The 60948-nt window shown below is 44.8% G+C and overlaps 2 long non-coding RNA genes across 3 annotated transcripts; both read left to right on the top strand.

Annotated features, from left to right (window-relative positions):
• Nucleotides 1-29491: 29491 nt before the first annotated feature.
• Nucleotides 29492-54133, top strand: LOC120369270. Its single transcript, XR_005583023.1, has 3 exons — nucleotides 29492-29620; nucleotides 32204-32362; nucleotides 53817-54133. It is a non-coding gene; the product is annotated as an uncharacterized LOC120369270 (long non-coding RNA).
• Nucleotides 54134-56718: 2585 nt separating this feature from the next.
• On the top strand, nucleotides 56719-60658 carry LOC120369221. Of its 2 annotated transcripts, XR_005583012.1 has the most exons (4): nucleotides 56719-56772; nucleotides 57550-57647; nucleotides 58230-58995; nucleotides 60566-60658. It is a non-coding gene; the product is annotated as an uncharacterized LOC120369221 (long non-coding RNA). The 2 variants fall into 2 exon arrangements; XR_005583011.1 differs by having other exon boundaries at nucleotides 58230-60655.
• Nucleotides 60659-60948: the final 290 nt, after the last annotated feature.

A 60948-nucleotide genomic window follows, 5' to 3' on the forward strand; every position in this document is an offset into this window, starting at 1 on the left:
ATGCTGTTTTTCCTCCAACCACAGGGGAGTTGGTGAGGGTGTGAGTGCCATCAGTTCCACCTTACACAGTGGTATGAAGCTAAAACCAAATTTGTCTCAGCTCCAGTAAAGATCCCCTTTATCAATCACTGGCTTTCTATTATCTAGCTCAGTTTTTTTGTCACTATAGCATATTAAAACCACTGGGTTTTATTAGTAGACCTTAAACAAAACCAGTACAATTTCACAAATCCTGCAAACATCACTAAGAATTAAATAAAACTGCATCAAAAGGTTTAACAATTTCTACAGCTGTTTGTTTCCTTTCAAGAGCTTAATGCATTTGCCAATATTTTTGAGTATTCCATACTTGTAAGAAAGGTTCTGTCCTCTGAAGCTACTCCTCTGTCAGATTGTCTGGGTAGCTTAATTCTTTTTCCAGCTCACAGAACAAAGATAAAAAAAACAAAAACAAGGAAAACTGTCTGTCTATGAGAAACAGAGACTAATATTTCCAAATATAGGCACTAAGCTATTTGGATGCTACTTTTGCCTCCTAACAGTATCATCCCAAACTGTAAACTAATATATGCATTGGCAAAAGTCTTGAATCATCTTCAGAAATAAGTTTATAAATGTTTGGACTAAAGAAATCCATCAGATATTTTCTTCCCTGTGCTTGTACCACACACACACACACACACACACTCACACACATACACACACACACGTTTCCTTCAGAATGTGCAGTTAGTTCTAACAGAAAATATTAATAAATAAATGAGAAAAAAGCCTCCAAAGAGGCTGCGGTTATAACTGATAACCATCTTCCCTGGTACTAAATAGAATGTAAGAAATTTCGTTCATTTGGGCAGAGAGGGGGGGTCGTGGCAGATTGCTAGTGAAATTAATATTTTAGCACTGAAACCATCATCCATGAAGAACTTGTGGGAAATGCCTAAATGAAAATTTTTTGTTTGCATGAAAAATTATCTTTCCTAAGAGCAGCTGTCCAAAAAGAAAGACTAGTGTCTGCCAAGTTTAAATATTAAGATCCAGACACCTTTCTCTTCCTAAGATGCAATGCCTGTGTGAGGAGGAGGAGGAAGGGTAAAGGGATGGGGGGGAGGGGTGTAGCAGGGTAGTCACTCCGCTCCTGCCCGGAGGGGTTAAAAGCAACCCTGGGGAGGGTTGGGGCTGGGGAAAGGCTGATCGGGGAAGCAGCCTCAGCTATGGCCATGCCCCAATCAGGGACCAAATGGCCCTTGTTAGAGGGCAGTGGGCCAGGAGCAGACTGTCTCTCTGTAGCTTGCTGAGGGACAGAGTACCTAAAGTGGAGCAGGGCTGGGGGAAAGCTAGAGGAGCTGGGGGAGCTCCAGCCTGGAAACCCCCCAGGCTGCAGGCCTTGTTAAAGGCCAAGAAAGGTACTGGGGTTGCAGAGGGGCAGCCCAAGGGTAGGCAGAGGCAGCAGGTCCAAAAGTCCCTTGCCGGTGATGAGTGGCATTTAAACTGCAGTCTGTCCCAGTGAATGGGGGCTAGATTGAGACTGGCTGTAGCCATAGTCTCAGTCTGAGGCAAGGCGGGGATAGAGGGTGGGAGTTCCCTGGGGAGGGATGACCCAGATCTGTGGGAGAATTGCCAGGGAGCAGCACCCCGGACTGAAAGAGGCACTGGCGTCCAGGAGGGACTCGGGCCCAGCGGCAAGTGGGACACTGGCCTGCAGAGGGAACTCCAGGGACTGGAAATGCTAATTCCCTGGACAACCAGCAGGGGTGAGTCCCACCCCGTTACAGGGAGAAATCTCTTTTCAAAACAAAAATAAATTGAAGTACCCTTGGTCAACTTTTAACGAGAGAGAGAACTCTCAAGTCAGAAACCTATGAACCAAGCTTTCCTTTGGAACAATTTACTCACAGCAAAGGAGGGAGCATGTAGGAAGAGGGTTTAATTAAAGTGTTGACAAAAGCTTTTTGCTGTCGGATCATCCTGATGCTATACTAGTCCACTCAGGAGTGTCCTCACTGTCTATGGAACTAAGGGCTAGTCTATACAAGAAAAGGTTTGCTGGTATAGCGATACCAGGATAGCTATACTAGTATACTCTCCTTGTGTCAATGCAGCTTATAAACAGGAAAAAAGAAGGTCACTCGCCTGTAGCTGGTGTTCTTAGAGATGGACTCTGCATAGTCACACTCATGGCATATGCCAGTGGTACGGTTCTAATGGTGCATCATTTCCTAGCAGTGCCCATTTGAGCACTATCATGTGCCCTCCTGCTTCTCCTCCTCACTGTTCTGGAACATCTGAGGATGAGGCTATAAAAAGTGGCATGGTGTTCTGACTGATGTACATCCTTCCACCACAATCTCAGGTCAGAGATTGTAATTAGAACTCCAAGGAAGAGGGGAATGTGACTGGGAGTATGAATTTGCAAGTTCCTTACAGAACTACAGTTACAGAAATATATCCTTCCTTTCTTCTTTGAGTGGCCTCTGCACATTCCAATTCATGGAATACTTTGATAAGCACTACTATTAACTGAGGAAGGTGGGACACAGAGTCTTATTACATAGCAACTGGAGTACTGCTCTTCCAAATTAAGCATCCAACCAGGATGCTAGATCTAGTGAGAGTTGTTTCATGAAGGCTTTCTTCTTAATGATTGGTTGACCCCTAAGGATCTGGCTGTTAACCTGGTGTGTCATTTTTTCCAGGATGTGTCAGTTCTCACTGCCATCCCCCTCAAAAGGCAGGTCCTCGTGGAAGACTCAATGATCTGTGCCAGATGTGATGTCTCAATGTTGTGACTGTCATTACTGCTCTTGAAGCCGTATCAGACGAGACAAAGGATGCTCTAAGCTTGTGTTTGCCACAAACTGTCCTCCTGCTATCAAGGCCTTGGCTAATTTATTTTGCTCATCAGGCATGGTTTTAGCAACTAATGCCATTCTTCTACAAATGGTATTGATACCTGGACGTTGCAGACTGGGTATTAGGATCTCTGATTACCAAAGACGCTGAGGAAAAAACTGTCCTGCCCTCTCTTTCTGATGGAGTGGAAAGTACTTCACCTCCTTTTGACCACTGGACTGCCACTGACACCACTCATGAATTGGGAGCCAGGTGGGCAGGGAAGAATGAAAATTCTTCAGAATGCAGCTCATGCAGTTTGTCAGCTTTGTTTGCCATAGACTGGCTGGAAGTAGGAGAGTTCAACATCTTTATAGCATCCCTTCCAAGAGAGAAAGGGTGTTCCAGTTTTCAGGAGAGCCCAAAATATTAAAAATCTGGTGAGGTCTTTTCCACTGAAACAGAATAAATTTTTAAATTCTATGTCATTCTATCCACCAGCTCATGGAACTGAAGTACATGTTTTGATGGGGGCAATGCAGAGGCAACTCCCAGAGTGTCAACAGGAAAGGACTGCTCATCCAGATCCAGATCTGTTTGCTGGTGTTGCCTTGGCTCCAAGTGTTCCCCCTCCAAAAGCGTATCTGGGAATGGCCTCTAGACCCCAGACAAGAAACTGGATCTGGAAGTCTTGGATCCACCAACTGAGATTTTCTCTGAACTGTAGTAGGGAGGGTTTTCTGTCAGGACGAGATTGATCAGTGTGCCACTAGTGTCTAGATGAAGGCCAGTAAAGGTCATCTAACCTAAGGAGACATCTACCATTCTTGCCAATGCTCTGTGTCAGGTTCCCTGTCATAGTGCCTGCAATGGTATGGTGCACATCCATGAGGTATGCTTGGTAGCATATCCATTCCTATCTTGTGGTGGGAACCGAGGCGTAGTTCATCTGGTCCATCATGGACAGATTCAGAGTAAGACTGCAGACTGAATCTCAGTTTAAGGCTGTTAATAGAAGAGACACTCTCAATCTCAGAACATGAAAAATTGAAAAGGGTGATGCAAATTTGCTAAGTGATCCCATGGGTGTTCAAGGAGGTGGAAAGGAGATGTCAGGGGAGATGTGAACCTTCTCCTCTATTTTTCTTCTTTTCCCCAGTGGGGAAATGGGAGCAGAAGGAGTACATGGGACCTTTCTTTTATCCCCATTATCTCTATTCCTTTGGTCACACACCCTCCCACACACATGGTGCAGTGTGGCAGTGGCTCTGCTTCTGTTTCCCAGCTGTCTCAGTGCTTGGCAGGCTCTTACTCCTCCCACATTCCACAGTATAACAAAAAAATGAATACTTCAACCCAACCTGGGTGTACAAGCCTAAGTTGGTCATGGAAACCAAACAAGGTAATCTTTCCACACCAAGCCTATTTTCCCCTGGGGAGGCTCTGAGAGGCAACAGTCCTCTTCCATTCCTCTCCTGAGTAAAGGGCCATGTGGGTGAAATTTAATGGCTTAGGACATACAGGATGTTTTAAAGTCTACAAAACTATTTTTGATACAAAAAGATTTTGCACAGCTCTGTCCAACTAAGCTACAAAGTAGTTTTCTGAAGTCTCCAACTATCGGATTTGAAATTCATAGTGGTACCTTAAGGACATAAAGCTTCTGTTGTCTAGACCTCCCCCGTTCACTTTAAATATCTTTGTACATACCAAATGGGAAAGGAAGAAAGTAAAAAGGCAGCTAGAAGTCCTTTTGAACTCACACTCAAGTTATGGGTTAAAAGAGCCTACAAATAGAGAGGGGTATAAAAAAAATCTTTTCTTAAGGCATATGATTGACTTTAGGAACATTAAATTCAATCCAAATAGGTTTAAGTAACCATACTAATATTTGCAATGCATAATTTATTTGTTGTGTATCAAGGTAAGAGTTAAATAATTCACAACAAAATATCTTCAGTTAATGTAGTTGTTGTTGCTTTCCATAAGCAGAATACGATTTCTTCACATTTAACAGCTATTTGAAATTATAAACTGGGGCTAGCTGCAAAGAGTGCTGTTGCGCCTTGCCGTTCCCTGCTTACTTACAGCCTGAGCCATAGGAGTCTTTCCATTTGCTTCAGTGGCCTTTCAATCAGGCCCTTAATTACCTACGTGCCCCGGCCTTTTGGCATCCTATCTGCCTACCTCGTGAAGCACTGTCCCATCCCATATAAAAACAGATCACTTCCACTGCAAATGCTTAAGTATGCAAACTGAGGACTAGACTGTGCCTTTAGGCATAGCCTTGAACAGAAGCAGTGCATTAAGACCATTACTTCAAGCACCATGCTCCACAAACGCTGTCTGTGAGAGTCTGAAATCCACTCTTCTGGAGAGGTTAGGGTCTTTTTCCATCTACTCATGGAGTCAGCACACAGTGCCACTTTCATTTTATATGCAAATGTCTTGCACAGCTTTGCACACCAGAAACAATTTATTCAGCTGAGGGTGAATGATGGCTGAGAAGCAGCAGAGCCACGGTCACGCCATTCATTCTCAGCCTAGTGCATGTCTTTGACAGAAAGGAATCAAAAGAGCATCCCTGGCTGCATTCCATTTCCTTTATTAACTTAGCAAGCAAAGTGCCAGAAACAGAAATACCCACCCTATGTCATTTTCTTAGCCTCTCTTGTAAAGCGTAAATAGCATTTTCTCATCTGTCACTGTCTAGACACAGCTTCAGTCCCCACAGCTCCACAATGGGAGAGTGAGAGAGAGTTGGCGTACATTTCTTCAGTTTCCAATATCAAAAGCAATGAGAGGAGAAAGCACAGTCAGGGGAAAAGAGGCTGGTACACTGGTGGGCCAGAGGGCTTCAAACTTCACCTGGAGGCACCTCCTCTAGGAACAAAGGGCCAGTTCAGCCTCCTGCCAATATAATCCTTGGACGACCTGCCTGCCAAGAGCACCAGAAAGGGTGCCAATTGGTTTTTTTTCCTGCACTTGAATCAAACCAGTGTCAGCTCTGAGATTGGACTGTAATCACAAATCCACTCCAAGCAGGCTATCAGGTAGTGAGAACTTTTGTCCCAGGTTGGTAATGGCAATCAGAGGCCCTTGCCTGAAGCAGTCGTGCTCCATCTCTTTCCTCACAGGATGTAGAATTCAGCAGTTTGCTTCTTGATCCAATATCCCAGCATCTGTTGTGCCAGGCCCCATAGCACTTCAGAGGATTAAAGGCAGGGGTAGAGCTCTACTTGCTCTCATTCCCATTCTTGGCTGCCGGTAGTATCCATCTTTTTCCTAGACAGATGATGGGGGCATGCTATCCAGTCCCCTCTCTTGGATGGCTGTTACAAGAGTTGGGGACATTTGGGGCCTTTTTAGCCCCTTATGTACTGGGTCCTTCATTTCCATTCTAGTTGGAACCATTGTATCAGAGTGAGCAAGGTTTTGGGTAGAGGGACGCCAGTGTGCCAGCAGGGAAAAGGGAGCAGCTTTTGCTGGTGACCCAGTATGGGACCTTGAGGTAGAAGAAAAAGTTGCCATAACCTCCTATTACCCCTTTTCTAGCCCTCTGGTCCCCAGCCAATTACAAAGTACTATAGATTGGCAAACTGAAGATTATAGGTTTGCCTAATCAAGTCTAATCTCAACAGATGTCAGAGCATTAAAGAATTTACTATATGAGAGGGCTTAATGTGTCCAAACAGAGCAAAACTTGTACTTTCAGTACAGCTGGTCAAAAATATTGGATGATTTTTTTAAAAAATGAGGAAAAACGGTCCTTGTTTTCTTTCAAATAAGTGTCTTTCAGGCACAGCTAGCAAAAGACGACTTTTTCATGAACATTTTTGCAAAAAAATTAATCCCATTTTTCATACGTTTTCAAATTACATACATGAAAATTCAGCCCATAGATCTTTAGTTTAAAGCATTCATTGCAAAAAACCTCACTGTACTAAAAGGCAGCTTGTTTATCGGCAAATTGTGTGCAAGGCACGAGGTAAAAGCCCACGTGCTGTGATCCATCAAGCACTGTCATGTCTGCATCACTCAGCCTCCTCTCTCATTAACCACTCTGTCTCACAGCTTCCTTGCTTGGAGCCCATCTTTCACATGTGTTGGGAGAGACTAAGCCTTTTAATTGACTTTAGCAAATGGACTTAAAAAAAAAGTACCAAGTGGAAATAAAGAGTTCGATTTCCAGCTGACTGTTTCCTTACAAAAGCTGCTGTGTCAAAGATAAAACCCATCATCCCTTAAGAGAACAGTGAGCTGCTTCAGCCTACACACCTCATTCTTTGACCAAAACAAATCTCATTTTGTTGTGTTCCTTTACAACATGTTCCAATTGCCAGTGATCTAAATCCTGTTACATTACAGTATATGCAGCTTGTTGGACAGTTAAAAGCTGTTTCACTTCACCTCAGCTTAGTTTTAGCTGAAATGTGAAACAAGACATTGTTTCAAGATGAAAAGTTGAAATGTTTCATTTGACAAATGGCCATCAAACTGTTTCAACTTTTTCCTTCATCTGAAATTATTTGCCAAATTTGACCTAAATTCATGAATACTTTTGCCCCAAAACTGCAATTTTTGTTGAATAGACTCTTCCACTGAAATTTCACCCAGTTCTACCTATATCAGCACCATCCAGTGTTGCATCACAGCTGGTTATTAAAGTGGCTACAGATCTCTAATATCCTGTATGCATCTCACTGAGGATTGGTAGCAGAGAGTCCCTATAGGATCTTTGAAATAAAGAAGGAAAGCCATAGAAACCTATCTGAAGATGAATGTTAGTCTAATAACGTATGATTTGGTGCAAACACAATCATCTTTCTCTTTGCGCTATGCAGGTATTAGCTGACTAGTTATAGCACAAAACAGCAAATATTGATTTTCTTTTTGTTCAGAAAATGGGAGGTATGTGATTAAACACTGAGCTTAGTCCTTTGTTCTCCTGCAAGCATTGTAATTTTGATCTTTCAAATAGTATAATTCAGAACTATGCACCAAGATATTCAGATGCAACAAAGACAAAATTAGCTTTTAACGTTGATAAAGCTAATTAAGAACATGAATGATGTTCTATTTTGCATTCCTAAGGACCCAACCTTGCCAAGTATCTTCTATTTGCATCAAAGGCAAGATGAGGCAAAGATGCTCAGTATCTTGCAGGACTGGGCATAAAGTTTAACACATTACTGGGTCATATGAATGTGTTTTTATAATGCAAATGAAAACACACCAGGGTGAATGCTACACAATGTCTTAGCCTTAGTTAAAGGATATTATGCCCATTACACTTGTGTAGCCATGTTGTTCAGGCATCTAACAGAAATGAGTGCTAGAAATCTAATTCATTTCAATATGATGCTTTATTTTAAGATCCATTTGCTGCAATGAATTAAAAGGTTTAGTTACACCTCAATTGAGAGATGGGCTTCTAATAATGAAGCCCAGTGACAGAACTGTTAATGAGAGGACTTGTTATAAGAGACAGAACAGACAGTACTTGATTGATCAAGCCATCAGAGCTTCTTCCATGTGAACCACACTGAATGCACCTGTAAATAAGCCCTTAATTCACTGAGGCTTTCCTGGAGAAGAGGGAACATTTCTCTTGCAAGGTATAACAGGAGAAATTTGGCAGATTATATATACAACCAACACTTTCTTTAAGGCAAAATTCAGATGTATAGCTTAATTTCTAAGTGTGACATCTTTTCAACGAGTGAGTAAATTTATATCAAGGCATAATAAACCAACCCTCTTAAAATCACACAACATGCTTATTATTATTATTAATTTATATTGCAGTAGCACTCACTGAACCATATTAGCTCTTTTAGAGTGACTGTACAATAGCAACAGTGACTTTGCTGTATTATCAATATTTAATCCAAGGGTTGAGTGCATGTTTTATATTGGTTTTTTAAGGTACAGTTTGAGTTGTCCTATTTGAAAGCTCTGGAATATTCAGGTGGCCTTTGGGTGTTCCTTGCTTAACTTTTTAGCAAAGTGATTTTCTAGTAATGGCCATAACGTGCTGATTACTAGATGCTCCTGCTATGTAACCCATTGGATTGTTGAGCATGGGAGTGAAGGGCATTGTTTCATTTAATATTTGGGCTTTTTTACATAAGAATGTGCCATTGCAGATGCACTTTAGATATGGAATACATACTGAAAACAGCAAAGTATGTACAGATCTTGACTTTAGTCATCTCTATATTCCACTGAATATTTAAGGTAATAAACAAAAGAGAATTACTTATATCATTACACTCATCCAAGTAGCTATCTATCCTGTTAAAAGTGGGGAGGGAATGAAGTGGAGAAAGCTAATATGCTTCAGTTAAATGTCCAAAAATATCATAGTAATCATAGTTCTGACACTTCTATTAACAGGCACTTGGGTTGGAAGTTAAACAGTTTTTGTGATTACAATTATAATGTCTTGTTGTCCACCTCTGACAGCTTGGCTATTAAAAATCCTGTTCTACTAGGCTAGGAATACTAAGGTTTTTGTCTGTATACATAGCCCATGCTTCTGTCAATGGTCTTTAAATATGAAGATAGATACCTATCTCATAGAACTAGAAGGGATCTTGAAAGGTCACCAAGCACAGTTCCCTAAATGGCCCCCTCAAGAATTGAGCTCACAACCCTGGGTTTAGGAGGCCAATGCTCAAACCACTGAGCTATCCCTCCCTCAACAGCAGTGAGCAGGGTTTTGGGGTTTTTTTGCCTGAAGAGTGGAGCAGGCAGCTGTCCACCAACTCCAGCTGGTCTGGGACTAGTGGGAAAAACAAAGTTCACAAATCCTTAGAGCATGCGCATCTCCAAGGTGGGGGCCAATTCCACTCCAATTTTTTTTTAAAAAGGCACCAAACTCTTCACTTAGTTCAGCCAGACACAGAGGGAGTTAGCCATACTAGAGAGGAGGTGAAGATCTCTCCCCTGAAGCCTGATGCTCACAGGCCTGCTTTTACTTATTGCATCAAGAAGATAACCACAAGGAGAAGGACACCAGCCTATTCAAAGAACTGGGCGCTTGGTGTTTGTTCTGCTCAGGATCGTGTAGTGACAAATGCGAAATCAGCAGTGCATGCTTTAAATGCATAGAATTTGTGGCCTATGTACCTTTTGGTATTGAAGAAATCTGTATGGCTGATCACCAAATACTATGCAAGCAAAAATAGTAATAAGATCACATTTAGATTTATGAGGAGTCTTAGTTAACCATCAAATTGTTTTCTTATAAACTGAAACTTTTGTTTTGATTTTTAGTCTGAGCAGCTTCACTACATTATGGTGTCTTCCAAACTGGAGCAACTCAAGGTACAGCATCAAGGATTGTCCAAGTCTGTATATTTATCTTGTGTTATCCAGGTAAGAAGTGGGTCCTGTACATGATACAAACAAGTTAATGCTATAGTTCATGTGCAGTAAAATGCATTAATAGTAAATTTTATCATGTCTATTTAAGTCGCAGTTTACTGTATTAGTTATGGACTAGATACCACATCCCTAGTAAGATTTGCATGGGATAGTACTGACTAACTTGATTTTCACTTTTGTCACACTAAAATCTGGTAGGCCAGTCTGAGAAGGTGCAGTGAATCTCTCAAATTTCAACTCTTGCCCAGTTGCCCCACTTTTCAATATAACTAAGTGCAGGGGATGGGCAAGAAAAAAAAAATCACACGGCTGGTAAACATTTGCATTTGCCTTATTTGAGAATATTAAAAATAATTTGTAGTTCTATCTTCAGTTTTGGTTAGAGGAATCTATTGGTTAAAAGCCCAGGACTTGGAGATAACAAAAATGAGGTTGTTTCTCTCTGGCTCGGCCACAGATTTGCTATGCAACCCTAAGGGAGTCACTTAATTTCTCCATGCCTTTATTTTCCCATACATAAAATGATGCTAATTATACCTCCCTATGAAAGCTGAGCAAAAATTTTCAGATGAATAGCTTGTTCACCAAAATTGTAGTTTCTGGTTGACTAAAACTGTTTGCAAATTCACCAAATAGCTTCAGCCAAAATATTTTGGGGGCTAGATTTACTTAGTATAAATAATGAAGAATTTATTGGAGCAGAGACAGGTGTCCCCACTCCCAGGTGAGGGCCCTAGTGACTTTATAACCCATTGATAGTTTATCTCCTCCCCTCCCCCATGCCATGACTATTCAAGTATTTTAACAAAGTTGAACAGCTTTTGCAAGAGAGTGAGACACTGACCCATCCCAGAATCCCATATAGTGTAATGATTAGGGTACTCACCTATCTTTTATTTAAAAGGCTAAAAATGCCCAAAACTGAACAAAAAAAATTGATTCAGCCCAAAACAAAATTATTCTGACTTCTCAATTTGCTGAAAATCCTCCCCCCACCCCCAAAAACTGTCTAGGTTTGACCCAAATCTTTTTTATTATTATTACTATTTTTCAGAAAGGCTAGCAAGCTACAAAATCCATTATTCACACAGCTCTGTTCCTTAACTCCAGGACCTGTGAAGCTTAATTCCTTGTTTGGAAAGTTCCTTGAACTCCTCAGGAGGTTCTTTAGAAATTCAGTATCATAATTTTGCATTTTCCACAAGCAAATAAAAAGCTTGTCAGCCACAAACATGGCTAATTTCAACTCGTGGCACATGTGAAAATGTAGTCTGTTCCAGGGTGGGATTTCACTATATTTCCAATGTGTAAAACTTAGTTCAGTAGAGGGAATAATGAATTTCACTCTCCCTTGATTAAAATTTTCAGAAACTTCATTTTCCATATAAAAATAATGTAGGGGGAAGTTTCATGCAAGATACTTAATAGTATTGACACAATGCCTACAAGCCCCAGCTAATGATCCGGGCCCCGTTGTGCTAGATGCTGCATATATATATGTGATAAAAGTCCCTACTCCAAAGCGTTTATAACAGGGGTCGGCAACCTTTCAGAAGTGGTGTGCCGAGTCTTCATTTATTCACTCTGATTTAAGGTATCATGTGCCAGTAATACATTTTAACCTTTTTAGAAGCTCTCTTTCTAGAAGTCTATAATATAGAACTAAACTATTGCTGTATGTAAAGTAAATAAGGTTTTTAAAATATTTAAGAAACTTCATTTAAAATTAAATTAAAATGCAGAGCCCCCTGGACCGGTGGCCAGGACCCGGGCAGTGAGAGTGCCACTGAAAATCAGCTTGTGTGCCGCCTTCGGCACGCATGCCATAGGTTGCCTACCCCTGAGTTATAACCTTAACAGAAGACAAGCGATAATAGGTAAAAAAACAACCAGGGGAATCCAAGATGATATGGAAACAGTAAAATTATTATGTTTCATCTAATAAGCAGCAGCCATATCACAGCAGCTTAGTAGTCATTTTTCATGTGTTTTAAGGAAGGATCTGAAGAAGGACAAAGTAGTGACTTTAAGGACTTTTAGAGGCAAGGCATGGCAGAATGCACAAAAGGTGACTGCTGAAGAATTAGAGTAAAGGAGGATAAAGTTGGCATCAGCGGCAAAGCAAAGACAGAAACTGATAGGTCAATAGTGTATTAGAACAGGTACGTAAGACGCAGCTAAGTCTTGTTGGTCCTTAAGCAGCGTTTTAGTTAATGCAGCAAAGAGGGCAGAAGCTACTTTACAAATGTTGACTAATTAATCCTCACTGCATCTCTGTGGAGCAAGTATTAGCCGCTTCTTTAACATATGGCAAAACTACAGCCATGGTGACCTGTTCAAGGCCAAAGAGGCAAAGTCAAAGAACAGGACTTAGTAGTTCCTGAATTCCACTCCTGCTTAGACACTTCAAAGCAAAAGCCCTCAGAAAACCCAAAGATGCAACTGTGCATAGAAGCAGAAATAAAAGCTTATTTATATAATGTCTTTCATACCAGAGGATCCCAACATGCTTTACAAACCAACTCCCCACCAGTCTCAATCACTATTGATCCCAGTGGCTATGGACCTGCATTCATTCCACGAGTCGAACTCCCTTGGATGGCAGTTGATGTTTTGCATGCAGAACATGCTATGGAGATCCACACTAAAGCTCAGAGTGGGAAATATTGCTTAGTCTGTGCATAATGAGAGACAAAACACTGGCATAAGTAAGCCTCGTACTGAGATGTAAGGTTTTGATAAATACCCTTTCAAATAAAAGCTCTGGGTTTTGCATCTTTTACTCCTGAGTGGTGCAGATTCATGCAAGCAGGCTGTGATGCGGTGTTCGTCCCCAAACAAGGCCTGAAGGGGTAAGTTATGCCAATTTACCTATAGGCTGCACATGGAGGAAAGCCAAGAAATGTTAAGGTCTAATTGGCCTAATGTTCAGCTCCAGGCCTTGTGTGGGGTGGAAACCCCAACGCACAGGCCCACAAGCGTAAGTACAACTCAGATCTGAGTAAGGGTTGCAGCACTAGGTCCATAAAATATCAAGTCAGCCACCTATCTCTCACCAACATCGAAATGTGTTTGGCCCAGATCCTCAAAGGTATTTAGGTACCTAGGCTAATATATACAAAAGGGATTTAGGCATAGGATGATCAATGTCACAACACCTAACTTTTAGGCCCCTAGGCAAAGCGATAGGCACCTTTGAATGCAATCCACAAAGCCAGCATACTAGGAGCCACCTAAGCCAGCCAGCGGGAGATGCAGACAACTGGGGTGTATCCTAAGTCCCAAGCTTCTCTCAGAGTTCAGCACCTATCTCTGCTAGAGATCCATGAACTGAGGTAAGAAAGGCATTAGGTCACCTAAGTAGTGCATTGGCCTGTTTTGACAGGTGTGCTCAGATGCCACCAACTGGATCAGGCCTTTTAGATGAATTTACACAAAACAGCTGGGGGGGTGGGGAAAGAGAGCTGCTCTCTTATAACCTTTAGCCTAGTGATTAGAGTACTCACCCAAGATGTGGAAGACAACCCTCCACCCATTCAAGTCCCCCCGTCCCCCCAAGAGGAAGCAGGAATTTGAACAGGGATCTGCCACAGCTGAGGAGAGAACCCTAACCACTATGGTATGGAATATCCTGATATGAGGTTCCCTCAGTCTCTTCTATTGAAGTTTTTCAACTTAAATTAAATAATTGAATAATTATATATGAATTGGGCTAGACAAAGTTAAATGACACTATAGCTTAGTGGATAGAGCACTCACCTAAGCGATGTAGATCCCTGTTAAAATTTCTTCTCATCAGGCAGAGGAGGGACTGGAAGTGGGGGTCTCCCACATCCCATAACCACTAAGCTAATAGGTTATAAAGGAAGGTTCCCTCCTCCACCTGCAACTGTTGTGTTAACTCACCTAAGGGGCCCAATCCAGTAAGCAGCCTCTGGGCATGCCTACCTGATCAGGCCCAGCATGCAATTCTGGCAGACAAATGCCTGTCTTCCCTGCTTTGTGACTCAGTCTGGAGCACAGACAGGAGATAGCGTCTGGGCACCTACGGTGAGGCAGCAGAGCACATGCACACAGGCAGAAATGTAGGCATCTAGGGTACTCCTTCTGCACATGATTCGGCACTGAATTAGTTTAGGAACATTCAGGGGTAAGCAACAGTCAAAGGGGAGTTTTGTGGATCTCAGTGGGGCCTAAAAATGGGACTTAGGCACCGAAGTACCTTTGTGGATCCCACCTCTAACTCCCATGGGTTGCAGTGGGAATTAGGTGACAACATTCATTTGAGGATCCGGGTCTTGGTCACTAATTTTATGCTCATTCATGTAGGGAAGAGAGAGTTTTATTCTTTGATTTAGTCAGAAGAGTTATAAAATGCTAAAACAAATCGGAAACATGGTCTCAGATGGGCAATGAAAAGTCATTAGGACAGGATATTGGATATTAAATACCATTTAGCTGCAGACTTGACCATACAATTAAAGCCTTAATTAACCAAAGTCACACACTTATCACAGCACATAACTGAAGTTCTCTTCTCTCAGTTGCTTCATAATCATCAAGTGGCTCCTTCAGCCATTTGCCTTTTTTATGCAAGCAAACGACAGCTCTGGAAGAAAAGATCTCTTGACTCAGGTTAAGATTAGTAATGAAATTGAGGGGTTTTCCTTTTGTGAATCCTGAGTATCTCTCGTTCAAGAAGAAGCATTTCTTTTGCTACCATTTACTAGATCCCTATAATCCTCTTTATATAGGACCCCTTCAACATCACTATTGCCAATTCCTCCCTTCCACCTCTATTCTGCAAAAGAATCTTGAGCTCTCAGAATCTAAATGCTTGGTTAGTAACCATTGGAATTAATCCTTTTTCTTCTGTAATCTCTATTTCAGGAGAGGGGAGCAGAGATGGATTGGGGGTTAAGACCAGGCCCAGAAGCCCAGGGATGAGAGTTATAATTCAGGCTTTGCAGTGTAACTGTGAGCAAGTTTAGCACTGTGTATTTTACCTCATTTTTTTCATCTTCAAAAGGAGGAGATCACAGAAATCACCATAACAAATCAAACCCATGAGCCACACAGTCCAGTGTCCTGTTCCATAGAGGCCAGTGTTAGATGCTTCAGAGAAAGGTGTAACAAACCCAAAGATGGACAGTTATGGAATAACCTGCCCATAGGAAAGAGTTCTTCCTAACCCAGACAGCTAGTGGCTGGTTTATGCCCTCCGGCATGAGTTTACACCCTTGATACATTTTTCTAGCCTATCTGATCACTGTGAATGTTGGCTTTATTCTGTATAAAAAGTGACTAATCCTTATGTTTTAAACATGATAATATCTTGGCCTGAGTGATATCTCAGTTGAATCTCACTGTTAAACATGTTAATTATGCATCATGGTTTACAAAAAAAGTTTCCTTTTTATGCATTTTTTTAAATGTTTCCTATTTTCTTACCTTGCTTAACTCCCAGGAGTGAGGACAGACTAAACTAATTACTGTTTGTAAAGCATGTTGAGATCTTTAATATTAGTAGCCAGCATACTGTAACTGCTTCTGAATGAAAAAACAAATGTAGATCTTGTGCTGTGTTAGCATTATTTCTTTAATGTGCTATTTCAACTGTTTATGCAAAACTGCATCTATTTGCTCTGTTGCTACTGTAGCTAAAACCAGACTGAATCTAATGAAGCCTTCCCTTACAAGCAGGGTCATGTATCAGGTTCTCCTTAATGACTGTATCCATTCATTAGCACTCTCTTGAGGCTCCAGTGATTTTTTGATTCTAGCTAAAAATCAAAACTTCCAGAGTCCAGGATGGATTCCAGCCTCATGCTGGTTTTCCACTGCTGTATTGCCACTGACTTGAAGAGAATTACTCCTGATGCACACCAATGTAAATAAAGGGGCGGGAGGAAGGAAATGAGGCTGCCTGTGCTTCTCCTGCAGGATTCAGTGTCTCTTAGACACTGTTTCCCTTTGATCTACTACTGTTTTCTCACAGCTCTGTGGCCTCTAAGGGTATGTCTACACTACAAGAGTAGTTCGATTTAACTTAGGTCGAATTTGTGGATTCGACCTTATGAAGTCGAATTTGTGTATCCACACTAAGGACACTAATTCGACTTTGTGAGTCCACACTAACGGGGCAAGCGTTGACATTGGAAGCGGTGCATTCTGGGCAGCTATCCCACAGTTCCCGCAGTCCCCGCTTCCCATTGGAATGCTGGGTACAGCCCCCAATGCCTGCTGGGGGAAAAATGTGTCGAGGGTGGTTTTGGGTAACTGTCGTCATTCAACCGTCACTCCCGCCCTCCCTCCCTGAAAGCGCCGGCGGGAAATCTGTTAGCGCACTTTTCTGGTCAGTGACAGCGTGGACGCCACAGCACTGCGAGCATGGAGCCCGCTGCGATCATCGCTGCACTTATGGCCGTTGTCAACTCCTCGCACCTTATCGTCCACCTCTTCCACAGTCAGCTGCTGAGAAATCAGGCTAGGAGGCTCCGGCAGCGCGGTGAGGACATGAAGTGTCAGAGTGGCACAGACCTCTCACAAAGCACGGGATCCCGCGCCGCGGAGATCATGGTGGCAATGGGTCACGTTCATGCTATGGGACGGCGATTCTGGGCCCGGGAAACAAGCACGGACTGGTGGGACCGCATAGTGCTGCAGGTCTGGGATGAATCACAGTGGCTGCGAAACTTCAGGATGCGTAAGGGCACTTTCCTTGAACTGTGTGACTTGCTGTCCCCTGCCCTGAAGCGCCAGGACACCCAGATGCGAGCAGCCCTGAGTGTGCAGAAGCGAGTGGCCATAGCCCTCTGGAAACTTGCAATGCCAGACAGCTACCGGTCAGTAGCGAACCACTTTGGCGTGGGCAAATCTACCGTGGGGGTTGCTGTGATGCAAGTAGCCCATGCAATCGTTGACCTACTGCTCTCAAAGGTAGTGACCCTGGGAAACGTCCAGGTCGTCATAGATGGCTTCGCCGCGATGGGATTCCCAAACTGCGGTGGGGCTATAGATGGGACTCACATCCCTATCCTGGGACCGGCCCACCAGGCCAGCCAGTATATTAACCGAAAGGGCTACTTTTCAATGGTGCTGCAAGCACTGGTGGACCATAGGGGACGTTTTACCAACATCTACGTCGGGTGGCCGGGCAAGGTTCATGACGCGCGTGTTTTCAGGAACTCTTGTCTGTTTAGACGCCTGCAGGAAGGTAGTTTCTTCCCAGACCACAAAATAACTGTTGGGGATGTGGAGATGCCTACAGTGATCCTCGGGGACCCAGCCTACCCGCTAATGCCCTGGCTCATGAAGCCCTATACAGGTGCCCTGGACAGTGACAAAGAACTCTTCAACTACTGGCTGAGCAAGTGCAGAATGGTGGTGGAGTGTGCTTTCGGACGTCTCAAGGGGAGATGGAGGAGCTTACTGACTCGCTCGGATCTCAGCGAAACCAATATCCCCATTGTTATTGCAGCTTGCTGTGTGCTCCACAATCTCTGTGAGAGCAAGGGGGAGACCTTTATGGCGGGATGGGAGGTTGAGGCAAATCGCCTGATTGCTGATTACACTCAGCCAGACACTCGTGCCATTAGAAGAGCCCAGCGGGAAGCGCTGTGCATCCGGGAGGCTTTGAAAGCTAGGTTCCTCAGAGAGCAGGGTAACCTATGACTGTCCAGTCTCTTTACAGAGAAGCTGAACCTGCCCCTGTTTCAGTTACTATTGACTTTTTTCAGCGGTTACATACCCCGTTCACCAGGTTTCCCCCCTTCCAACAGACGTTTAAAAATAAAGTTATTGGAACATTGTTAATTAACAAAGTTTTCTTTTCTAACGAATTCGCGTTAAAGGGTTCAAACAGGGACGCAGACTGTGGTGGGTACAGTGTGCAGTGATGTACAGACCGCTTCTACACTCGAGGACTGACAGGCTCCTGCTCCTACAGCGGTCTCTGGGGGGAGGACGGTTACAGGAGGGTGTGCAGGAAAGGGTGGGTTTGCAGGAAGGGGTGAGGGGTGTGTGGGAAGGGTGAGTAGGTGTAGGGGGATGATGGCTCTGGCTGGGGCTCAGGGCATCAGAGAGGGTCATGGCTAGGGTGGAAGGGCATGGTAAGGGCAGCCTGCCTTGCCATTTGTGGATGCCAGGCGCTCGGACCCTGGGGCAGCATACACCTCCCAGACTGACCTGGGGCAGCAGACACCTCCCAGAGTGACCCAGGTGCCTAGTGACTGCACTCTGTGTGTGACCTGCTGTTGATCCTGCCCCCATGTCTGTACCCTGTTAATGGTGGCAGTCCTATGCAATTAACAAACCCCTCCCCACCCTTCACACAAAGTCTTCTGCAAAGAAACATGACGGAAACAGTAATTAACAGCAAACTATTTTTAATACTCAACTACACAGTTGGGGGATGAAACTGGGATTTGGGATTGGGTGAGCCAGGAAGGGAAGCACTTCTCATACTTTAGGGAATGAGAGCTGTTTGGTACATGAGCGCTCTGCTGGGGTGGAGTGACAGTTTTCACGGCCCCTAGCGCCCCTCCTTCTTGTTATTTTGGGTGAGGGGGGGACAGGACTTTGTGGCGGAAGAGGGCAGTTGCAGATACAGTACAGGGGGGCTCTCTCCTCCTGCCTGCGGTCCTGCAGAACATCCACAAGGCGCCGGAGCATGTCCGTTTGCTCCCTCATTAGTCCAAGCAGCGTTTGAGTTGCCTGCTGGTCTTCCTGCCGCCACCTGTCCTCCCGTTCGCTGTGTGAGCGCTGGTACAGAGAGAGGGTCTCCCTCCACTGGCTCTGCTGGGCCGCCTCGGCTCTGGAGCAGGCCATCAGTTCAGCGAACATCTCGTCCCGAGTCTTTTTCTTTCGCCGCCTAATCTGCGCCAGCCTCTGTGAGGGGGATGCTGGGGCAGGTCGGGAAAGAGCCACAGCTGTGTGATGGGAAAAAGGAAGTGATTTCCTTGCAAAGATACATGTTTGCGAACACTGAACACAGTCTAGTCTGTCTCTGTGAACAAGACCATACACGGCACCTATCTCATGCGCTCTCAGGACAAGTCCGAATTTTCGGCATTCGCTTTCATTGCCTGGGGTCTTGCACTGGAGATCAGACAAGCGGGGCAGGACAGCAGAATCCGTGTAGCAGCCAGGCCTGGTAAGCCGTAAACTTTAGGCTGCTTAAAAGTTAATGTATAGCAGTGCCCTCCTGCTGCAGGCAATCTGGAAAGCATAAACTCTGACCCTGTTCCACCCCCTCGCGGCTGTCCCCGGGAAAGATCCCTGTATGCTTCCCCTCTGCAGCCTCCACCACATGGCTGTTAAACGATGCTTATTGTTATGCAAAGGAAAAGTGAAGCATTCCCAATAGTAACATTACACTAATTCCCCTAATTAGATGCAGCAGTCGCCGAGCGAGATCACCCTGAGGCGGGTCACTAAGACAGACAGAGAGCGCATGCTGAGTGAAACCCTGCACAGACCAGGGCCCTATGCTGCCATGCTCGTCGAGGCAATGCTCCCACTGTATGTGAGGATAGCCTGGCGCGGAAGAGTGTGCTTCCACAGAGCACCCAATAAGGCACCTCCTGCGGAGGCTTTTCGAATACCTCTCCCCAGGAACCTCCTGCAGAGGCTTTTCGAGTACCTCTACGAGAGCTTCATGGAACTCTCCCAAGAGGATTTCTGTTCTATCCCCATATGCATTGACCTTCTTTTCATATAGTTTTTATTCCTGTTTTTTAAAAAATAAATGTTTACATGTTTATAGCACTTACCGACTGATCCTTCCCCTGATTCAGAATCCGGGTTAACGGCCGGGGAGGGTTGGTAGGGGATCTCTGTGAGGCTGATGAAGAGATCCTGGCTGTCGGGGAAAGCAGTATTGTAAGCGCTGTCGCCTGCCTCGTCCTCCACAAACCCTTCCTCATCTTCCCCATCCGCGAACATCACCGAGAAACTGCCCGTCGACACTATCCCATCCTCAGAGTCCACGGTCACTGGTGGGGCAGTGGTGGCAGACCCACCGAGAATGGCATGCAGTGCCTTGTAGAAGCTGAATGTCTGGGGCTGGGCTCCGGAGCGTCCGTTTGCCGCTTTGATTTTTTGGTAGCCTTGTCTCAGGTCCTTGATTTTCACGCGGCACTGCGTTGCATCCCGGCTGTGTCCTCTGAGTGCCATGGCTTTGGAGACCTTCTCGTAGGTCTTTGCATTACGCTTTTTGGTGCACAGCTCTGAAAGCACAGACTCATCGCCCCACACAGCGATCAGATCCAAGACTTCCTGGTCAGTACATGCTGGGGCCCTCTTTCTACTCTGAGATTGCATGGACCCCTCTCCCGGAGAGCTCTGCATTGTTGCCGGTGCTGCTGAGCTTGCCCTGATGTCCAACCAGGAATTGAGATTCAAACTGGCCAGACAGGAAAAGGAATTCAAATTTTCCCGGGGCTTTTCCTGTATGGCTGATCAGAACATCTGAGCTCGGACTGCTGTCCAGAGCGTCAACACAGTGGTGCACTGTGGGATAGCTCCCGGAGCTACTAAGGTCGATTTCCGTCCACACATAGGCTAACTCGACATAGCCATGTCTAATTTAGCGCTACTCCCCTCATCGGGGTGGAGTACCGAATTCGAACTAAAGAGCCCTCTAGGTCAAACTAATTAGCTTCCTGGTGTGGACAGTTGCACGGTTAAATCGAATTAACGCTGCTAAATTTGACATAAACTCCTAGTGTAGACCAGGCCTAAGATTGTAGCACTTCTCATTAAGTCTAATAGTGTTCTTTGTTCCTTAAGGACGTTCTTACTTTTCCTATAGCAAGAACAAAATACTTAGCTTCTCCATCTCAAAGAATATTCTCAGTACAGGTGAATTTACACACATCACATGCTTTAAAGTTGGATAGTTACATTATACTCATTTTACAAGGTGGGCCCTTAGGGACAGAGAAGTCCAGTGACAGGACTAGCATCACAGCAGGACTGTGTAGGAGTGTCTTACCTCTTTCTGCTGGGTACAGTTGCTGCCTCCGTCTCCCACTTGTTCCCAGCTTGTTTGGCAGGAAGGGCAGTTTTGTGCTCTAGGCATACTGGAGAAAGTCAGGGTACACAGACTTCCACATATGAAAGTACCTGGGGGTGCATAAAGCCCACTCTAGAGCTTCATTCTCTGCTGTCTCAAAGAGGGTGGTCTATGAAAACCCAGCCTTTTTATTAATGGACCCCACCTGACCCACTGCCAATCTCCCTCTGACCTGAATTAACCCCTTCCCTGCTCTCTACTTGTATAAAGCTTCTACTCACCATTAGAGGGAGTAAGGGCTAGATCTAGAATTAGAACTCAGGAATTCCTGGTTCCATGTTCAGAGCAGCATCTTGCACTGCTCTCAGCATCAGAAAAATGAGGTGCATTGTCAGGCTTTACAAAACTCCACTCTTGCATTGCATTAGCACAACTACTCCGCTACAACAAAATGTTGTTGCATTTAAATTTTGTGGTGCAATAGATATTTCTCTTGTGCTGTTTTTTGAGTGTAAAAAGTAATCAGAATAAAAATAACTTATATAATAAAATACAGAAGAGAATATGTGGATTATTAAACAAGAACATTGGCTTTAAACAGGCAGCAGCTTCAGTTCCTGTACCTCCTCTAGGACCCAGTCCAAACTGTGTTTCTGTTTTCAGTGTCAGAGTGGGGAGGCATATTTGTATATTCAGATATACCCATACCATTTGTGTACACAAACTGTACCTGGAACTTGGTTCCAAGCCCTAATTAGCATAACCTTCCTGTAGGGGCACCTATTATATAAATGAACTGGTATAAAACATAATTATTGGTTAATATGTATGGACCAGAGATTTAAAGTCAGCTCCCTGAAAGGCAGTGAAACCATCTAATTTGGTCTCTTAGCCCTGTAAGAATTCAGTCAGCTGCCTTGCAGAACTGTTGAGGGGGATATAGAAGAAGGATACAAACAACTGCAGCAGGAGGTGCAGTATAAAGAGCACTATAGTAATCAAGCTAAAATTGTCCTAGTTAATGTATGACATATGTTCAGTTCCCCCACAAACTAATTATCTCATGTCTTTTGAGGAGCTAAGGCAACAAAATGATAGAGTACTGTTTGCTGCTTGAGTCCGAACATGCTCATGGTGATAGAGAGCAAGATGTCAGGAAGGGTCCTTCTTTGCAAACTGACGTAATGATTTATACTCCAGCTTACTGGAAGGTGAAAGATAGTTACAGCACATGAATGGCCATTTTAATCACTTTTCTCAAGGCTGTAAATGCTAACTTGGACTGATAGGAGAAAATAACCATCCAAAAAATGAAACTGAGTCATGACACTTCGAGGTGGCATTCTAGCTTCTCATAAAGGGGACGTGTTGAGAAAATACTGCTGCAGAGTCAGCAATACTAGCATCATATCAGGTCATTTTGGTAAAAGATGTACACAGGATGGAGTTGGTAGCCAGACTCGAACAGATGTGTTAAGAGCTTTGTTCCATTTGCAAAACTGCTTGAACAAACATTTTGGTTGCTTTGAAGAGTGGAGAGCAAACAATCTGGAATTACAGTAGCAGGACTGAGGAAAACAATGTAGGTAGGAAAAAAACATAGTTAAAGTCAACAACAAACTGAATCACATCCCCTGGATATGTGCATAAAACTTACTCATATATTGTGGCCTGGGGGAAAAACTGCAAAGAGGAGCCAGCCAAAGACTCCAGCAAGCAGAAGCATCCAAAGCAGGGCCTGCTATACTGCAGGGAAAGAGGGTAAAATGGGACCCAGCCAGGGTCCCACCTCCCTCCAGCATCCTTTTGGACCCAGAACTGGGCTGGGGAGATCTCTATCCAACCCTGCGGGAACTAGGACCCAAGTGGTGTATCCCATTGCCTCAACCATGTAGCCTTTTTGGGAAACTGCAGAGAGTATCCAGCCCATAGGAGCAGAAGCAGGCAAAGCAGGAGTCTCTGGGAGCAGCTCCAAGGCAGAGGGCGGGAGCAGCACGTGGCAGTGGAGGAAGGGACAGCTGAACTGCCAGCAATTGATAGCCTGCTGGGCGGCTGCAGCACAGGGAACTTAGGGGACCAAGGGAGCTGATAGGGGGGCTGCCGGTCCACCCTGGTTCCAAGCCCCCACCAGCCAGCTGCAACGGGCTGCTCTTCCTGCAAGCAGTGGACAAAACAGGCAGCTGCCAAACGACGTTAAAAGGGAGCATTGCACAACTTTAAACGAGCATGTTCCCTAATTGAGCAGCAATGTAACAACGAAACAACGTTAACCGGGATGACTTTAAGTGAGGATTTACTGTGCCAAGAAGTGTTTCTAGGAAAAGGAATGTGTCCAAAGCTCACCACTGCGCATACATTTTTCTTACTGTTCTTATACCACTGGTGATCTGACTTCACCATTTCATCCTGGTCTTCCTGAAATTACTGGAGACAAGTTTATTCCATAAGTGCTGGAAAAACTGTCAGTATTTTGGTTCTTTTAATTTATTTGTATTTTTGATTTTTTTTTATTAAGGCAAAGTTACATTACTGGTTGTAATCATACTAATTATACATTACTTATTACTTATTCAGGATCAGGTTAATATTTAGAGAACCTGGCTAAAGATTCTGGTTTGCTGACTGAGTTCTCCTCCTCTGAGTATGTTAAAAAGGGTGACCAGATTTCTAAAAATCTATCCTCTTTCTGTAGTTTCTCTTGTGTAAGTACTTGGTGTGAAAGCTTTTCCACTACAAGGACAGTCCACATTTTACTTTCTTATATAACACACCATATTTATATACCACAATTCCATAGGAGGAGACTCATTTTTCCAGTAATGTGCAATACAAAGTCTAGCTGCTAGCAATAAGAAGAAAATACTTTGTCATTCTGTTTAAAATGCAGATCCTTTACTGGAGCATTAAGTAAGGATGTCAGTGGGTCTCTAAGAAGCCAGCATTTTGTCATAAGATGAATCTCTTTAATAATTTCTTCTCAAAACTTTCTAATTCCTGGACACAACTACCACATGTGCAAGTATGTTCCCATTTCCCCACAATCTCTCTCACAGAGATTTTCTCGAGCAGCAACAATATGATAGATCTTAACTGAAGTCTAATGTCATTTACACACTAAATTTATATAAATTTTATTTATGAGCTACACAAATTGAAGATGTATATCCCCTTTCCCACACATATACCCACTCGTCCAAATCAGTTTCTTTCTCCAAATCCCTCTCCCATCTTTTCTTCTGGGTTGTTATCATCTCAACATCTTTTTCAATCAAAATTGTTTATATCTTAGAAATTACATTTCTGTTTTTGGTAAAGGCTTTCATTTTATTTTATACACACACACACATATATACACGTGTGCATACATAAATATGTAATGCAACTGAACAATACAGTTGTACTGTATGCTGAGTGCTTTGGTAGGGAGAAGATATCTGATGAATACTATTGTTATACAGTTAAAGGGGTTAATTTGGATACAACCAAATTTGGTTATTTTTAACATAACTATGACCTTTCTATGACTTTTACTAAAATTTGCCATGATGTCCACATCGCCAGATACACAAATCTCTTGCCAACAGCAGTTAGTAAGAGAACATTTGTTTATAATCTATTAATATCAAGCTATTATGATGAATGAGTTGCATTCTGCCATCTTCCCACCTCCACAGCCATCAGTCATTCTGTTTAGTTTGTTGCTGAATTAAAATGTGTTAAGTTTTTCAGCATGTTACCACACAAAATCACTCTGTAAATTACACATGACTTGGATATCTGAAAAAGCACACAACTACAACAAATATGTGCTTTCAGGGGTCATGTGCATATCTCTGCAAAAGTAACAAAAAATGAAAATAGAATTAGAAACTAAAAACAATGTAGAGTCAAAAAAAAAGAATTTAAAAACTAGAGAGAGGAAGCAGTACTAACAGCCTGTGAAATTACTAGCGCTGTATGACAGTTCATACTGTGCTATCAGGGATTTCGTGTTCTTTTTTGACAAATATTAAGTTGTGTTAGATAAATAAAATATACAAGTTTTCTCTTGTTTTCTGTGTTCTTTTCAAAGAATATAAATAAATAATAAACTAGGATACTGGGAGAAAGACTTGGAGAAACTAAGAGAGGGAAGCATTATATCACTGATTAATGTACATGTGAATATGACAGTTCTGTTACATGAGATAAATTTAAAAAGTGTTGCATATAAATAAAAAGGTGATACATTTAATGTTTGATATTTAATAGGCTATTTATCAGTATTAATTCTCACTGTGCCACAGTTTATCCATCTTTAAAATGGAGAGAACATTTGAAATGGAGAGAACATCTGCTCCACACTGTGTTTTGTGACTAGACTAAATGAACATCTATACTTACTTTCCTGCACAGAAAGAAGCAGAATCATCTATTACATGACCTCGGTTCTGGCAGATAAGGCTCTTTACCAGCCACTGCTTGCAGAAGCTGTGGGCACAAATTAGGACAAGCACTAGCGGGAATAACAGCTCCCAACACACCAGACTGCTGAACCCTTTGAGGAAAAACCCCTTCTAAGAATCCAGCCATAACAATCCATCTCCTTCATTATCCAAGTTCTGGAACACTCCTGAAACCTTTGTGACAGCAGCTCCATGGCAACAATTTCTACTTCATCAGGTTCCTTGTAATCACTGCAGAACCATGCACCTCTGGCTTTCAGAACAGCTAAGGCAGGGTACTAATGTTTAGCTGGGCTCACACCCATCATGCTTGGCAATCTCATATGTGGTGCTTTCTGGCAAGAATGTAGAAATCACATCAGATCTTTTTGTATCTTCTGGTAAGACTCATAGCAGCAGAGACCAATGCTTAATTGTATGTTTTAAAGCCAAGAGAGAGACAGCAGCTCTCCCATTGGCCCGGACTAGCGATCCGCGGCCAGTGGGAGCCGCGATCAGCCGGACCTGCGGACGGGGCAGGTAAACACACCAGCCTGGCCCGCCAGGGGCTTTCCCTACACAAGCAGCGACCCCTGTTTGAGAAACCCTGCCCTAACCTATGTCTGAGTTATTGAAGTCCTCAAATCATGGTTTAAAGACCTCAAGGTGCAGAGACTCCTCCAGCAAGTGACCTGTGCCCCACGCTGCAGAGGAAAGAGAAAAACCTCCAGGGCCTCTGCCAATCTGCCCTTGAGGAAAATTCCTTCCCGACCCCAAATATGGCGATCAGTTAAACTCTGAGCATGTGGGCAAGACTCACCAGCCAGCACCCAGGAAAGAATTCTCTGTAGTAACTCAGTTCCCATCCATCTAACATCCCATCACAGACCTGCAGGAGCCCAGTTCCCCAAATTGATTTGAAATTTCTTTTGATGAAACAATAGAGATTTTATTAGACGATGGAAGAAAGTTGCATTAACATTGATTTTACCAAGCAGTGGGATCATTCAGTGTTATTAATGTAAATTATGGTATATGAGGAGGCAGGAGATAATTCCTTTCCTGATACTCATATTTCCTTTCCATTCATGTTATTTTAGGATGAACACTCCATCATGGGTTAATTTAATAAGTGACTCTCCCTTGCCTGCCCCTGTACTCCCCAAGGCTCAGTTCTTTGTGCTTTATGAAACTTTCCTCAAACAGACTAGTCCCTCTACCCCGAGTGAGTATTGGGATTTCTTCACTTCCTTATCTGTATGTGTATTGGGGAGGGTGCATGTCCAAGTCTGTGCAGGGCTTTGGGTGTAGACAATATGGTTACCACATTTCTAAAAAGATAAACACATAACAATATATTCTCTGCAGTCATTGTAAGGAAGAAGTACATTATCTCTCACCCTGGGCATTTTCTGACCAACAACCAGCTCCAACCATTCCTCCTCATGTTAACATTCTCTTACAATGCAAATACACCTTTCCCGCAATCCTGACTTCACCCTGCTACTATCTAGTTAGTGATTGTCATATTCTCCCATATCGCTGCACTTCAGTGGAAGGGAAAAGTCTTAACATATTTGCAGAGTGATTCAAAGACTCAGGGTATTTCTACACTACCCGTTGGATCAGCAGGCAGTGATCGATCTAGCGGGGGTTGATTTATCACATCTAGTCTAGATGCAATAAATCGACCCCCGAGCGCTCTCCCATCGACTCCTGTACTCCACCGCCACGAGAAGCGCAGGCAGAGTCGACAGTGGAGTGGCAGCAGCCGACTCACCGCAGTGAAAACATGCGGTGACTAAGTACATTGACTTCAGCTACATTATTCACACAGCTGAAGTTGTGTAACTTAGATCGACACCCCCACCACCCCAGTCTAGACCAAACCTCAGTTACTGCTTTGGTGAAGGAGTTTACTATTATTCCTATAGTTGGAACTCAGAGCTGCCCAGTTACATATTATCCTGAATTCCATGGCCTACCACCTGCCATTCTGACAACTCTGTGGTTCGGAGTACGATATTTGATTTCAGCTACTTGTAGAATAGATTGTGTTATCTCTGTAGTCCCACAGAGTGATAGAAGCACTTGCTTGAGTAAAACAGCTTTGGTTGTTACCCTTCCCACAATTATTTACTTGTTTCTACTGCCACAGCCAAGCCTGAGAGGCTTTGAACTATGGATTTTATTACAAGTAGGAGGCAAGGAAAGGGGATGTAAATAGAATGTACTGGTAGAGGTGAATTTAGCTGTGCAATAACAGGGGCCAGTATGGCATATTGTTCAGCTGCTAATAATATTTTGCATCTATTGCTCTTATTTTAGGGTACAGTGTACATTAGCCAAGAGCTCAGACTCTCAGATTCAGTGATCAGCCCCAAGAAGGCCATGTAATTCCAATCCCCTCTTCCCTCTTCAGTGAGTATTCAAGTTCTCCTTAATTCTAGCTTGTGCATACATTAAGGATGGTGTGGGAGAGGGTCTATAAGGCCTCAAACACATGTAAGGAATAGTGCTGCTACCTTCCTTAAAATGCAGGACAGTTCTCTCAGTCTGAGGATTGTAAGAAAGCTCGACATTCTCTCTCTCACCTTGGGCACTGTCTGACCCCTAAATAGCCCCGACCATGACTTCACACCTTAACATCCAAACACTCCACACCCTAACATCCATGATTAGAGCAAATTCTCCCATCCTTTCCTTATTTCTAGTACTTTACAGTGAAGGATGAAGGCAAGGTCCCTGCTTGGAGACCCTACAATCTCTCTAGACAAGGGACAGGTAAAAGATGTAAAACCCATTATTCCCCTTCCTTTAGTTTTTTGGCTGTTGCTTCTTCCCCCTTACCTAGATGAAAGATGAAAGATTGCTCCTTTAAAGCAATACACATTTTATTAGAGAAGGGAGGAGAATTGATACAGATACAAGTTAAATACAGATTAGCAGAGCTAAAAAGGGGGTTTGCTCTGCAGGAGCTGACCTTTCAACTCTTTTCCTTTAAGGCTGAGCTCTCCACCATCAGCCATTAAAGCATCACTGGCAGCTGAAGACCTTTATTTTACCCCAGACCAGCCTCATATTCTGGACTGGGGCTTTCCTGAAAGACCATCATCTTCGCCCCAGTGATTATTCAGAGTCTCAGCCATTCTTCCCTAAGTGTACTTCAGGAACGGGTTTGCTATTTACCGATTTGTACAGGGCTGAAAATGAAAATTTAGAACTACAGCCTACAACCGTTTAGCCTACACCAAACTCTGACTCACTCTGAGAACTGTCTGATCTATGGCTAGATCCTACAATTCTTGGAACTTGTCTTTTGCCAGCCTGCTAGCACTGACTTAATATGCATGCAGTGTTTATGCAGAGTTCCTTATTCCTTGACTAGGGCAGGAGGAAATATCTCCTTTCCTTTATTGTAGACTTTGGAAATACTATACATGTTTTTGAGGTTGAGATTAGTATTATTTTCAGCAACTCCCTTCAACTATCTGCTTCAACTGCCCCAGAAGGAAGGATATGCATGACAGAAGCATTTACTCACTGCCCTCCAATAATGCAAGTTCTCTATAATATACTGGAGTTTGTTGGTGCCTACCACAATCCTTTACTTGCTTTTTCTGCCCTCTGTGGGCAGAGAGGCTTTGCATGTTCTCCTTTAAAACATGATGGAATTTATTAGTAGTCTGAGGGAAGGAGAGTGGATTCCTAGAGCTGTGATGTGCATGTCAAATTCCAGGTCTCTACAGGGTATCAATGCAATTTTCCAGCTTTGGATGAGCATTTAGTTTTCTATTTCTGTCCTTTTAGGATGTGGACTCCAGCATCTGGCCTCTGAACAGATCACAGTGTGTTCATTGCCCTAGGAGGCTTCAGTCCAACCTTTCTATCCAGAAAGAGGTTTGCTTTCATTTTGAGCAGACCCTCTTCCATTCAGTGAGTACAGGAGATCTACTGTGTAGGTACATCTTTGTTTCTTTTGTGCGGGGAGGGGTCCATAAAGGCTCAGGTTAAAGCATGGAATAGAGTTGCCATCTACCTGAAAACATAAATACAAGATGATTATGTTGCTCCAGGCATTCTAAGGAGGCACCAAATTCCAGATTCCTCAGGACACTGGCCGACCAACATCTTCCCTCAACTATTGCTTCTCATCTTAGCATTTACATCAAGAAAGAATGAGTCTTTAGTTTCCAATTTATATCATGTCATCAGAGCTTTAAAGAGCAGCATACAATGTCTCTGCCCAAAAGAGCTTACAGTGCTGCAGATTGATACAGATCTTACTGAGAGGTTATAAAATGGGATTGTGCTGATGCAAATGTTTATGCTTCTTTTTCCTTGAGACACAGATCTCCTTCATCTCCAACTTTACAGTCTCAGACAGAGCAGATCAACTGAAGAGTGGGCTATCTTCTGCCCAACGAATACTGAGTCTCTCTTCAGTTCCTCCCTCCTCAAACACCATAAAGGGTGATATGTCAGTGTAGGGAGTAGGGTGGAGGCGTGCAATATAGCAATCATCTTCCTGAAAGGGGAACTGTAGGATGATCACACCTTGCAGGCATTTTAAGGAAGCACCAGCTTCTGGATCATTCAGGGCACTGCCTGGTCATTGACAAAACTTGGTCATAGCTTCTCATTTTAGCATCTCTTTCAAAAGTCAATAATCCTTTACCCCTGAGGGAATTCTGCATCAAAAAAAATCAAAATTCTGCAAAATTCTGCATACTTTATCAAAATAATGTAATATAATCACACCAGATTCAACTGTTTTGGTAATTTATTTAAACTACAGTACAGAAAAATCACAATAACTATTCAGCATTTCCTAAGCAAATGAAAGTTAAGTTACAAACACTTGGTAACTAATACCCTGCATTCCAGTTATAATCCTGGATTTTCATTTAAATTATGTTACATAACACCAAACAGCAAAAATAAATAAATAAATAAATAAATAAATAAATAAATAAAAAAAGTAGAATGTCATTTTAAATTGCTCAGACTTTCACACATGAAAGTCATACAGTTTTGGTAATCATTGTCCTGGACCTGGCTGGGTACTTTGGGAAGTGCTTGGTTCTGACTGTCCTGACATTTTATTGACTCTTTGGTAAATGTTTTATTTGCCCTCAAAGTCTTTTTTTTTAATTAGTAAAATAAAATAAGTCCTGAGCTGTAATCTAACCCCATTGTGCCACTTTGGCACAGAAATAAAGTGAGAAAGCACACCGATCCTGCTAGCTGAGGATTCCCTTACTGTCATTTATAATAAGGCTCCTTTACATCACTCTGGGAATGTAGGGGCCTTAAAACTTTTACAGGTTTTATGCTCCTGGGGAAATTGACTGAGAATGGGAACAGTTAATTAACAACAGCAACATTAACTTTAACAGTCAGGCTGCTACAGTTCTGCTTCAGAGAATGAGATCAATTAACCATCAACAGCAACTTTAACGATGTTACTAACTACATAGTCAGGCTGCTAATGCCTCAGAGAATTAATCAATTAACTCAGTGAGGGCTACTACATTTGTGCCTCTAGACTGCCTCCTGCATAATAAAAAGCCCCACCCTTCCACACCAGTGAGCTGTAGTAGCAAGGGAGAGGGAGAGAGTCTCTCTCTGATTGTTCACTTCTTGGCATGCACATACCACCCCCTTCACCAGTGATCACGCAGGCCCAGTCCCCCGCCCGCATCTCTGAGTAGGGTGACCAGATAAAGTGTGAAAAATCAGGACAGGAGATGGGGGATAATAGGCACCTACATAAGAAAAAGTCCCAAATATCGGGACTGTCCCTATAAAATCGGGACATCTGGTCACCCTGTCTCCGAGGTAGCTCCATGCATGCTGGAACAGATGCGCTGCCTGGGCTGCTGGGGAAGAGGCGCATGTCCCCTGGTAGATTTTATTTGCAGGGGCAAATAAAACCTGTGCAGGGGCACAGAAAAACGTGGGCCATGTGAATTCCCCCAGCAGTAAATCCTTTTCCACCTCCCTATCTTTACCCTGTATCATGCTATCTTGTTCCTTCTGTTATGTGAGTGGGGGCCTTGTTTCCTTTATCACAGACTCAGTTATCTGCAATATTGAATGAATTTTACTGTTAAGGCCTGGAGTCACTAGTTCTCCTGCCCTTGCCTAGTTCCTCCCTCTTGTCAAACACAATCATTAGCAGCTACTCTGATTAATCATGCTTATGAGATTGGGAACAGGATCTAGTTTTCCACAGTTCTTTGGCATTGTCTCCTGCAACCTTCCCCAGAACAATACAGATTAGCTAGACACGCAAATCAGTGGGGTTCACTCTACTAGACACTTCGGGATATACTGGAGTCTACTGTTCTCTACCCACAGTTGTGTGCTTGCTTCTTCTGATCCACATACATTGAACTGCTCCATTTTATTACATGACCTCACTAAGAGGTGGGATGATCCTTGCTCTAGATTAGATTGGAGTGGAATGTGTGGGGAGCTCGAAAAGGTGATTTTTCAGAGGCTGCCTACAGTTTTATTTCTACTTCTCTTATTTCAGGATGAGCCCTCCATCACTACCCAGATTAAGGCTTTGCAGACACTTGATGCGTCAAGGAGACTTTCATAGTTCAGAGTAGACAATGTGTCTGGAAGTGGTTTCAGCTCCTGCTTCAGTGAACAATGGAGAGAAAGAAGGTGTACATATGTGTGCATACAGGTATGGAATAGAGGGAATAAGCTGTCACCTGATAAAAATGTACATGCAGATTCATTAGACTACAGCACACATTGTAAGGAGGCACCAAATTCTGTGTCACAAACAACAGGGCCTTCCAATTACTCATCTTTCCATTCAGTGAGAATGAGAAGAAACCTTTTCCCTAGTTAGTATTACTTATATGGTGCCAACAAAACATTAAATGCTTTGCAGAGAAGTATGAAGTCGAAATCCCTGCCCCAGACCATTTACAATCTGTAGACAATTATGAGGCACTATGTCCCACACTCAGTTTTATTGCTTGCCCCACCTCCTTCACCTTGGACTGGGATATTTTACAATTTTGCATTTAAAATGGTATTGCTGGATTTTATTAATTTGGAAGGAAGGTGAAAGTATTCTGACCCATCACATGCATATAGAGATCTGGGTGGCAGTTTATTATCCTGTATATAAATATTAACATTATGTGTGGGCTTACACATAATTGATTGCCCCAGGCTAGCCACATAGCCTGGAATGAGGCATTCTTGAATCAGAACGGGCTCACTTTCATACGGTGAAAGTGGGGATCACTTTGGTTATTGCCTGTTTATAGATCGGGGTGTGTCTGGAGGAGAGAAGCTGTGCATACAAACATGCACCAGAGCTGCCACTTTCCTGATAATGGGAATGCACAATGAGGCAAACACTTCAGGCATTACCAAAGGCACCAAATGCTGCTTCAGCCAAAATACTGTCTGACCAATACGCCACCCCAGCCAGTACTTCTCATTATAACACTCTCCTTCCCCTCCTTCCTATCATCGTCCTACACAAGTATTTATCAATTTCCCTTTCCCCTCGACCTGTAGAACACTGCCTCTTTCTCCTGTGTTTTCAGTGTAGTGGTTCCAATACTCAGTTGATTCTTATAGTGGATGGAGACTACTGCAAAGCCCTAGGATGAAGAGAGCTCCTGCTCTCTTCCTTAAATACACTGGCTCCTCTGGCTACTAGTGCTTTTGAAGTCAAGAATAGGTTCATATTTGCAGGATCTCACTGAAGATTTAAATTTCTCCAACATATCCCAAAATGTTCACATTGCTCCTAGGGGCAATAGAGCACCAGAAAGGTGAAAATCGTGGGATATCCTGCAATCTACTGTTACTATTTTAGATATTTATTTGATATCAATTTGGTGTCTTGCTGTCTATATATGCAAGGCATGCACTATATGTCTGACTGGCTGTGCATTGTTCAACTAGCAGCCCATGGGCTGGATTCATCCCACCCCCAGAGAGAATGCCATTTTGTAGAAGACGACTCCACAAAGCATGACCATGCATGCACTGTCTATGCAACGTCACACCACATAGAGGATGCTCTTTTCAACTGCCTGAGGCATTCAGTAAAGTTGTTTAATGCCTTACTAAAACTGTCACAGCAAACCATGGTGCAAGTCTCCATACTATCTAGGCACTCTGCAGATTACATAAAGGTTTGAAATGGATTCTCTTCTTGCCATCCTAGGATTGGCTATTTCGGTATCCCTCTGTTGCGCCCCTTCTCAACATACATTTCTTGTGTCTTCTGCCCCATTCTGGACCAAGAGGCTTTGAATTTGCTCCTTTAAAGCAATGGAATTTTAATAGAAGTTTGAAGGAAGGAAGGCAGGCTGATACAGGTCTGACTGGTGGATGGGCACAGAGGCATATCACTAGAGATTTTAATAGATACCGTTTTTTCCTCCTCCTGGATGAAAACAATATATTCCTGTCCTGTTATCTGCCACTTTGTGGAGTCAGGCTCACAACACTGACAGAAATAGCATTTAATTCCTGTAATTTTTAATAGGGCACAGTCCAGCCCATGAATTATTATTTGTATCTAGTTTTCAGATTTTTGAAGAGTTCCGCTCATGGGATTTCTACATCTAATCTATGGTATTTTAGCAGGAGGTGTTACCTGTTTCAAAAAGAGAAACACTGATGACATGATTTAGTTGAATTAAACTGATGTCTCCTGATTGCATTGCTTCGTGTGCTCATAAGAATATAATTGGGGCTTGGAATACGATGCAGCCTGGTGCCTATCAATGCAGGTCAGAACAAAGGCCCCCATCTGAAAAAGATTCAGAGGGTGGCGTGTATAAACGCAGTATGCAGCAGTGGCTCTATGTAGGACCTTAGTCATATTCTCAAAGCACTGGTCAATCAAGAGTTTGACACTGATTAATGTAAGGATTGTGAAGCTGCCCTGCTATCATTACAGACCCAGCAATGGCTCACACAAACCCAAGTGGAAATGAGAAGCTGTTCTTACGCAAGAAGGAAACACTGGTCTAGGACACCAGGGCCCAAAATGTTCACGTGGTTTGAAAGCATGCAATGGATCTTTAACTTCCACTGCACAACTCACAGAGCCAGTGTAAAGGAGCTGCGGTTTGTGATGATTTTCCTCCAACACACTAAAATCAATGTGTGGGAAGTTGCTCCTCTCTCAGAAAGACACAATGTCTATTTCTTCTGGTGTCTCCCATTATCATCTTTAACTAGGGCCTGGTCTACACTACGCATTTATACCGAATTTAGCAGCATTAAAACGATTTAACCCTGCACCCGTCCACACAACGAAGCCCTTTATATTGATATAAAGGGCTCTTAAAACTAATTTCTGTACTCCTCCCCGATGAGGGGAGTAGTGCTCAAATCGGTATTGCCATGTCGGATTAGAGTTAGTGTGGCCACAATTCGAAGGTATTGGCCTCCGGGCAGTATCCCACAGTGCACCATTGTGACCGCTCTGGAAAGCAATCTGAACTCGGATGCACTGGCCAGGTAGACAGGAAAAGCCCCGTGAACTTTTGAATTTCATTTCCTGTTTGCCCAGCATGGAGCTCTGATCAGCATGGATGGCGATGCAGTCCCAAATCCAAAAAGAGTTCCAGCATGGACCATACGGGAGATACTGGATCTGATCGCTGTATGGGGAGATGAATCTGTTCTATCAGAGCTCCGTTACAGAAGACGAAATGCCAAAGCATTTGAAAAAATCTCCAGGCTATGATAGACAGAGGCCACAGCAGGGACTCAGCACAGTGCTTCTTAACAAGCATAACAGAAAGCCAAAGAATCAAATGGACGCTCATAGAGGGAGGGAGGGAGGGGGGACTGAGGACTCCAGCTATCCCACAGTCCCCGCAGTCTCCACAAAGCATTTGCATTCTTGGCTGAGCTCCCAATGCCTGAAGGGTCAAAAACATTTTCCTGGGTGGTTCAGGGCACCATTTATGGGATTACCTCCTCCTGAGTGCACAGTAACAGCATTTACATAACAGGTAGCAGTGTTGGGGCATATTTGGTTACCCTCTTTCTGGTCAAAGTTCTTTAGCAGGTTTTTCAGTTCTTGGTCAATGGCTTTATTCTTAAAGGATAAAGTCCTTTGTGAGAACAAATCTTCCAGGGCTTGCAGTTATGATTGTGGATCACTCATTCTGACTAACTTTAACCTTTAACACTCAGTTTCAAATGTGGAATAGCGTGGGGTTCTGATCCAAAACCCAAATGATCTGGTTCCGAGTATCCTGCCGACTACACCAATGTGAACTGGTTTGCCTAGGGCATCCCGCACTGGAAATGCCCAGGTCAGGGCTTGCTACAAAAGGCTCACTACAGAGAGAAGAGTCTCCAGGGAAGAAGCCTTGGGGGTACTGCTCCATATCAGAACAGAGACCACTTAAGAGAGACCAGGAGGGGCTGAGGGACCATTGAAAGCTAGTCAAGGAGGGGCTATAACTAAGGGTACGAGTTGGCCATGGAGGTCACGAATTCTGTGACGACTTCTACCCTGGCAGGGCTGGAGCACCTGTCAGTCCAGGAGTGCATCAGTCCCCCAAGTAAGGGTCCCCAGGGCCATAAAAGCAGCAGGCCCACAGAGAGTGTTGCCACAGGAGCCCCCCTGCCCATCAGCTGGTCGCAGGATGGCCCCACAGCAGGAGGCCCACAGATCAACTGGTCGGGGAGAGCCCCGCAGCAGCTGCTGGAACAGAGTCCCTGGGGCAGGAGTACTCAGCCCCCCTCTCCCCCAAAGGAGTCTGCCCAGCAACTGGCTGTAGACAGCAGCCTCCCCTCCCTCCCATCCTGCAGTAGCCCACCCAGCAACCAGCATGTGGACAGCCTCCCTGCAGGAGCCTGCCCAGCAACTGACTGGCAGACAGCCACCAGGCAGGAGCCCCAGCAGCAGTTCCTGGGACCCTGAGAGAAATCAGACCCTCCAGCAGGAGCTTAGACATTCAGCCCTAGCCAATTGTCAACCCCCCGCCAGCGGGGCTAGGGCAGTCAGACCCTCATGGGCTGTTAGCTGTGGTAGGTGGGGCTTGGGCAGTCAGCCCCTGGCTGCTGGGCTTCCGCAGGGCTGGCTTTACCATGAGGTGAATTGAGGTGGCCACCTCAGGTGCCAGACTGTGGGGAGGTGCCCCTAGGGCCCAGAGTGTACAAAATTGTGGCTGGTGCTTATGTATTCTCTCTGCTCTAGATGCACAGAGATGGTGGAGTGCTGTGCTGGAGGAAGGAGGGCACAAGAGACATAACTGGCAGGCAAGAGAAAAGGTGAGAGGGAATAACAGAAAGCAGCAGGAGCTGCAGGGAGAGAGAGGGGAGGAGGAGCCTCTTATGTACCTCTCAGGCACCCCCAGGAGCCTGGACTGATTAACACCAGCTTCTCAGGGAGCTTCCTGTTCCTGCTGCTTCCTGGAACCCACTTGAGGAGAACAGGCAGTCAACTGAAGTAGTAGGAGCCAGTTAGGCCCTTAAGACGCTTATATCTTCCCTAACTCAAGCCCTGCTACTAGCCTGCTTATTTGTCCCCTTCAATCAGTGTTGAGAGCCAATATAGCTGGCACAGAACAGCAGTCATGAGTGAAAGAAGAAAACGCCCCTCTGGGGCAGCATTCAGAAAAAGAAAGAAAGCAAAGGAAGCTTTTCTGTCTAAGCAGGAAGGAGCTCTCCTGAGATACATAGACACAAATGTTCACAGTGAGCCTTCCGGCTCCACCCCGTGAGTGGTGAGGAGATGCCTGATCTTCCAGTTAGTCAGAGTTCAGGTGACCTGGCAGCTACTGCAGCATCCATATCTCCATCTCAAATGGATGTAACTATGCACATTCCTAAAGAAAAGTGTAGATCAGAAGAGTGTGGTGGAGGCACAAGAAACTGCTGCTGCTGAGTTTAGTTCCTTAAGTCTAGATGATCCAGGACTATGGACCCATGTGAGCCGTAGCCTGAGGGTCTTCCTTGTACTGCATAGACCACAGCAAGTGAAAAACTTCATGTTCCCCAAAGACAATGAAAATAGAAGTTTCCATCCAACACATTACTGGCGTGAAATCCCTAATGGTGACAAAGTGGAGAGGCCATGGCTTATGTACTCAAAAACCCAGAATGCTGCATACTGTTTTTGTTGCAAACTCTACCAGTCTAATATTCCACTGGGTTCTACAGGAACAAAGGACTGTAGAAATCTGGCATGCCATGATAAGGCAGCAAATCACCAGAGAGCATTCCATAGGTGGAAAGAGCTTGAGATGAGACTAATGTTAAAGGCCACCATAGATGATCAGCATCAAGAGAAGAATCAAGAGAAGATTGAATCAGAGTCTCATTACTGGCAAAATTTCTGAAAAGGCTCTGCCATTGTGAGAATGCTTGCTACCCAAAACCTAGCACTGCGTGGCACTTCAGATCAGCTGTATGTGTCAAACAATGGAAACTTCCTTAAAATTGCGGAGCTGATGGCAGAGTTTGATGCTGTACTCCAGGAGCATCTAAGAAGAGTCACCACCCAAGAAATATACTGTGATGGGGAAAGGCCAGATGGCTACAATAAAGTAGTGAGGAACAGGCATGTTAGCCCCAGGCTAAACAAATCCCTAGTACCATGGTAACCAAATGGCAGTTGCTCCAGGTTAATCAAAACACCTGGGGCCAATTAAGATCTTTCTAGAAGGCAGTGGAGATAGCTACATTGATTGGGACACCTGAAGCCAATCAAGGGCTGGCTGGAACTGGTTAAAAGCCTCCCAGTTAGTCAGTGAGATTTGTGTGTGAGGAGCTGGGAGCAAGAGGCACAAGGAGCTGAGAGTGAGAGGGTGAGCTGCTGGAGGACTGAGGAATACAAGCGTTATCAGACACCAAGAGGAAGGTCCTGTGGTGAGAATAAAGAAGGTGTTTGGAGGAGGCCATGGGGAAGTAGCCCAGGGAGTTGTAGCTGTCATGCAGCTGTTACAGGAGGCACTATAGACAGCTGCAATCCACAGGGCCCTGGGCTGGAACCCGGAGTAGAGGGCGGGCCCAGGTTCCCCCCAAACCTCCCAATTCCTGATCAGACACAATCTGAGTTGACCCAGACTGTGGGTTCCACCAGAGGGGAAGATCACTGAGGTGAGCAAATCTGCCAATAAACACAGGACCCACCAAGGTAGAGGAGGAACTTTGTCATAGTACATACACCACTACCTTGGAAAAACAATTCAAAATGAGATCACACAGTTACTAGCAACAAAAGTAAAACAGAAGATTGTGGCAGATCTGAAGTCAGCAAGATATTACTCTGTTATTCTGGACTGCACACCTGACATCAGCCATATGGAACGAATTACTTCAATGATGCGTTTTGTAAAAACAACAGAACCTAGTGAGAATGTCCCTGCAATGGTGACTGTTAGAGAGCATTTTCTAGAATTTATTGACATTGATGATACTACAGGAGCGGGTATGACGAATGTGCTTCTTAAAAAGCTGGAAGATATGGGAATCGCAATAGCTGACATGAGATCAGGGCTACGATAATGGTGCCCACATGAGAGGAAAGAATAAGGGAGTGCAGACACGGATCCGAGAGTTAAACCCTCAAGCATTTTTTGTCCCATACAGTTCTCATTCAGTGAACTTGGTGGTCAATGATGAAGCATCAGCTTCTAGTGAGGCTGCTGAATTTTTTAATGTAATTCAAAGCATCTATGTATTTTTCTCTGCATAAACACATCGATGGCAAATTTTGAAGCAACATCTGGGAACATCCTCTCTGACACTGAAACCACTGAGTGCCACACGATGGGAAAGTTGAGTGGAGGCGATAAAGCCTATTAAACACCAAATTAGGAAGATAGATGATGCCACAGTTGCCATTATGGAGGATAATGCTGTGACAGGAACTGTTCATGGGAGAACAGTAGCAGAAGGAAATGGAATCACCAGAAACATACATAACTTCAAATTTCTGTGTGGCTTAGTGTTGTGGCATGACATACTGTTCGAAATAAATGTTGTAAGCAACAGACTCCAAGGTGTTGACCTCGAAATATCTGGAGCAATGGAACAACTAGACAAAGCAAAGTCATACCTACAGTCTTACCAGTCAGATGAGGGATTTAAAAGCATTCTGAAGAGCGCACAGAAGTTGGCAGAGGAACTTCACACTGAAGCTATTTTCCCACCCATTCAAGAATACAAGAGTTACCGAAGAAGACATTTTGACTACGAGGCATGAGATAATCCCATAAGAGACCCTAAACAACAATTCAAAGTTGAATTCTTTATCCAGGTGCTAGATTGTGCAATACAGTCAGTTGAACGTTGTATGCAGCTCAAGGAACACAGCAGTATATTTGGGATGTTGTATGATATTCCAAAACTCCTCACCATACCTGAAGACGACCTACACCAGCAATGCAGGGCACTAGAGACAGTGTTGACTCATGATGACATGCGTGATATTGATGCAAGCGATTTAGGTGATGAAGTGAAAGCCCTTTCAAGATACATTTCAGTAGGATCAACTCCAAAGATTGTTCTGGAATATATGTGCACAAATAAGATGATTACCCTCTTTCCAAATGCTTTTGTTTCTCTGCGCATACTTCTAACATTTCCTGTAACAGTTGCCAGTGGAGAACGCAGCTTCTCCAAGCTGAAGTTAATAAAAACACATCTACGCTCCACAATGACACAGGAGAGGCTGGTCGGCCTTGCAACCAAGCTCAATAGAGCATGAGCTGGCCCAGACTGTGGACCTTCAGCAGGAAGCAGTTCAAATCTTTGCAACCAAGAAGGCACGGAAAGCACCACTTTGATTTTTCAATCAGATAAAAATGCCAGTTTTTACTATGCAGACAAGAAAAGTTACATTTGCTGTTCAGGCATTTGAAAGTTAAGTGTTACTTTAAATTTTTGAACAAAGCATTTTAAGTTGTTAGTTCTCCTTTATTGGGGTAGGTAGCAGAGCAGTACCATGAGAGGAGTAGAATAGGAAGAAGACAGAATTGAAACCTTTCAAAGTTTTGGCTCAAGCGAGGGGGCATGGGGGAGTCATTTGAGCTCCCTGCCTCAGGTGCCAAAATGTTGTGGGCCGGCCCTGGGCTTCCGCTTCATCTCGTGGGAGCAGAAGACAGAATTGGGCCCAGGCCACTCTAGGTCCTGGTTGTTGCTTAGCCACTGTTTAATTACAAAAAATCTTATTGGAGCATATGCATAAGGTTTAGTTAGCTGAGAGGAAAAAATGGCAACCCCAAGTACACTGAAAAGCAAAGTTGCAAAAACCACTGCTAAGCAGAGAAATAGTCAACACCCAAAGGAAACATTTCATGAAAGTGGCAGGTGTTGTTTTGTACTGCATGTAATGTTCCTGTAGATTACACACGAAAAAGAAGTGACAAACATATATAAAGTGCTTGCCTAAACGTCAGGCACAAGAACTTTAATCAGGCCCAAGTGAGAAAGCTAAACTACGAAGAACAGTAAGTGAGCTATTTACTGTAAAGATCAAAGAACAGCTGCATCATAGGACAGAAAGTTAACTTATAGAGGTTTTCTGTACCAATGTGACCTAGATAGCTTTTCATAGCAGGGTTATCTAGAAAGCTCCCTGAAAAACATTGGTGTTATACCTACTTCAAGTCATCTCCGATCTTTTGGCAGTATACTTGACAAAAAAAAGTTTGAAAGACACGTCAATGACCTGAAAGAACTGCTGAATCAATGTTTTAGAATTAGTCTCAAAGCAGATGAAACAACTGATGCTGAAGGGCACTACATATTGAATATCCTGGCAGTGCCCTGTTTGTCTTTAACAGACATTTCAAGCTGTCAGGGGGAAGGTAGTTTGGAACTGAAGTCTTTGCTAATAGAGTGTATATGTTTGGAGACTATTAACTTTAAAACTGTGAGTCATGCAATGGTGGAAACATTCAGAAATAGGGAATTCCTTTTAATAAAGTCACTGCTTTTGTTACTGACAATGCTGCATATATGAACAAAACCTGGGAACAAAGCCTCAAAGCACTTTTTCTGAATGCAGTGCATGTAACGTGCACTGCACATCTTCTCAACTTACTGGGCAATACCTGGAGAAAAACATTTGGAAAAGTAAATGAACTTGTCATTGCTGTAAAATATGCATTCACTGCCTGCCCTGTCCGCAAAGCGTGGTTCCGTCAATCATTGCAGGAAAAGGGGAAAGTGCCTGTAATTTCACCTATCCCAGTAATCAGACAGTCGAATAGCTGGTTTGAAGCTGTCCATTTTCATACCAGCCACCTGCAGGATTATGTGGATTTTTTTGAGGAGTGTGAGCAAAGCTATAGTTCATCTGTTGCAGATGTGATCACTTTAAGTAAATCAATGGAAATAAAAGAAAATATTGCAGTAATTGAAGCATTTGCACCAAGAATAATGGCAACTCTCACAGCTTATGAAAAAACAGAAATCAGATCACATAAGGTGGTCAATGATTTGACTGATCTTGCCAGTTGGTCAAAGTCCTTCAGTGGCATGACTGACCTGTTAGCTAAGACAGTGTAAAATCGAAGCCTACATGACTGGTTCTGAACAGTTTTGTCAACCCACTGCCAGTTTTCTTAAACCCTGCCGAGTGTTTGATCTCAATCAGGCCAAACTTCTTGACCTTGTATCACTAAATGTATCTGAGTCTGTTCCCATGTTTGAAGACAATGAGTTGGCAAAAACTGAGTTTTGTAGCTATAGCAGTGCAGTTTTGAAATGAAGTGCCTTGACATTCTAGAATTTTGGGGCAACTTAAATGATCACTTTCCAAGTCTGGCCATAATAGCTTTGAGGTGTTTATCGCTGCCCAATAACGGTGTGGACTGCGAGAGATCATTTTCATCTTACAAAGTTATCTTGTGGGATGACACATGCTCAAAGAGGACAAGCTGGCAATGTACAACATGCTGTTTCAGAATTGTGGAAAGCTCTGTTAGTAAATGACCATTTTACACTATAACAGTTAATCTGGTAGGTAGTTAACATTATATAAGGTTTAAATAGGCAATTTAAAAGTTCTGTATTAATGTAGTGAAAAACTGCATTATTGTGTGTACATTTCCATGATTTTCTTGTTTATTTCCCAGAGTACTCTGATAGGTCCCTGTAGTAAGGCTGCTGACTCACTGCTGCGGCACCTCCTCCTGGTTGTCCGGGAATTAGCTCTCAGCCCTGGAGCGCCTTCTATGGGCTGGTATCTCACCCTCTGTTGCCTACCCCTCTGCAGTCCCTTTATCTCCTCCATGTATAGGCCCCACACCCTTACCTTGGGGTGCTGCCCCTCAGTCAGGGAACCCCACTCCCCTGAGCCCACCACACCTCAGTGATCCACTGCCAGTCTTCATCTAGCCCCTTTACTCACAATCAAACTGCAGTCTGAAGTGGCCACTCATCTTTGGCTAGGGAGTTGGACCAGCTGCCTTTCCCTGCAGCCCCAGTATCTCCTTCGGCCTTCCTGTCAGGCCTCAATCTGGGAGGTCGCCAGGCCTGAACTCCCCAGCTCAGCCTGCCCCTTCCCCAGCATTGCTCTGTTGAAGATACCTGATGCTCCCAGGCAGCCCAGTCCTTTCCACCCCCAGGTTGGAGTGAGACTGCCTGTATCCTAGCTCACAGCCCTCTTTATACCAGCCCTACCAGGCCTGCTGCTACCTGCCTTTGCCTGATTGGCTCCTTGGGGCAGCCCTTTCCCAGAGCTGGTTTTAACCCCTCTCTCTCCAGAGCAGGGTGCTCACCCCGCTACACACCCGCTGCCTCAAAATCCCACTTCTGGGAGTAGGGGGTCTCCTAGCCTGGGCGACCCAGAGGTGTCCCATCAGTCGCTCTTACTTCTCTTCACTTTCTTTCAACTTCAAAGCCAGGTCTTCTTTCTCCTTTTGGGCTTTTTTGCAGCTCTACCTCCCCCTGTGGGAGGCGGAGACATTTGAGAGGGGACTGTCCTTACTGGGTTGGAGGCAAGGAGCCTCACCCAGAACAGGGGAAGGGACAAGACCCTGGAAAGGCCCATTGGGTGAAGAAACCCAAGAGGGCACGGACATGTCGGGCCTGTGGACAGCGAGGGCGCATATGGGGTTCCCTGAGTGAGGGGCAGCACCCCAAGGTAAGGGGCACTGTGGTCCAGGAGGAATGTAGGGCCTATACATAGAGGAGATAAAGGGACTGCAGAGGAGGAGGCAACAGAGCGTGAGACACCAGCCCATAGGGGTCACTCCAGGGCTGAGAGCGCTAATTTCCGGACGACCAGCAGGAGGTGCCAGGCTCGTGAGTCAGCGGCCTTACAACACATGGTGGAGAAAGTGAGCACGTACAGTCCACCCCGATACAAAGGGAACGGTGGAGATTGGGCAAGTTATACCGCTATGGAGGGATGATGGAGCCCTGATACATGGATATGTTCTTTGCAGAAGGTGCTTATGCCATCCCTGCTTGGGCCCTGGCACCAGTGCCCCAGCGGAAGGGGAAGGTGACCCATGAGGGAGACAGGAGTCCCTGCTTCAAGGGATCCGGGAAACCCAAGATGGACTATGGGAGGTGCAGGGGGCCCTCCAAGACCAGGTGGGGCAGCTGGCAAGGGAGCAACGGGCCCTGGTAAGACTCCTGAGAAGGGAGATCAAGAAGAGCCACCAAGAGCATGATGGAAAGCCAAGCGCCAGGAAGCCCGGGGCAGAGTGCAGGGCATCTCTCCCCGTCAATGCCCTGAGTGTCTGCGCAGCACTTAATAGGCGGCCACGCAGCTTAGAGGGAACTTAGGTCTCTGCCAATCTGACCTGGGGGGAAATTCCTTCCTGACCTCAAATATGGCAATCACAGTACTGAGTGTGATAGGCCCTGTTGAATCTTGCACCCTGGAAGGGGTCTGTTTTGTGTGTGTTCACATACGGATCATGCGTGAGTTGCCCGGAGGGCTGAGTCACTAAAGCCTGCCAGCAGAGGTCACCATAAGCAGCACAAGTAGAGAGAGAGTGCAGATGCAGACACACCCGACTGGTAGGAGCACTAAGGTGAGTGGCCCCCTTCACAGCCTCCTTTGAAAAATCTTTTGCTAATGGTCTAATGTTCCTTTGTCTCCTTCCGTCTGCGCAACACTATCCCCTAATACCACAGAGCTTCACCTCTGGGTAACCTTTGAAACTGGCTTCTGCAAGGGATGAGATTGGAAAGTTCTCAAGAAATTAACCTTAGAAAATTCTGCATGTTTAATCTGGGTGAATAAAAGCTTAGTGGTTTTTTAAATGCAGACATCAAAGGTGTTGTCAATTAGTGGGTTTGAAAAAGACCTGCAGGGCATTCAGATAGTTGGGCAGGTTAAGCAGCCACGATCACTAAATGAGTTCTGAGAGAGCTATTCCTACAGCAGCTCTGACTGGTTGCTCTGTTCTAGGCAGCAGGCAAGTCGGGCAGGCAGCCAGAGGTAGATTTCCCAGAGGGCTGGAGCTTCTAGCATCATCTCCAGACAGGGCTCCACCCCAGCCAAAACCCTGTTGCTCACAAAAAAAACGTGAGAGTTGGCAGAGGCTTCAGTATAGGCCTCGGGCTCCTCCCTCAGCTCCCTAAGACAGTCAGTAGCCCCCTCTTCAGCTTAGTTCCACAAGCCTCTTAGCAACTCTCTACTAGCTCCGCTCAGCCTGCCTGAGGTTGACACTAATGGTTGTGAGCCACTCCTGACAGAAATAAAGGCTAAATTAGTTTAAACAAAAGGGCCTGCTGAAATAATTCAAAGGCTGTGGTAAAATCCATGCCTGGTAAAGAACAGAAGGGTGGGACTGGAAATTAATGGACTAAATTCAGGTGTCAGAAATTAGGCCTAATTGGTGAACACAATAATGAGGGGATGTGCTACTCTGTCCATCACTTTTTTTTTTTTAATATATATATATAAAAGACTTTGGAGGGGAAATATGGAGACATGGATGCAAAAAAAAAAAGGGAAATGCTGGCTGAATGAAGGATGAGAGAAAGGGGAAGGAATGAGCTTCACTATCATAGTTACCACCCCCCTCAATCTCCTTTCCCCCACCCATGAAAGCACCCCACTAACCAAGCCAAATACAACTCCCTCACCCCAGCAACCCAAACCAATTCAACTTCCCTTACAGAAACAGCCAAATCCAAACCAATTGCCCCCTTCACCCAGCACACCCCAGTGACAAAGCCCAGTTCAACTCCCTGCCCAACACTCCAGGGTAACAAAAAATGGTGCCACTATCTCTCCTTAAAATCATGGCCTGTGACAAAAAAAAATTAAATTCTTCACACCACCATCATGCCCAGACTCCTTAATATCACTCAGTCACCAAAATTAATTCAACTCCCCCTTCAATGGACCCCTCCAGGGAACAAAACAGTTCAGCCCTCTTCTGTCCTATGCACCCAGTGACTGAAAACAATTAAACTCCTCTTCCCATCCCCAGCAACCACACCCACTTCATCACCTAGGGAAGCAAAACTAATTCAACTTCCCCTCCCACCAAAAAAAAAAAAAAAAAAAAAAATCACTCCTGAAAACACAAACAAATTCATCTCCCTCCCAAAAACTTACCCCACCCACAAAAGGAAATTCAACTCTCCCCATCTCCACAACTTATCCCCAGTGATCAAAATCAATATAATTCTGCCCCAAATGCACCCCCATAGAACAAAATTGTTTGTCTTCCCTCCACTAATGTACCCTGGTAATGAAAACCACAGTGCTTTAGCTAAAAGACTAGATGGTTACAATATTAACCCCATTCTACCACTGGAGCAGTGTTATTAAGTAACATTGACAAGTTCACAGACAATCAGTGGTATAACTACAAAGGGAACCCAGCTCTCCTGATTCTCATTCTTCCCTTCTAAACTCCAACAGAGTTAGCTGTTCATTCATATGTGATAAATTACTACTTTTGAGGCTGAATGCAGATCGATGTAACAGAAGCAGGGGCGGCTCTAGAGCCCAGCGGGGCAAGCAGCCGCCTGGGGCGGCCGTTTCCCAGGGGCGGCAGGCTGGGCCGGTGGACCTGCCGCAGTCATGCCTGCGGGAGGTCCACCGGAGCCCGGGGACGACCGGACCTGCCGCAGGCATGACTGCGGACGGTTCGCTGGTCCCGCGGCTCGGCCGGACCTCCCGCAGGCATGACTGCGGCAGCTCAACCGGAGCCGCCGGACCAGCGTACCGCCCGCAGCTGCGGGAGGTCCAGCTGAGCCGCGCGACCAGCGGACCCTCCGCAGTCATGCCCGCGGCAGGTCCGCTGCTCCCGCGGCTCGGGGGCGCCTCCCGGGCATCATTGCTTGGGGCGGCCAAATTTGTAGAGCCGCCCCTGAACAGAAGCCAGGTGTTTTCTGTTTCCTGTGCTAAGTTCTCAGGATCATAGATTCCAAGACAACAGGCCTGTCACTTGAGCTAAAGAAGACTCACCCTCAGCTCTCCTTAATGTTTGGGCTTTTATTCTCTTTCTGGGATAGGGAGGACAAGATAATCACAAACACTTGGGCAGACCAAGCAGGAACGCACACATACATAAGACCCAGTATATTCCCTTTTTGGGAATTAACATCTGCTGGTCATGGCAATTCTGCTACATCTTTCATTATGACATCACCTGGCCCAAGCACAGGTGCTGGGGCACTGAGCTCTAGTCAGTGCTCAACTTGGCCGCTGAGAGAGCTGGTTGGTGCTGTGCTGTACTGAAGCAATTTTGGAAATCCCTGTGATGTCAGACTCGACACTTGGCATTTTCTCAGATGGCCAACATAACACAGTTGTGTAAACTGTCTATTCATTGAGTTGTGGGTCCACAGGGGTTTCAGACCAGTTGTTACTGAGTATTTAAAACATTCCTTCTGTCCTCCTGAAGTGAAACTATTCCCATGGAAAACATAAGGAATAAATAAAAGGCTACAGCTCACCATGTTCGGAATTGTAGCAGAATGTCTACTGGGATAATTGGTCCAACTGTAGTATAGTCAGAGTTCTCCACTCACTGATACATTTTGGCAATAAAATACAAAATCCCACTGACTAATCAGATTGAGGCTTTCAGGCAATGTCCACATTGTGGTCTGTGCTGGACATTCAACAGGAATTCTCACTAAATTGGTCTTTGGTGGTTAGATTAGGGAGGCACAACTCTTGGGCTGTACTCTCACTTCAGGCATTGATTTGCGCTGGGTTTGGAGAAATCATTCACCTTTGTGGCACCTCACTTTATTCACCTTTAAAATAAGGATAATGGTAAGGATTTGAAAAGTTGTTGTATGACTTCTTATTTGGCATTTTGAGATCTTTGAAAGCATGGTGTTATCAAAGGGCCTAATCCACACCCAATTACATTCCATGAAGACCATTATTGACTACACTGGACCTTCAATCAAACCTTTAGTGCAGACAATATTATTCATATAAATAGAAAGTGATTGATTTCATGGTTGATAGATATATTCTAATATCTAGGGTTACCAGATAACAACTGTGAAAAAAACAGGACTCGGGATGGGGGTAATAGGCACCTATATAAGAAAAAGTCCCCCAAAACAGGACTTTCACTATAAAATGGGACATCTGGTCACCCTACATATATATCAATATTTATCATCACTGAGCCTCTGTTTCTCCATCTTTAAAATGGAGATAATATTTACCTACTCCACACTTTGTATTCTGTCTTAACAATTGTTGCCATTTTAAGAATCTTGGGGAAAAAAGTTGCTAGCTTAGTGCAGGCACCCTGACTAATATCAAAAAATTCATTGTTGAAAAGCTCAGGATTTATAAGGACATCATCAATATTTCTTTAAATGCATCAACATTTTGTGTTCTTACTGGGCTTTGACTGATCTAGCCTCTAGAATACAAACACTTGGGTAGGCAGGACAAGGCTGTATACATACATAGTAGCCTGTGCATTGCCCTTTTATGGAATTAACACCTGGTTGGCCTGGCATTTCTACCAGACCCCTCATTATGAAGTCCCCCAGGCCAAGCCCAGCTACCAGTGCATTCAGCTCAAGTCAGGGCTCAGCTTTGTATCCAGAAGAACTGGTTAGTTGGTTGCTGTATTTATTTTAGAAGTTTTGCTGTGTCAGATTCAAGATTTTGCATTCAAACTTCATATAGAAGAAAGTGATTCTCTTCTCCCTTATTTGATATAACAGGAGAGAATGGAGTTCTGGGGCCACTGGTGTTTCAGCCCAGTTTTAGTGGATATTGAAGAGATTTTTCCTAATTTGAACCTGGACTATTTGTAGGGAAAGCAAAAGACAATAAAGCAAAACCTGCAGGGCAGAAATTATACACAGCATACTAGCTGAGATGCTGAATCCACCTGCAGCTCTGATTTTCAAGGTTCTTGTATATTTCAGTCTAACCCTAACATTTTTTTTAAATATCTACTAATAGGCTATCACCTATTTACATATGAGATTATAAATCCTCTTCAGCCATCATGGACATTTTAATATGGCTCATTTGTTGTCAGCATGGATGTTTCTCTTGTAATTAGTGCTGGGGGTTGAGAGCCAGACTCCTGAGATCTAGTCCCAGTTCTGCCACAGGCTTTCTATTCATATTGATCTGGCCCATATAAATAGTAGTGTCCTAAAGACAATCCCCTAATCCACTCAATCCTATAGAATATTGATTCTGTAAATTTATTAACATCAGTTCTACTTCCAATCCTGTGATATTTAGAGACTCGGGGGGGGGGGGGAGGGAGAGGAGGTAGGTGGGAAACATCCTAAAGAAAATAACTTAAGAAAGGAATTTGATGGGCCATAAAAAGTTCTCTCCCACATGAAACCTAGATTGAAATCCATGTCATGGATTGTTATGTGTCTGATGAATTTAGTAACAATGAGGCTCACTGTGTCCTTTATTAGGAAATAATAGTGGCACCTGTTTCTACTATAAGGTGATCTACCTTTTACAAGTTAATATCTAGATGCCATGGCAATCTTGCCCACTCCCTGGTTTAGAGATTTCAAACATACTCATGAAGGGACTTAAAGCAGCTCCTAGATGATCCTTGGGCAGCACCCTGTGTATAATCCAGTTTTGTGGTGCATGATGGGCACATCTGGGAAAGGACTGGTCAAAGAGCATGTGCTGGAATGTAGCACCTAGGGCTGCATTGTAGCATGATGGTTACCCGCTCCTGCCCTGCAGGGCTTGAAACAGCCCAGGCGAGGGCTGTGGCTGGGGCAAGAAGCCTGGGCTGATTGGGGAGAGTAGGCTCAGCTAGGGCCATGCCCCAATCAGGCCCAGCTGGCCCCTGTAAGAGGCTGTGAGCCAGAAGCCCAGTAAGTCTCCCTCTGTTTGTAGAGGGAGAAGGGCCTGGCTGCAGGGACTTAAGCAGGACACCTAGATTGGGAGCATGGCTGGGGAAGGGCCAGGGGAGCTCTGGCCTGGAAAGCTGCAGGCCTGACTATAGGCCGAATAGGTGCAGGCTTGCAATGGGGCAGCCCATGGGTAGGCAGAGGCAGCAGGTCCAAACCCCTTTGCCTGTGATGAGTGGCTTATACTGCAGTCTGCCCCAGTAAGGCAAAATGAGGATAGTAGGTGGGGGTTCCCATGGGAGGGGGAGAACCAGAACTGTGGAGTTACTGCCAGGGGCAGCACCCAGTTAAAGGGGCACCAGGGTTCTGGGAGGGACATGGGGGCCAGCAGTGGTGTTGAGACACCCGCCTGAAGAGGGCATTCCAGAGGTTGGATGCTAATTCCCGAGGACAACCAGAAGGAGGTGCCGCAGGGATGAGTCTGCGCATGCTTACATGCATATTATAACCTTTTTTACATAGGGCTTTGGGAGAGTTAACAGCCATAGCAGTGCAGATGAGTTATTTGGCTGTACGTTGAAAATGCTGGTTTTTAATTTGTTTCATGGTCATGTTAACTGCATGGGAAAAAAAGCAGCTTCTGTATGGGACAAAGCAGCTATATGCCCTTCTAAGGGCTCTGTAGTGAAGCAAAGACTCACCGGGGTGGCACCTCCTGCTGGTTGTCCTGGGAATTAGCTTGATTCCAGCTCAGAGCACCTTTTGCTGGCCAGCAGCTCACCTGCCTCAGGCCCCCATGTCCCTCCCAGACCCTGGTGCCCTTGACCTCAGGGTTCTGCCCCAGCAGTATCCCACCATGCTCTAGGTCTCCCCTCCCAGGGGAGCCTCCAACCCTCTCACCCACCTTGCCTCAGTGGGTGCTGCCAGTCATCATCTAACCCCCACTCACTGGGGCAAACTGCAGTCTGTCATCATCAGCAAGCATGTTTGTACCAACTGCCTCTGCCTAATCCCAGACTGCACCTCTGCAACTCTAGTATCTTCTTTAGGCCTTGCACAAGGCCTGCAGCCTGGGGAGTTGCCAAGCTGGGGAAGCTCCAGCTTGGCCTCTTGCCTTTTCCCCAGCACTGCACTACTTCTGGTACCCTGCTCCCAGGCAGCTAGGTCCTTCTCCCTCCACTGCTAGAGAGAGACTAACTCAGCTCCTGGCTCACAGCCCTTTTATAGGGCCAGCTGTGGCCTGATTGGGGAAGCAGCCACAGCTGGGGCCATGCCCCAATCAGCCTAGCCTTTTCTCTTAGGAGCAGGGTAACTGAGTGCCTAGTGTGAATGTCTGTGTTTTTATACATTTGCAGTCTGATGGACTACATGAAGTCAGTGATGAATTCTTGGTAAGAAAAGAGTTTTGCATTATGTGCATTAGTGCACGGGGAGAAGGGGAAGATGGTTGTTTGAGCCACATAGTTAAGCTAAAAAGCCTCAGATTGGCCCATACGCTGACAGCTTCACAGATAAGAGCTGCTGGCAGGGTTAGTATATGGCATATCATATTTCCTTCTGAGGCGTGGTCTACACTACAAGTTTATTTCGAATTTAGCAGCATTAAACCGAATTAGCGCTGCAGCCATCCACACAACGAAGCCCTTTATTTCAATATAAAAGGCTCGTAATATCGATATCTGTACTCCTCCCCGACGAGGGGAGTAGCACTGAAATCGGTATTGCCATTTCGAATTAGGGTTAGTGTGGCCTCCGGGTGCTATCCCACAGTGCACCATTGTGACCGCTCTGGACAGCAATCTGAACTCAGATGCACTGGCCAGGTAGACAGGAAAAGCCTCACGAACTTTTGAATTTCATTTCCTATTTGCCCAGTGTGGAGCACTGATCAGCACAGGTGACCATGCAGTCCCAGAATCAAAGAAAGAGCTCCAGCGTGGACTGTACAGGAAATAGTGAATCTGATCTCTGTATGGGGAGATGAATCTGTTCTATCAGAACTCCGTTCCAATGGACGAAATGCCAAAACATTTGAAAAAAATCTCCAAGACTATGATGGACAGAGGCCACAGTAGGGACTCAACACAGTGCTGAAACTTAAGGAGCTGAGACAAGCATACCAGAAAGCCAAAGAATGAAATGGACGCTCATGGAGGGAGGGGCGACTGATGACTCTAGCTATCCCACAGTTCCCACGCTCTCCGAAAACCATTTGAATTCTTGGCTGAGTTCCCAAAGCCTAAAGGGTCAAAAACATTGTCACAGGTGGTTCACGGTATATGTCATCGCGCCCCCACCCTCCGTCCCTCCGTGAAAGCAAAGGGAAAAAAATCCTTTCTCGCCTTTTTTCATTGTCACCATATGTCTAACAGGTGCTGCTGGCAGATGCGGTGCTGCAGTGCTACAGAGCAGCATCTCCTTCCCTTCCCTTCCCGATGGCACAGTATGACTGATATCTGTCATTGTCGTCCTGTGAATACTCCTGGTTGGCCTTGGTGAGGTCGGCCGGGGGCACCTAGGCAAAAATGGGAATGACTCCTGGTTATTCCCTTCTTTAAGCTTTGTCTAATGGAGATTCAGTCCTGCCTGGAATATCCTAGCAGCTAGAGGCTACCCTCCCCTCCCCACTTTGATCTCTGCTTGCAGAGGTAATAAAGTCAGTGTTGTTTCAAATTCATGCATTCTTTATTACTTCATCTGACAAATAGGGGGATAACTGCCACAGTAGCCCAGGAGGGGTGGGGGAGGAGGGAAGCAACGGGTGGCATTGTTGCAGGGGCACCCCCTAGAATGGCATGCAGCTCATCATTTCTGCGGGATGTCTGGGGCTCTGACCTGGAGTGGCCATTTGCCTTTCTGGTTCTTTAGTAGGCTTGCCTGATATTCTAGACAGGACTGACTGTCCCTTTAGACAAAACTTAAAGAAGGGGATGACCTGGGGAGTCATTCCCATTTTTGTCCATGTGCCCCCTACCAACCTTACCGGGGCCAGGCAGGAGCGCCCATGACAGCAGCAGATGGTACAGTATAACTGGTAACTGTCTTTGCTAACTTGCAAAATGCAAGGGGATACTACTGTGTAGTGCTTCAGTACCGCATCTTTTAGCAACATCCAGTAGACATATGGTGACAGTGAAAAAAGGCTGAACGGGCTCAATGATTGCCGTGCTATGGCGTCTGCCCGGGGCAACCCAGGGAAAAGGGCGCAAAATGATTGTCTGCCGTTGCTTTCATGAGGGAGGATTGAGTGATGACATTTACCCAGAATCACCCGTGACACTGTTTTTGCCCCATCATGCATTGGGATCTCAACCCAGAATTCCGATGGGCGGGGGAGACTGCGGGAACTATGGGAGAGCTACCCACAGTGCAACGCTCCGGAAATCGATGGTAGCCTCGGTACATGGATGCACACCGCCGAATTAATGTGCTTAGTGTGGCCGCGTGCACTCGACTTTATACAATCTGTTTCCAAAAACCGGTTTCTGTAAAATCGGAATAATCCCATAGTGTAGACATACCCTTAGTCTCCTGACAGTTGTGTTGTTGAATGTCTGGGTTCTTCTCAGAGATCCTGTTCCTAAATATTCTTTTTCTAGGTGCCTCAAAGACTTATGAAGCTACTATTTTCAGTGGGGTTTCCTGCTCAATATTGGAGTAAGCAATGCTTTAGCTCCACTACTGCTCACTGTCTTCCTTAAACCCACTATCCCTAAATTGCTTTGGTTATTGATAAATTATCAGGAACTCACTGGGATAATGTCTGTTACTTTACACAGAGGAACAGCATAACAAACATACTGTGTATGCCTATCCATGTAGGGTGGGAAATGACTCCACCCAGTGACCCACCCTCTGCTACTATGTTGTTGTTCCATTTCATTTAGGGTGAAGACTCCATCGAGGGCCAGACCAAGTGTCCACAGCCAATTTGCTGCATCCCTCTGGCCCCTCACATACTACTTCATCCCAAGTGAAGGCTCCTTATCTGTCACAAAGGCACATCAATCCTCATCCAGCAAATAATTGGGGTCCACCTTCCTCCTGACCTGAGAGAACAGCATTTCAATGAGCCAAACTCCCACCATTTGGAAAGTGTGGATGCAGTCATTGAAAAACACTTCCACAGTCAGAGATCTGTGTCCTTCCTAGACCCCAGTCAATTCTGGGTTTAAAATACTCTGGGAGTGCTTAGGCCAGGAGTCGGCAACCTTTGGCATGCAGCTCGCCAGGGGAAGCACCCTGGCTGGCCTGGCCAGTTTGTTTACCTGCTGGGTCCACAGGTTGGGCAGATCGTGGCTCTCACTGGCTGTGGTTCATCGCTCAAGGCCAATGGGGCGGCGGGAAGCAGCGCGGGCCAAGGGATGTGCTGGCCGCAGCTTCCCACGGCCCCCATTGGCCAGGAGCACTGAACTACAGCCAGTGGGAGCCACGATCCACCCAACCTGGGGACGCAGCAAGTAAACAAACCGGCCAGGCCAACCAGGGCGCCAAAGGTTGCCGACCCCTGGCTTAGGCTCTCAGTCTTGGATCTACTTTTCTAGGTCATGGGACTCCTCTTCAGAGAGGAAAACAGAAGGGAGTCAGGGACAGAAAATGAATTCATCACCTCGATAGTGTGATGACAGCTTCACTGTCTGTATTTCACTGTAGACTCTAGGGCAGGCTCAAGGTGAGGAAGACAACTATTATGATGATGGGCGGGGGAGACTGCGGGAACTATGGGATAGTTTATAAAGGCATTTCTACTGTCTAGTGTTGGGAAGGGGGAACTGCAAGCTCCTCTGAAGACCCCAATAATCACTTGTAAGGAGAATATTCCTTAAGATTCCTTGCCTCTGAATAATGTCATGTATCATCCCTGATCAGATGGATTTTTCACCTTTAGGGACCAAGGGCAACAGCAGGAGCCTTGTTCCCCAACTTGGTTTGAAATTTCTGCTGACGAAACAAGAGCAATTTGTATTATATGATGGAAGGAAGTTGGATTAACATTGATCTTACTGGAAGGTGGGAACATGTAGTTTATGGCCTATGGAGCGACAAGAGAGAACGGCTCTACTGATGTTAATGTGTCTTTCAATTATATTATTTTAGGATGAGTCATCATGGGCCAATTTAATTAGTGATCCTCCTTTACCTGCCCCTGTACTCTGAGTCTCAGCTCTTCATTCTTTATGAAGCTTTCCTTGAACAGAGTGCACCCGCTGCCCCATAATGAGTATTCAGATTCCTTCACTTCTTTCTCTGTGTGTATATTGAGGAAATGTATGGACATGTCTGTGCAGCGATTTGGGAACAAACATGCAATCCATTTGCACCATTCTAAAAAAGGTAAACAAGACAAGATTCTCTGCAGTCATTTTAAGGCAGAACCAAATTCTCTCTCCCACTGGGCACTTTCTGACCATCAACCAGCTCCAACCATTCCTTCTCATTTTAACATTCTCTTGCAATGCAAATAGACCTTTCTCAACCTCCTGACTTCACCCTGCTACTATCTAGTTATTGATCGTCAAGTTCTCCCATATCACTGCACTTCAGTGCAAGGGAAAAATCTAAGTGACTCAAAGACTCAATTACTGCTATGGCAGAGAAGTTTTGCTGGAACTCGGAGCTGCCCTGTTCCTTAGTATCCAGAATCCCATGGCCTGGCATCTGCCACTCTGGCTATGTCCACATTGAAATTAGAAACCAATGGCTGGCCCATGCCAGCTCACTCGGGCTCGCAAGACTCAGGATAAGGGGCAGATTAATTGCAGCATAGATATGTGTGTTTGGGCTGCCATCCAAGCCCTAAGACGCTTTCACTTTGCATGGTCCTAGAGCCCAAGCTCCACTGTCAGCTCAAATGTCCAAAATGCAATTAAACAACCCCTTAGCTCAAGACCGTCAATCCTGAGTCACCTTGCACAGGCCAAAGTTGCAGGTGTCTAACTGCAGTGTAGACATATCCTCTGATCATTTTGGGATTCAGAGTCAGATATTTATTTTCCCTACTTCTTTGTGTAAGCAGAGTCAGGATGAGCCCCACCCTGACATCTGGTGGTAAATTATGGGGAGTGCGGAAAGAAGTTTCAAGTGTTTGCATTGGCATTTCAGTTATTTGCATTGGCACTCCCATCCCACTTAGCATACCTCAAAGCAGCATGGGATGGTTATTTTCACAGCTGTGGGACCCCCAATTTCGTTGTTATTGGGGCAGGAGGAACGAAATGTTGTCACCCTGATTAAGTAAATGAGGAACTACAAAACTGTCTTATGATAGAGGGTTTCATTATCAACTAAATAGCACTTGCTAGACGAGGGACATGGGTTCCAAAACCCATTGAAAGGAGAGAGGCTGGGGACAGATATCTGTACTTGGTGCTATAAGCGCCTTGTGTGAGCCAGAAGCACCAGTTCCACCTATGTCTCTCTCCACTGTGGAATGTCAGAGTTAATTTTTGATTCCCTTAAGAATCTAGATACAGGTTACTGAGCTGAATTCACTGGCACTGGGGCTCCCCTACTATGAGCTGGAATCACTAAGAGCTGAAATCACTGAAGAGCTGGACTTGCTGAGCTGAGAGCACTGAGTACTGTGCTAATGAGTGGGGGAGCCTGAAGCAATACCGTGGAGCAGAGCAGCTGGCAGAGTGGAGTGGAGCAGTTTGTGCAGCCCTGGGTGAGTGGAGCCGAGCAGCTCGCGAGGACGGCCGGAGCAGATCACAGGACAGCTGGTGGACCAGAGCAGCTGGCAGAGCGGAGCAGCCCACAGAGCCAACGGAGCTGAGCTGTTTGCGGGGACAGCTGGTGGAAGCAGAACCCCACGAAGAGGCAGGGCAGTTGGCCCCGAACCACGTAAGGTGCCCCTTTCTACCCAGGCTGGGGAGGGGGACCTCTGCAGAAAGACTCTTGAACTCTGGGGCTGCACTGACCCGGGACAGAGACTTTTGGATTGTGGGACTTTTGGGACTGTGGGTGATTTGGGGGTTGCTGGACTCAAGGGCCCAGAGAGAAGGACACAGCCCAATTTTCTGGGGTGGGTCTTTGCTCGCAGTTTGACCTGTGAACTCTAGTTGAGGTATTTTCCCATTTTAATGCTTGTTGTTTATCTCATGTAATTAAACCTTTTCTGTTACACCAAGAGTCTGTGCTTGCAAGAGGGGAAGTATTGCCTCCTTGAGGCGCCCAGGGGTGTGTGTGTAAGATTTTCCCAGGTCACTGGGTGGGGGCTCGAGCTGGTTTGCATTACGTTGTGGGGAAGAGACCCCTATGTATTGAACTCGGCCCTTGCTGCTATCAATTCAGCCTGGCAGAGGGGTTACATTTGGATAGATCATGATAACTCTGATGTCCCATGGAGTGATACAAACACTTATTTAGATACAGCAGCTTTGGTTGTTTCACTCCCCACAATTATTTTTCTCCTTTCTACTGCCCCATCCAGGACTAAAAGGCTTTGAACTATGGATTTTATTAGAAGTCAGAGAAAAGTAGTGGGGATTTAAAGAGATTGTAATAGCAGAGGTGGATTCAGCTCTGCATTAACAGAGACTATTATGGCACACTGGGGACAAGTGGAATTGAAAATTGTTCAGCTGCTAATAATATTTGTATTTATTTTTCTTATTTTAGGACACATACATTATATGACAGCTCTGATGCTCCCATTCAGCCATTGGCCTCTTAAAGTTTTGGCTGGCCATGTAATCCCAATCCCCTCTACCTCTTCAGTGAGTATTCAAGTTCTCCTTAATTCCAGCTTGTGAGTTCATTAAGGATGGTGTGTGGGAGAGGCTCTGTAAGGACCCAAATGCATGTAAGGAATAGTGCTGCCACCTTTCTGAAAATGCAGGACAGTTCTCTCATTCCAGGCATTGTAAGAAAGCTCCACCTTCTCTCTCTCTCTCACCTTGGGCCTGACCACTCAATAGCCCCAGCAATGATGCCACATCTTAACATCTATAATTAGTGAGAATTGCCTTCCCCTTCCCCTCATTTATATAGTTCCAACGGCGCTTTACAGAGAAAGATGGAGGCAAGATCCCTGTTTAGAAACCCGACAATCCCTGTAGACAAAGAACTGGTGAAAAATGTAAAGCCCATTATTCCCCTCCCTATAGTTTTTTTTCCTGCTATTCCTGCTTCCTCAACCACAGCAAAGAGTCTTCTATTTATTGCCTTCTTTTAAGGAACATGCTTTTTATTAGGGAAAGAAGGAACACTGAGGCAGATACAAGTCAAATACAGATTGGTAAAGTGTGAAAAGGGGGATAGTTCTTCAGCGGCTGATGTTTCAACTCTTTTTCTTTAAGGCTGAGCTCTCCACCATCAGCCATTGAAGCATCACTGGCAGCTGAAGATCTTTATTTTACCCCGGACCAACCTCATATTCTGGAGTGGGGCTTTCCTGAATGACAACTGACCATCTATTTGCCAATTTGTACAGGGCTTTGGATCCTGAAAACGAAAATTCAGAACTAGAGCCTATAGCCATTCCAAGGAAGCACCAAACTCTGACTCACTCAGAGCATTATCTGAACTATGACCAGATCTAACAACTCTCATTGAATGGAACTTGTCCTTTGCCAGCCTGCTAGCACTGACTTATTAATATGTATGCAATGTTTATGCAGAGTTCCTTATTCCTTGACTATGGTAGGAGGCAATACCTCCTTTCCTTTATTGTAGGCTGTGGAAATAATGCACAGGTTTTTTGGGGTTGAGATCAGTATTATTTTCAGAAATGTGGTGTGGCCCAGACAAGTTCTCCTCATCCCTGTCAGATGTACACTGCCAGATTGGTGGCACTACATGTGTTCCTTTTACTGAACAGCTCAGTTCCAAACAGTAAATCTGCCTTTCTTCTAGTTCCCTTGTAGGAGAGAAGATACCAGTGATAGAATCCAGAACCTTCATAAACAGCAATCAGGAAACAAGACAAACAAAAACATACTTGTCCTATATCTCCAAACCCAGGCACCCTAGTAGTACAATACTAGTGAGGACAAAGATTAGGAATCCTTATATAGAGCTGATAATTAGTTAAACCTAACCAAAAGTCAGAGCTGAAAATGAAAGGTAAGTGAGTTCAGGGTTCAGCAGGAAAGAGGATTATTCCAGTCCCTTATACTGTATTTGGAAACTCAGTAGGTGCTGCATCTGAACAACATATTGCAACAAGGATCTATGTCATCTCTATTAAGATGCTAAGAATAAGAACAAGTTAAGTTCCTGGAGCTTTATTCTGTCCATGGTGAGAGAGATGTTTCTACCCCCATACACAACAGATCATTCAAGAGAGGTTTATTCTCCCCCAGTGAACACCGGGGAGAGGTTTAGAGTCTCCAGCAAGACACTGATCAGAGGTTTTGTCCCTCCCGGAAGACAGGGATTCGGATTATCCATCATAGAGATATGGCCACAACTGTAGAAGCTCCCATAATGTCTAGCAATGCAGCACATAACCTGCAAGAAAGCTTCAGTGCAGTTACTAGTTTGAAGTCAGGATAATAAGGACCCCATGACCATAATCTTAGTCTCAGATAATTTGCCAGGACTATCCTGTATTTCAGTTGCATGAATATCCTGTTTTCTGCCCATCTATTCTATCACTAAATACAAGGTTGGTGCCGCAGCGTTAGGTGAGAAGGGAAAAACTCCTTCCCTGGCACAAAGGCAGAGCCTGTAGGTAGAAACACATCAAAGAGACTGACCCTGGGCTTATTGCCCCCTGCAGGAGTGTGCACCAAAGAGAGACTTCAGGTGCCCCCAAATGTATATCTGTGCACTCTCCTCTCTCTCTCTCTCTCTCTCTCTCTCTCTCTCTCTCTCTCTCTCTCCCCTGCACCCTCAAGGAGCAACATTGCTGGCCACAATGATGAGGAGAGGAGAACCCAGCAACTACCTGGGGCAATTCCAACAAAAACATTAGTATCAAAGCAACATCTGTTTAGTCTGAACCTTTCAACTAGTATCTCAGGTATCTCTGCAGGGGGAGATTATAGCATTGTCTGTGAACTTCTGCCCAAAGATCAGGGAGGGTGGAGGGGAACTGCGAACCTCCTGAACTTACCTGGGGCCTATGGGTTCCCTCAAAGGAAGAATGAGGCAAGAGAGCTCAGGAGGAGGAATAAGAAAGAAGTGAAAAGTAAAAACATGTCCAGGACTTTCATTATGGTTCTCAATAATCACACTGCAGTAAGTAGCCAATCCTCTGGCACTCACATCTTCTTTAGCTCCACTCTCTTATGCAATAAACATATTGCAAGTGTTTACCTCCTCCTTGCCAACCACCTGTACAGATTGCCCTGTGATCATTACAAGTTCTGTAATGGAGGTGAGTTACCTAATCAAACACACACCCCTCTTTAATAGTGTTGTATTAACTGATGTTAAATCTCACGCTGCAGTATTTTCAGCATACGGTGTCCTATCTGATAAAAAATGTCAGCTGGCAGCCAGGCTCAGGGCACAGGTAGATGTTGGCTAAACCCTGCAAATGGTGAATGAACAAGGTAGATTGTTTTCCTCACACTGCCCCTTGTATTTCATAGTTTCAAATAAATATTAGACAGTGCCTAGTTGCAAGAGTTCCACCAAACCGAGTTCTAGAATATTGCATGTTCATTTCCTTTTTTCGCATGTGCAGAACCACTGACAAAGCCTGAATTTCCTGATCACCAGCTGTACTGATTGGGGAAAGAACACCTGTACTGATGTTAGAAAAGCTGCTTCCCACCTCCCAGGCAAGAGTAAAATGGGTTTAAAAAACTCTTTCCTTTTGCTCACCACCTTCTCCTTTCTTCTAGTTTAGTAAATTAAAACTAAATTTCCATCGCCCAGAGAACATCTCCCACATCCTCCCTACACGTTTTCCCTAGTTCCAATGATGCTTGTATGACATATGAGAATATGAATTTACTTGATATTCTGAAGGATATGTCAATATCTCCTATGATTGCTGGAAGAATGAGTTTTTACAAGTTCTCACAAGAGAATATGGAAATCTAAACTGGAACTGTTGGGCTGCTT

The sequence above is a fragment of the Mauremys reevesii genome, linkage group 7 (assembly GCF_016161935.1).
Source record: "Mauremys reevesii isolate NIE-2019 linkage group 7, ASM1616193v1, whole genome shotgun sequence".
Classification (NCBI taxonomy): domain Eukaryota; kingdom Metazoa; phylum Chordata; order Testudines; family Geoemydidae; genus Mauremys; species Mauremys reevesii.